At 43.1% G+C, this 60,948-nt stretch overlaps 2 protein-coding genes across 3 annotated transcripts; both read right to left on the reverse strand.

Annotated features, from left to right (window-relative positions):
* Nucleotides 1–41,117: 41,117 nt before the first annotated feature.
* NUP35 (nucleoporin 35) lies at nucleotides 41,118–47,806 on the reverse strand. Of its 2 annotated transcripts, none has more exons than XM_035133531.2 (9): nucleotides 47,674–47,806; nucleotides 46,264–46,434; nucleotides 45,073–45,200; nucleotides 44,140–44,200; nucleotides 43,325–43,466; nucleotides 42,580–42,649; nucleotides 42,344–42,472; nucleotides 41,829–41,993; nucleotides 41,118–41,717 (listed from the first exon to the last, which is right to left on the reverse strand). In XM_035133531.2, the coding sequence occupies exons 1-9, from the start codon at nucleotides 47,705–47,707 to the stop codon at nucleotides 41,640–41,642; spliced, it is 978 nt and encodes a 325-aa protein (XP_034989422.1). In that variant the 5' UTR covers nucleotides 47,708–47,806; the 3' UTR covers nucleotides 41,118–41,639. The 2 variants fall into 2 exon arrangements, with proteins under 2 accessions (XP_034989422.1, XP_034989409.1); XM_035133518.2 differs by lacking the exon at nucleotides 47,674–47,806 and adding an exon at nucleotides 47,288–47,495.
* Nucleotides 47,807–51,654: 3,848 nt separating this feature from the next.
* Nucleotides 51,655–56,145, reverse strand: DUSP19 (dual specificity phosphatase 19). Its single transcript, XM_035133551.2, has 4 exons — nucleotides 55,715–56,145; nucleotides 55,400–55,446; nucleotides 54,378–54,530; nucleotides 51,655–52,132 (listed from the first exon to the last, which is right to left on the reverse strand). Exons 1-4 carry the CDS (start codon nucleotides 55,938–55,940, stop codon nucleotides 51,926–51,928), a joined length of 633 nt encoding a protein of 210 aa, XP_034989442.2. The 5' UTR covers nucleotides 55,941–56,145; the 3' UTR covers nucleotides 51,655–51,925.
* Between the last annotated feature and the right edge of the window lie 4,803 nt (nucleotides 56,146–60,948).

The following is a 60,948-nucleotide window of genomic DNA, read 5'->3' on the forward strand; positions in this document are numbered from 1 at the left end:
GGGCAGAAAATTCCTGCATTGCAGGGGTTGGACTAGATGACCCTTGTGGCCCCTTCCAACTCTACGATCCTATGATCTGATGATGGCACACTGTGCAAACAGGCTCCTAGTTCCTTTCTGGTGCTGGTGCCTTACCTTGGGAGCTCTGTAGAGCTTGGGATCAGCTACTTGAGGGATCTCATCTGCCTCCAAATCAGCTTGTCCATGAGTCAAGAGAGTGGTAGGGGAACTTTTTACCGCCTGAGGGGCATATTCGCTTTTGGACAACCTGCAGGAGGTGATATACCAGTGGTGGGCAGGACACGGGTCAACAGTGGATCGAACTATGGATGTGAATTCATTGGAATCTACACAAACCCCTCTCTATCCTCCAGGCAAACACTAAATGGATACTGTGACTCTTCCTCAGACCCCTATGCTAGCACTTGGGTTTCTTTGGTTCCAACACCAGATAGTTCAGATGTACACCCTTTGAAAATGGCACAGGGGTCAAGCTGGAATCCAAATCTCAAATTAAAATTGTGTCCCCAGTGCACATACTAGATTTCATTCCAATGTTCAGTGGAGATACCTTGTTATGGGGGGAGGGAGCAGACAGAACCCCAAATGGGGGAGTCAAAAGCTTCATCTTTCTCGGCCAATAAAACCCCTTTTTGCTCCTTCTAGTTACTAAAAGGAAGCAGATTTGTGCAAATTGCTTAAACTCCTCCCGTCTATAGAATTGTGTAGTTCAGAATTGTTGCAAGGGAGGGCTTCTGAAACTTGCCACAACTTTCCAGGTGTATATATCAGGGGTCCCCAAACTAAGGCCCGGGGGCCCAATCGCCTTCTAAATCCGGCCAACGGACGGTCCGGGAATCAGCATGTTTTTACATGAGTAGAATGTGTTCTTTCATTTAAAATGCATCTCTGGGTTATTTGTGAGGCCTGCCTGGTGTCCCATGAGTAGAATGTGTCCTTTTATTTAAAATGCATCTCTGGGTTATTTGTGGGGCATGGGAATTCATTCATTTTTTTTTCAAAATATAGTCTGCCCCCCCCCACAAGGTCTGGGGGACAGTGGACCAGCCCCCTGCTGAAAAAGTTTGCTTTGCAACAGTTCTCTTGCAACAATTCTGAACTATATGATTTGAACATCCAATCTCATGCGTATATCTTACCACACATTCCTAGGCATGATGACTTATAAATAAGTCTTTCTATGGCTACATACACACTCCCCCCCCCCCTGTAAACAGTGGATACTTAGTAGTACTCATTTTTTCTACATAGTCCACATACAACCTATTGCATATTTTCCACCCCTGAAAGGCACTTTTTTGAGAAACTAGAATCATTCAGAAATTGGAAGTTCTTTGTAGACTGATTCTGCCTTGCCCCACAACATGTCCATTAGAAAACAGGTGCAGGTGGCTCTGCCAATTCAGGGGCCGTATCGGCACCTGTCCAATGGTGTTGTGGACGGCGGGTATCAAGATTGTGATCCCCACTTCATTCTTCATTCATCTGGGGCATGTGCAGGGAGGAAAATGTATGGATCAATGGGAGGGTTTTCAGACATGTCTCAACTAACCACATATACCCTTGTGGACAGCAAGATCTAGAATCAATCTAGACCTAAACCCGGTCAGATGGGCATTATCACCATCAACATAACAACAACAACAACAACAACAACAACAACGGCATGCTGAGGACAAGCATGAACAGTTTCCAACTGACAAAAACTACTTTTTTGTCCTACAAACAGGTTAGTATGTATGCAGCCTAAAACCAATGTGGCTTACTCCATGGTACATTTAGGGCTGCAGCTTAAAAGCACAATTCTATATGTGTCTCCTCAGAAGTAAGCAGTGCTGGGGGGAATGGGTCTTTCTCACAGGTGAATGACTATGGCATCACAACCTATGAATGGTTGGTTAGTCCACAGTGCATTTATTTAAAACACTTGTGCTGAATTATTAACAGTCACCGAAAGGATCCGATTGTTACGACAGAGAAATGTTAGCTTGTGGAAAAACCGAAACAAACCACTGCTGTCGTTCCAATATGCATGCATTGGGAACGGTCTTGCTCTGTGAAGAAATCTTTGGGTGAAGATGGATAAAGAAAAGCAAATTGCACCATCTGCTGGCCAATTCTCATTCAACAGAGAGGAAGTAAACGGAAAGCGCCAGAGGCCAAAAAGAAAAAGGGGGGAAAGCCCTGGTGGTTTCTACAAGGGTGGTTCTGATTTTGGGCCAGACTTCTAGCTAAGGCTCCCTTTCTGCCAGTGCTGTAGATGCAAGCATAGAGAAAACTTTCTGAGCAGATCAGATGTACCTTGATTTCAGGATGCAATACTTTCAAGATAACAACTGCCAGGAGACAAGCAATTGCTTTCACAGAGGCATTGAATCATAGAATTGTAGGGTTGGAAGAGACCCTGAGGGTCATCAAAGTCCAGCCCCCTGCAATGCAGGAATATGCCGCTGCCCCATATGGAGAATCAAACCTGCAACCTTGGCATTACTGGCACCAAGCTCTAACCGGCTGAGCTGTCCATTGACCCCATTGGTTGCTGATATTTGAGCAAGGCGAATCTGCTTCACTCTATTAACTGCTTTACTGCACATTGTGACTACTTAATGCTGTGTGTGTGTGTGTGTGTGTGTGTGTGTGTGTATACACATACATACACACAGAGAGAGACGTAAATAAATTAATACGTGTCTCTCTGTGTGTATGTATCAACTACAACAACTAGTTAAATGAAATCAGACAGAAAGCTAGATAGCCATGTGAGCCCATTCAATTTGGAAAAGGAACAGGAGGGTAACTAAACAGCTGACAGTGAGCAAACTTTCAAGCTCATCAATACTCTTCATCAGGCTGATTGTTTATGTGCTTCATCACATCCACATTTTTAAAAAAATTCAATGCATTGTCAGAATATTATGAGGAGAGGGGCTTTTGATTACATTCCAGTGATTGCCTGTATGATGACAACACTCCCATTTGTTGCATCAACTGTGCAACATATTTCTTTACCAAATAATATTTTTTTATTTTAAAAAATGAGCAAACCTCCTAAATAAAGGAGAGGATCAGAAAATTTGATCATGCACTAGACATACCGACTTCATTAAAGAAAATCTTAAAATTTATAAAGTGCTTGACTGGAAAAAAATAAAACCAAAAAGACCTCAAAGTTGTTTACTAAGAGATTTCAATAACTCCTGCCACGGTGCCTACTTCCAGTTACTTGTTCAATAATCAGAATAATATTGCACGCCTGTCCTAGCTTACAAACCATTAGAGGCTTTTGTGCCTAGTTAAGAGAAAATAAACACATTTATCAAAACAATCTCAGCTTGGACATAACCTCGGACATAATGCGGACAGTGATAAAGTGCAAGGGACAATTGAGAACAAATGCATTTGTCAATTTATGCTGCCTAGAGATCTTTCATCTTCCAAGAGCTGGAGAAAGAAAGAAGAGCTTTCTAATCCACAGGATGACTTTCTGACACTGGTGTTTCCACTGGTTACTTCTGACAACATGGATGTTCTGTTTTCTCTTCTATTGTGGGTTTTTTACCAGACATCTTTTAAACAGACCGTCATGGAGAAAAATCCAGACCACCACCAATTAAATGCACAGGTGGCAACCGAGGACATCTATCTAACCATCTCCTTATTTTTAAACATTCTGACCGCATTCACGGAGTCCCCATCTTCTGCAATGTGTTTCTGTAATCAGTTTCTAACTCTCAACATTTTAACAGAAACATCCTGAATAAACACTGATAGGAGCTTCCCGGTGGAGTCGATCAATTGCTAATGCAAACACAAAACCTGGCAGCCTTCCTACACACTTATGAATATTAGATTGAGGTCCTCCTCGGAAATGCTGAGCTTCTAATCTTCCAGCACAGCACTGCATCACCAAACATGAAGCAGAGGAGCTCCCGGAGATACACTCTTCACAAGAGCTGTTCCGCTTTGATGGTCCTTTCCCATTCATGGGACGTTTTGTACACAGGAAGTATTAACAGATGTGCAGCTTAGCCACAGAGTAGTTGAGGGGGAGGGAGGCACAAATTTCTTGCTGTACAAGAAGATTTCATAATGGTATCTCCGGTGCTAGGATGCAGCTCTCTTTGGAATGCTAAAGCTGTGTGACAGAGGGCAGGCTCTGGGTTTTCCAGTCACTTTGTTCCCTAAAGCATATTTGTTAGTTTCTAAATTCTACATTCAGCAGGTAAATACATCATCTTCTGACTGCATCTTACCTTTTCGCAACATATTCTGCAGCAGTTGGGTATCACATATTTGAATACTGCCCCCTCCATAAAAAAGTCACCTTTCTGTGTTGCATTGTCAGGAAGAAAGTTATATTAGAACCTGTTCTGCCTGACTCGCTATCCTTTCTACAAGTTTTTAACGTTGGGAAGAAATTCTGCATGAGATCTCCACACTTGCCTCATGAAATGCACTTTCTTAATTGGTGGGTTGGTCCCTAGTAGTTACTGCAGCATGAAATACGCATGGTGTTTGAAATTGCATTAACTATTAAGAAGATATTCAAGTGCAACGGAGCATCATCTTCTAAATGCTTGCATTGTAATGGGAGTTTGAGAAGGAGCTGTTATGGGCTCACAGTTTGTGAGCTAATTTTCAATCCTTGAAATGAATACTAGGAAGCTTTACTATGAAAATGAAATTTTCATAGTAAATTTTCATAGTAAGAGAAGAATGGCAGCAGATGTTGCCGACCAGACCTACCATTAGCACACATCAATTACCGGTAGGTTAAGTGTTTCAGCAAGGTAGGTTAAGTGTTTCAGCACCAGGGAGAGCTCCTAGTGAGCCACTTGCTCCAACTAGAGATGGAAGTGAACTGAGACCATTTAGTCTCTGTCTTCAGGCCACCTCTCCTATGTTCCGCTCCCTTTGTTGGAGTGCTGAAGTCTCTTAAAGGACCAATCCCTCCATCCTAAAAACTTCTCCTATACTCTGTGTTCTCTACACTGTTTGATTGGCACGGTAGTATGGGAGGCACTCTATTCTTTTTTTTAAAATAATAATTTTATTAGTTTTTATAGAAACAAGACAGACAAAACATACAAAATAAACTCTGTCCCTTCATTTTCCCTCCACCCCCAAGACCACTTCTGCCACCAGTGGTACCCATGGGCATTGAGAAACAAAGGGGTCCATTTTAAGCTGGGTTTGACCTCCCCCCTCCCTCCTCCACCCCATCCCCCCCTGCCACTGAGAGGACAGAGGCGGAGGGTCTCTGAGGTTTGGTTTTTTCCCCCAGCTAATTCTTCAACATAACAATCTACTTAACAATAAAACAACAAAAGAAAAAAGGAAGAAAAAAGAAAAAGAAAAAAGAAAAAATTATAAGTTCTCAAATCTTATTTTCTTAACAATATGTTTGTGGCTTCCTCGATTCTCTTCCTCCTGGTTTCCCTGACTTCTTTGATTGATTATGGCGGGTTTTCTATTCTAATTCAAAATCTTATTCTTATCATAATAACTTAATCCTCCTCCTTCTTCATGCTGCTCCCCCCCCCGAGTCCCCTCCTGCCACGAGGATAACCCGAGGGGCTCAGCACTCTAAAGGTTCCATTTTTGTGTCTGGGTTTCCTTCTACCCCTCTCCCCTCAGAGCACCCCCTGCCACTGGGTGCAAAGAGTAAAGAGAAGGAGACAGGCAGCTCTCTACCCAAACACCTCTCTTACCACAAAAAATATTAGAAACAAAACTCTAAAATATTTCCTCAACCATTATTCTAATCCCTCCAGAAAACTCCTAACCCTAAACTTATAAGACACTCTCCTTCCCCCCTCCCAATGTCTTTTCCCCCAATTGGATCAGCATTTCCTTTAGCTAGCCAAGATTTCAGAAACCGTTATTCACCAGCCAGAAAAAAAAACCTTTAACTAAAGTTTTCACCCCACACCAATTCTTTCCCACTTCCAATTCCAGGCCTTTATTCCCCCCTCTCTCTGCCTTTCCCTTCCCTCACTAACACCACTCCACATTTCAGTCCCTCCAGGGTCCTCATTTCCATCAATCTTTATTTCACTTTGCTTCTCCTTGTCGGCCTCGTCTCCTTGTTCAAATCTTTGTTTTTCATCATCCAACACATATTTTTTTTGGTCCAAATCAGTCTCCAAATTATCATGAAATTGTTGCTCCTCACACACAGTCTCAAAATCAAAATTGTCCTCTAAATCTTGGTCTTGCACCTCAATCTCCGTTACTGTTGGATTCAAATATTGCCATTCCTTGTAAATGTCTTCCCATATTTGTAGATAGTTCAACACAGCCTCCTGGAAGGCTCGAGAAAACTTTGTTTTCATACTTCACTTAACCACAGGCAGACAGGAGATAAGGGCCAAAGGGTACTGGAAAATTCCTCTCTACCACGTTGTCGGCTCCATCTTGGCTGATCTTCTCCTTTGTCTTTAACTTCATCACAAATCAAATTTGAATTTCAATTAAATTACTTCTGAATCATCTTCAACCAGTTTTTACAATCCACAACAATAAAATCGATTTTCTTAGTCTTTTAGCAGTTTGACAGCTTTTGACAGCTGTCAAAGCACCTTCCCCCTTATTAATGCTGAACCTCAAGGGGTACCGACACCGGGGGCTGGGAAGGTTTGAAAAAGTCTTTCTTTCTCTCGGGTCCACAATCTGGAAAACTTTTCCCCTTTCGGCTTGAGAATATTTAATGCGCCTCCCGATTAGCCATTTGGAAGAGATCGGCTTCCGTTATTTTGGAATCTCTTCCTATCTTCAAAATTGACATTTTTAAAGTCCAAATAAAGATTTTACTTACTTTATAGAAATCTTTTGTTTTCTTGGAAGAATCCGCCGCTTGCAGGCTAAGGACTCGGAGCTTCACTTCAAGGAGGTAAGATGATACCCAAAAAATGGCTCCCGCGACTCCACTCCGCTGGCTCTCGATCACTCTACGGAGCTCTTGGGCAGCGGAGGAATCGCGTCTGGAGCAAACAGCTGGGTGGCTATGTCACCGGGACTCTCTACCCGGTGTTTTTTGGGGGAGTCCGCTCGCTCTGCGGACTTCCCCCCCCTCCACGAAGCCAGGGACTTCGTAGCGCGAAGTCCCTGCGTCCTATTCCACCGGCGCGACGGACCGGAAGCCCCGGGAGGCACTCTATTCTTTAGGCCTGTGGGAAGGAGCTCCTGAGGGTCCATCTGGCTCTGGCTCTGGTTTTACATGCCCTTGTGTTGTGAGACTCAGTTCAACAGTCCCCTTCTTTCCAGTCACCAGCTGAACCAGGAACACTGTCTGATTCCTCACATGGTGTCATTGTAGCCTCTAACTCTGTGTCCTGGTCCCTGCTGGACTCCAGGGTCATTGCAGCATAAGCAGTTAGAGGTGTATGATTTCTTGTTATAATTTTATTTTCCAAATAACCAGGACAGTACTTGATTTCACCTCCAGTAATATAAACCCTTGCTATTTGGTCTGAGCTGTTGAAATAAAGTGATTTGCGCTTTTCTTCCATCAGGCACCTGAGATATTCCCTACTATGCAGAAAATAAGCTTCACTTACATCCACCTGTGTATAATCAGATCATATCCACAACCACAGAAAGAAGTGGTTTAAAAAGCACAGCTTAGATGATCCAGAAGGCAAATTTGTGCAAGCGTTCCTGATATCTCCTCCCTGCTGTTCTCAAGGCCACAGTGACTTTAAAATATAAATGTATAATATACTGCTCCTCTTCTCCAATATTTCGATCATTTTACCTAGCTGATGAGGATTTATGTCTCCATGCTCACATTTGACAACAGCCACCAAAATGCTAGTCTTCATTTGCATGACCATTTGCAAACTTTGGGCTGTACCCAATGCAGCGCTAACTTAAAGTCACTATTAAAGTCACTAGTAACTATTGGTTCTGCTGGCAAAATCATAGAGTCATAGAATTGTAGGGTTGGAAGGGACCGTTAGGGTGCTCTAGTCCAACCCCCTGCAATGCAGAAATCTTTTGCCCAACATGGGGCTCGAACCCATGACCCTGGGATTAACAGTCTCATTATTTATCAGTTGAGCTATCCCAGTCTTAATGTTTTATGCCAGTGAAATACTGTGGTGCGAGAGACTGCAAAGCAGGTTGCTGGGGACTTTGCTACACATCGGAACAGACACGAAAGGTGTAAACTTACAACACAGCCTGCAAAGCCTCAGTGCCATTACAGACACTGCAGCGGGGAGAGATTGCCATGGCTTGTCCAGAAAGTGTTACTATGTTAAGCATTTCTTATACACAAAACAGAGTACGTCAGTTTGTCCAGAATCTCCTCTCAGTCCACCTGACCAGTGAAGGCCGAGGCAGCAGACATTCAAACCTTACGGATAGCTCCCTTCTTTCGGCCAAGAGCCCAGCATCAAAGCCCACAGATAAACGTAACACCAAAGCAAGCCACTTAGAATATATCAAAGGAAGTGCATAAATGAAGCTGGCCGAGCTGAGCGGGAGACTTTGTGACCAGAGGGAAGAGTCGGTGGAAGAAGATTGGAAGAAATTAAAAGTTTATTTAAAAAATAAACGTAAGATTGGAAATAATTAATATAAGATCTGGAAGCATATGGAGGTTGTAGAGGAGGATTGGTCGAGAATTTACAGATATTAAAATTCTAATACGTGTTATAATTATATTGTTGAGTTAGCATTAGATATAAATGTCAAGGTAAAATTGATTGGTATGTTAAGGAAGTAATAAGAGATATTATTTGACAGTGAAGTTAAGCAGAGAATTGAAAATAAATAAGATTGAAAACAATATGTAGAAAGTACTAAAGATGATATACATTGCAACGCAGTTGGGAAGTACTGGAGGAAGTCAACAATGTAAGAACATATGATAGATAATTAGAGTCTTTTTCTTTTCTTTTTTCTTTTTCTTTTTTCTTCTTTTTTCCCTCTCTTTTTATTGTTGTTGTTGTTTTGGTTTTCTATACTCTTTTTTGTATGCTTGTATTGTATTCATTTTCAGGTGTGTGTTTTTGGTGTTTTTTTCCTTTTTTGTATTTTTAAGCTTATAAAATAAAAAAATATTTCACAAAAAAGGTAAGTGCATAAATGTTTGTGATCTCATTGCTGCAGCAACTATCCATTAGCCTTGGGGCTATCTTGATTACCAAGGAGGTGTCTGCAGGTCTTCCGGGACATTTTCACCATTTGGCTCTATACAGTAACCCACTCAGGGACCATTATAGTGAAAGACAGGTGAGAAATATAATTAAATAAATAAAGCAATTACTTTTTTAAAATGTCCCCAAAGGTGCTCCCAGGCTGTTGATATTCTGGGGTGGTAAAACCAAACCGCACGGTTATAGTTGATTGGGACGTCTCGTGCAACAAACCGCTTCCCCAAAAATATCAGACTTTTTGCCATAAGGATTTGGGAATGCACCGGAAAGTGTGGGATAGCATTTGCTTGATTCAGTGTCATCTACAGGTAACCTCCCCACAAACCAGGGGGGGGGATGCTGTTCAAATAGTCTTATTTTCCCTTCCAACAAACCAAGATGGAAGCTCGATAGACAGGTTGGCTGGAAGTACGCACTAAAATCCTGTCCCACCCCTCTAATCTCCAGAACAGTTTTGCACTTCAAAAACATGTTATGAATGAACTCTTGTGCATTTTCTTTCTTTAAAGGCAAATAATCTGCCTGAAGAATGGGGAGAAAGGAATGCCTGGTTGCCGAGCTGGCAACAATTTCAAATAGCTGTGCTTGGATCAGAGGGCTAACCTACAATCTTCAACATACCTAGAATCATACAATTGTAGAGTTCAAGGGGACCGCAAGGGTTATCTAGTCAACCCTTTGCAATGCAGGAATCTTTTTACTCAATGTGGCGTTCGAACCCACAATCCTGAGATTAAAAATTTCATACTCTGCCAACTGAGCTGTCCCTGATTTTTTACGGGGAAGTAAGCCACACTGAATGAATGGTGGTGTTCTGTTAATTTCAGTTTCTCTCAGTGACTCATTTTCCAAATCTTAAAATTCAGTTCTCCCCATTTGCACATCGGCTTGCAATTATTATTTGAGTCCTTGTGAATATTCAGCCACATTTTAGTGCGAATTTCTCTTAATGTACACATTTTTGCATTCAGTTTTCCCTAATGTACACATTCTCCCACCCCCTAATATAGTGCGTGTTTGCAGGTTACTTTTTCCTAATATATGCATTTTATCCACACTTTGCCCTGAAATGTACATTTTTGTACACATTAGTATATTGTGAAATTTGGAAAAGTGCAAATTTCAAAGGACGGTTCATAGATGGTTTCAGAAAGTGTGGGGTAAGTTAGGATTTAGCCACACTTACATTTCCTCCACTTTTTCTAGACACTGTCTGTGCTTTAAAGCTCCATGTCTGAGCGGCTTCCCCACCCCCACTCCAGAGCTTTCCCCAAGAAAATTCACTCTTTAAATCTCAATCAGAGCAAACGACAGTCCGTGGAAGACTCGAATTGATGTTTGCTCTGGTTGAGTGCTAAAGAGCAGATTTTCACAGGGAAGCTCCAGGGCAGAAAAACAAACAAACAAATGCTTGGACGCAAAGTTTTTAAGCATGCACCTGCACCTGGAAAAGTGGAGCAAAAAGAAAGTGTGAAAAAGCCCACCTTTAAATGCAAAGTGAATTGAATTTCTTCCCTATCTTTACACTGAACACAGTAGAACTTAATTCCAAATAAACATGCATCATTAGTTTGGACACAGAGCATGGGGAGGAAACCCTCTTGTACTTTAAAAACAAATGGATAACAAGCACATTTTACCCAAGGAAGATACAGAATCTGTTTCCACGTAGGTGTTTTAAAAGGAGACAGCGGGGAGGGGGGGATCCAGAACCATTAAACATCAATGGAAAGCTTATTGTTTACTTCGAGGAACATGCATTGCATGTCTAGTTGAGTAGATAATGTGGGATACAGTTTAAATGCCCAAATCACTGCTATTGCAAGTGGGAGAGCATATAAACTCCCTGATAATGCTATTGTGTTATGCTAAATAGGAAGCTGTTGAGATAAAACTGCGCTTCAGTTCTACTAAGGCAACACTGCGTTGTTCCTCACAGTAGCACTGCTTTTGGGAAACAGCTTCAAGAAAGCAATGGCAAGGAGCTCTTTCCACATTGCCTTGCGATACAATGCCACCGTGAACCATACATTAACTGGCGGAATGGACAATAGCAGCGATACTCACATGCGAGGTGTTGCACTACTATTTTCCATAGTTCTGGTTACAGGTAGGTAGCCGTGTTGGTCTGGATCGAAGTAAAAAAAAAAAAAAACTGAAGGAATTTTACTATTTTCCAGGCTGCTCCATTCTAGGCTGCCCGGCAGCAACTCAGCCAAAAGCAAATGCAGCTGGGCTCTAACATAGGAGGCTGCCTTACACTGAGTCAGGCCATAGGTCCATTTAGGGTATGGTCTACACCAGGGTTTCCCAAATGTGGGTCTCCAGCTTTTTTGGACTACAACTCCCATCATCCCTAGCTAGCAGGACCCAGTAGTCAGGTATGATGGGAATTGTGTGTTTTTTCTGTTTCGTTTTTTTTTAAAAAATTATTTATTTGGTTTTTCAAATTAAAATTTTACAGATATATATCAGACATAAATCATAAAAACAAGATTCCAATGAATCACCTGGACTTCCATCCTCCCATTTGTGGGTCCTATTATTAATCATTTCCTCCAGCATCTGTTATGATAATCCAAATCTTCTACATCTCCATTGTGTCCAGAATTAACCCTTAAACTACAAGTGATATTCCAATCCTACTGAGGATTTTAACTGTTTACAATGGTCTTTAAGATACGGTATGTTATAAATTTTCCCCATTCCTTATTAAAATTTTGGTCTTCCTGATTTCTGATTCTTCCGGTCATTTTAGCCATTTCAGCATAGTCCCTCAACTTCATCTGCCATTCTTCTCTGGTAGGAACATTATCTACTTTCCATCTCCGGGGCAATAACATCCATGCAGCCATGGTTGCATACATAGTCTTTTCTGCTCCCTTGGGATTTTGGCACCCAGAATTCCTAAAGGGAAGACTTCAGGGTTTTGTTTTGTTTTGTTTAGCAAAGGTTTTCTAAGCAAAGGTTATTTTAAACATTTTTTTCAACTCGTTGTATATCACTTCCCAAAATCCTTTTACTACCTTACTGTGAGGGACAAGAGCTATAGACTACCCCCTCCCATTGTGACAACCAGCTCTTCCCTGAGGAAGGAAGGGAGAGGGACAAGGGGAGGCAGGAAAACACGGCCAGAAGACCCCTCCCTCCAGTTCCGGAGCTGCGCATGAAGAAACGGGGGAGGAGATTGGGGATTCCCAGACTACTTTGTAGGAAAAAGATGTGGGAATCACCATTCCGGGGTACTGACCCAAACTGAGAACATGTACATTGTACAGCTTCTGCACTGTAAATAGTCTGCACATAATAAAAGCATGAAAAGGCAACGTGTCGGAGTCATTACTCTAGAGTAGCCGGCAGCGCCCCTTTGACACTTACAATTCCACCACATATGATAAAAGGTACCTTCTTTTTCCTTACATTTCCAGCATACATTTGAGCATGTAGGTATGATGAGAATTGTAGTCAGCTGGAAACCCGAGTTTGGAAAAGCCTGGTCTACATTGACTGGGAGCTGCTCTCCAGGATTTTAGCTGTCTACCAGCCAACTTAGAGATGCTGTGAATTGAACCTGTGACCTTCTGCATACAAACCAGATGCTCTTCCACTGAGCTACAGCCATGGTGCAGCAACACAAGGACAGGCAGATTAACACCCTCTGCCAAGACTGCTCAGAGACATCCTGGTGTAGAACATCTGATATGGGCCAAGCCACCAGTGATAAGTTGAATCCCTGGTGCTGCTGTGAACTAATGAGGACAGAGGCCTTGAGCAACAGGAGCAGATGTTGAGCAGGATTAGTGCCCTCTAAGGCAGGGGGTTGAGGGTGAGTTAGGGTCAGAGGCACCGAGTTGTGCCCAACATCACATGCATGATACCGCCACCCCCACCCCCCGTTGGAGATTCATTCCCCATGTTCCACATAGGTTTGTTGTCTGTCATATTACTGTACAGTGGTACCTCGACTTATGAACGACTCAACAACCGAATTTCTCAACTTACAAATGGGGCAAATGGCCGCACGCTTACGAATTTCTCGACATCCGAACGGAAACCGTGGCGGTTTTAGAGAGGGTTTTTTCGACTTATGAATTTTTAGATGGGGTTGCTTCGACTTACGAATTTTTCCTTTTCCAATGCATTCCTTTGGGAAATCGCGTTTCCAATGGCGCTTTTTGACTTACGAATTTTTTGACCTACGAAGGTGCCTTCGGAACGGATTAAATTCATAAGTCGAGGCACCACTGTATGTGTTTTCATTCCACAGAGTGGGAAGTGATGTAGACAGGATGATTGTCTTACTGTGTTCCTGAAGTGGAACTGTTGTTCTTTGTTCTTTCTCTTTGCTGCCTGATGCTAGAGAGAGAGAGAGCCATGTTACAGTGCTCTGTATGTGTATGTAAATAAAGTAGGTTAGCCAAAATGCTGTGCTACTGAGTTCTGTTACACAACTGCGCAACCTCTGCGGATCTGTGAAGTGTGCTGATGTCTTCTGGCATCAGTCGCTGTGATGTTTGGGCTGGAGAATGCTTTAGAAGCTCCCGAACGATCGACCAGAAGAGAGGGAACATGCCAGTCGGGTGCTCTACTTGTGAGTAGAACACCTCCTGACACCCCCAACCCACCCAGGAGAACTCGGTCTACCTTCCCCCACCCACTGCCCTTACCTTGGTTTGCTGCCAGGCTGAGGCCGCCTTGGCAAGACCCTGGCGATCGTCAAAGGGACAAGCCAGCATAAAAGACCTCTCAATGTTGAGGTGGCCGGGTCCACTGCCAACAGATATTGAGGGGACCAAAGACACCTTGGCGCCCTGGAGTTAGTGCACCTGGTTAGGGCCCCCACATCAGCCAGACCTATAATAATTTTACAGCCGGAAATTATTCTTGTCCTAAATTTTTCAACAAAAAAACCAACGAAGGATGAAAGCTGAACGAGCGATAAAGACTGAACAAGTGTCTCAAAAGTTATACTGTGCCATAATTATCAAGGTGACCCAGTTTACACCGAGAAGACCTACAGGTTACCTGGAGGTGGAAATAAAAATAGCAATAGGTATGCTGCGTGCATTTTCCCAGATACTCGCATAATTTAAGGACAAGGGCAGTTCAAGTGAAAGAACAATCAAGCAACATATCACTACATCGCCGACATTCTCTCTCACACGCACACTAGGAAAAATAGTTTGTGAGTTGCCTCACACACATGGCAGCTCATGGAAATGGGTGTTGGGGTCTCAGTACGGGCACCAGGGTAACATTGATACTGCTGCACAAGTGCTTTCGCCCTTCTCTTGCCCTGAAATAGCTCACACTCAAAGCTGTGGGTTTGGTTGGTGGGGTGCAGAGTTCTTTGCAGCTTCTCCGATCTCTGGGCTTCTCCTCCTAGCTTATTTCACTTGTGCCTTCAGCTGTAGCTCATCCCACTAAAGCAGGGGTCAGCAAACTTTTTCAGCAGGGGGATGGTCCACTGTCCCTCAGACCTTGTTGGGGGGCTGGACTATATTTTGGGGGGGGGATTGAACGAATTCCTATGCCCCACAAATAACCTAGAGCTGCATTTTAAATAAAAGCACACATTCTACTCATGTAAAAACATGCTGATTCCCAGACCGTCCGTGGGCCGGATTTAGAAGGCGATTGGGCCGAATCCGGCCCCTGGGCCTTAGTTTGCCTATCCATGCACTAAAGGACCTATAAAAACTTTACACTAAGTACCAGATCTAACAGTGACAGTGTGTTGAAAAATCACCTCACAATTCTTGATATCAAAGCCATGTGAAGACGTATGGAAGCTACTTGGGTTTGGGGGAGAGGGCCCAGGGGAGAACATTTGCCTTTCCCTTGCACTTTTGGGTGTTTGTAGGTACTCGCCGCTTTTTGAATTAGCCCCACCCACCACTGACAGCACCCCTTCGAACGTTAGTCATGAGGGGAATAGGGGAATACTGTACAGTCCTTGGGCTGAGGAAGGTCCTCCACCCGCTGCTCTACAGTTCCAGTTAAAGAAATATTACTATAACAGGTTAGGGAATAGCCACTTCCGATTTTTTATGTCTTTCTCCTTTTGGGATTCTGTTCTTAGGGTTCTGACTGACTGAACCTAACACCTTTTTTGTGCTCAGAGCCTCCAAGTGTCCCTATTTTCCAGGGACAGTCCTGGATTTACAGAAGCCGTCCCGCTTTCTGATTTGATCCCAGAATGTTCCTACAGTGGTGCCTCGCTAGATGAATTTAATTCGTTCCACGGGTCTTTTCTTATAATGAAAAATTCGTCTAGTGAATCCCATAGGAATGCATTGAAATTTTTTTTGAAAAAATTTTTTGCCCATAGGAACGCATTAATTGAATTTCAATGCATTCCTATGGGAAAACGCGATTCGCTAGACGAATTTTTCATAAAACGAATTCGTCTAGCGAGGTAACCTCCGCTCGAAAAATCATTTCGTTAAGCGGAAGTTTCGTTAAGCAGGGCATTCGTTAAGCGAGGCACCACTGTATTTTCCTTAGGACATCCCTATTTTTATTGGAGGAGTGTTGGAGGGTATGGAGTTATGCACCTCCCGAGCCAAGGAGATAAGTAACTATACAACATTTAGAAGACATCTGAAGGCAACCCTGTATAGAAGTTTTTTAATGTTTAATGTTTTATTTACTCTCTACCTTGGAAGGACCATTTGGGATTTTTCTGCCTCAGGCATCAAAATGTCTTGGGCCACCTGCCTTATAATTGGAATTTATTCCCCCACTCGGAACAAACTCACATGGAAATAGAGAGCAGCCGCTTGTCTCTGCAATAAATAGGCTCTGACCGAAACAATAGCTTTATTATGTATCTTTCTCCTTAAATACACTCCGACAGGATAATAAATGGCCCCCTTGGCCAGTAATTGTCCTCTCTCCTAAAGTACTCTCAGCAAGTACTATGTCACGTTCAAGAGAACGAGACAGAAGCTGCAGGCCCCTCTCCCATCAAACAACAAAAAACGATCCCAGTTGTTGTTTCCCCGGGACTCAGCTATGAGGCTAACAAGACTTTCTCCATTTATGTCTTCTCATTGTAAGCACTCTTGAAAGTAAATCATTGGCTACTGATTATCTCTACTAGCTGAGGAAGAGAGGGAGGTATTTATGTAGTGTTTTCCCCAACTTAAAAAAAACTCTATCCCAAGATCTTCTTTAAACAAAAAAAGAAATGGTGTGAAAATGGCCCCATTTGCCCAAAAGGGCCCTTCTCTGGAAAGCTCCCTTCTCTTTGTTTTAACAGACCATACAGGCCACAGAGACCTGTCGGCAAGAAGTGTCTCTCTCTCTTTCTGTCTTTCCCACACGTTTCTAATAATTATTACACATTCTGTGTGAGATGGTGACCTTCCTCCTCATACCCACTCCGACCTCAAGTATTTTTCATGCTAATTCACATTGCTTCAAGTAGATATTTTCAAACGCCTGCTTTCGGTCTCTCTGCCGCCGCCGCCACCTCCCCACCCTCCACCTCTGAAGGAGCTCAGACGTTGCTGCTGGAAAATAATTATTCTTGCCAGAACACCTCATACTGCTCCAGGGTGCTCCTCTCTCTGTCTCTCTCTAATTTGACAGAGGCCTCGGGCTACAGGATGGCTGCCCCATAATAAATCCACAGCTCTCGGAACATTTTCCAAAGCTCTCTTTATTTGTCCCGATCACCGCAAGTATAATAAGTGCTATGAATAATCACTCTTTGAAACGTTGGCCTGGATCCAAAGAGCTGCTTGCACAAAGGCCTTCAGGTAGTCCAATGGCATTCTCTCTCTCTCTCTCTCTCTCTCTCTCACACACACACACACACACACACAACTTCCTCCCACTTTGAACATCTGGTTCCTTTGAATGACTGATCCCCATCCCATATCACAATTGCTTCTGAAACTTCTCATCCCCCACCCCCAGCTTCAAGCACAGGTTGCAATGCAACATGGGGGTCAAGGACTGAGGAAAACAAGGGCAGAGGAGACCTGCTTGGGCTCACAGAACTCATTTCACAGACAAAGTAGACAAATTCATGGAGGTGACGGCTATCAATGGCTATTGGCTAGGATGGCTACGTTCTACCTCCATAGTTGGAGGCAGCAATACTTAGGATGGTGGAAACCCCAGGAGGAGAGAGTGCTCTTGTGCTCGAATCCTGCTTGCTGGTTTCCCACAAGCATCTGGTTGGTCACTGGACTAGATGAGCCATTGGCCTGATCCAGCAGGCTCTCCTTACGTTCTTATGTTCATAGTTCTTTGGATCCTGGCCATCGTGTTGAAAACAACATACGGACTTATGGTTCTGCAAGGATTTAAAGTCCAAAAACAAAACCACACTTGGAGCTGAAAAGGTCAACTTTTGCCTCACACTGCTGTGTGTGTGTGTGTGTGTGTGTGTGTGTGTGTGTGTGTGTGATGAAGACCACTTCCCGTGCCTTGTTGTTACTTTCCTGTGTGGGACCATCATGGCTACACCTGCCATCACATTTAATCAGAAATAGACCTGTTCAGGAAATCATTTTCCCCGAAAAGGATTAGAACTGTGTGAGGGAGAGGCAGGAGGCACTCAATAACTCTGCCCCCTTTGTTGCATCCCCTTGCCTGGGCCTGCCACCCTCCATGTGCCAGAGGGCAAATGTTTGCCCGCAGAGCTTCCTTGATTGTGCAGGGTTCAAAACCGGACCGCAAGAGCTGAACTACGTAAACAACAAGGATGTCACCCTTTCACGCAGACAGTTGCACATGTGTAGAGACAATGTCTACCTGTGTTTTGTGTATAGAGTTATAGCAATCAGGATACAAAGAAGGGGAGCACAAGCAGTGGGGGACTTTGGAATTTAAAATTTCAGGAGTGCCCTGTACGATGCCAAAATTTGGTGCTCTCCGCTCCCCATTTGCATGTGGAGACCCTCTATCCCAGGCCTAGAAATAAATTCAGACATGACTCATATTTTTGGTTTGGTTTTTGGCAGAATTTAGGCCACAACTTTATTGATTACAAATCGGGTGAGTGGTTGCATAGGCTCTGGTTCCAAACGCTACCTAAGTAGCACTGACCCCGGGCGCACCATGAGTCAGCATCCAGGTCCACACCTGGGATGGGGTACCTGACTACCGCCAGGTCCTGATTCCCCCATGTGTGCCCAGAACTCTGGAGAGGGCACACCCCACTTGGGGGAATACCAACCAGAAATCCAATGGAATCCTTTAAGAGGAATACCTGAGGATAGGGTGGTAAGGGATCATTCCACCCTATCAGCATGAACCAGAGCCTATCCGCCAACCTTGTGACGAATTGCTATGCAGCAGGCGAAACCCAAACAACAGCCAATCAGCCAAGTGGGGAAAATTCCTGCTGTGCCCCTGCAACAATGGCAGACGACACATGACAGCATAGCAAGGTCAAGCGAAAGCCCTAAAATTAGGGAGAGGTGAGCGGGTGTTCCGGGGCACAGTTCCGGAGCAGGAAGCTCTCTACGGACATGTGTAATGGTTAAATAGTGCCCTCTCGGCTTGGTGCCCAGTGTGGGCACACTGGTCGTGTTCCCCTAAATCCACCTCTGGTGCAAGGCCAGTTCTAAGATAGGGGCTGTTTTGACAGAAGCAGACTTGTAATGCACTGATAATTTACAACAGGTTTGGGGAACCTTTTGCCCTCCAGAAGTTGCTGAACTACAACTATCATCACCCCCAGCAAAACTGACTGAGGGCCAGGGATGATGGGAGTTGTAGTTCAGCAACATCTGGAGGACCAAAAGTACTCCCACACCTGATTTATATCCTTTTTCTACACCACTCTGAAGGTATAGGGGGCCCATCCTCCTTTTGCATCTGAGGATCCTGATAATGACTAGATGGCTTTGTGTGAACTGAAAGTCTCTTCCATACAAGACTGCTCTCAAATCCATCAGTTCTGGAGACCTATTTTATACGTCTAACAAGTGGAACCTGCAAAGGAAGAAACCTCATATTTCAGTATAGAAAACGCAAGCCAGGTATGCCTTTGAAAGATGGTGCCCATGAAGCTAGGCATTGGGCAACAGTTGAAACATAGTGATAAAGCTCATGCTTTGTATGCAAAAGGTCCCAGGTTCATTCCCTGCCATATCCCGGAAGATTATGGAAGGACCCCTGCCTGAAATCCGGGGGGGGGGGTGAACTTGCATGAGCTACCTAGCTCCTGCAAGAGCCCAGCCCCAAAGGCACGCATCACGATTTGCCTCTGCAGCATGTTGGAAGGTATTTTAGTATGAGGCAACTTTCTGTCCTATTGCCATATGCATGACCAGGTCTTTTTTTCAGCAGAACTCAGTTCCAGCACCTCTCGAGTTGGTGCCATTGCCATTCTAAGAGAACAAGGGAGGTTTTCGTGATTAGTTCTGGCACCCCTTTTTCTAGAAAAATAGCACTGTGCATGATTTTGAGGCAAGGCCATTGGCCTGGAAAACTGCAGGTTTCCTGTCATCTGGAATCAGTAAAAGAAGCCATCTTTTTTTTCTCCCTCTATAGACAGGGGTGTGCAAGACAGGAGTGCCTGGCGTGCTATGGTCCATGGGGTCACGAAGAGTCGGACACGACTAAACGACTAAACAACAACATAGACAGGGGTGATGAGACTGAGATGGTACGGATGCTCGCTCTGGAAGAAATGGCTTAACTTTGCATTTCCTGCCTTTGAAATGTTCTGTTGCAGGAGAACTTTTGCCTTAACTTTGCATTTATGACATTAAATGTCTCTCTAGTCTGCTGATAGAACTGAAGAGTTGGAATGGGGGAGGAATCCTCTCTCAGTTACATCCGACAGAAATCTTAATTCTAGTTCCAAGCAATCTGACCCTTAAATCTTTATAATGCCTAACAACACACCTGATGTCCCTTTTGTGTGTAGCAATTTTATCTTGCCTTCATTGTGCCAACAGCGAGCGTCTCTTTTTGCATGCTGGCACTATTCTTTCCTGCTCAAATGGCAAATTGGATTTTCTTGGTCAAAATATTCTTCTTCTTTTTTGTCCTTTTACTAAGTTTCTTGTCCTTGAAAGAGGGAAATGGTCCTGTCTCCTTTGTCACTTTACACTGTAGATTAAAGATCTCCTTTCTTTCTTTCTTTCTACGGGAAATCTGAAATGCTTAGGAAATGTGTTGCCAATTCAGTCTATTGTTAAAATGGTTCACAGTACTGACATACACCCTCAGCTTGAAATTGGCACTTGTGCTTTTTTTCCAAAAAAGGAGGAAGAAATTATCTTATGAACTAATATGCAGTAAAAATTCAGCTCACAATGTGACAAAAAAAATGAAATTGGCATGGACATTTGCTTCCACTTATCCCACAAAAATCACGTTAGTTTCAAGCCACAATCAAAAGTACAATAAGATTGTTGCGCAGAAGTACTTGCTGTAATAATTCAGCATTTTTGTGCCATCATTAGAGGTTTATAGTCACAAAGGCATGAATATTTTATTCTGCTGAGGATCTGTAGACAATATGAGTGAAAGCCATATGTGAGAAGAAAAACCCAACGACTCTGTTGAATTTTTAGCATATTGTCCCATTAGGTTTTAACTGTGACACCAAGAGAATGAAGAAGTTGGATTTTTACAAAGTTAACCAAAATAAATAAATAAATTGAATACTAAAAGTATACTGCTCTTCAGTAGAAAGTGCATTGAAATACAGTGGAACCTCGGTTTATGAACACCTCGGTTTATGAATTTTCGGTTTATGAACGCCGCGGACCCATCTGGAACGGATTAATTCATTTTCCATTACTATCAATGGGAAAGTTCGCTTCAGTTTATGAACGCTTCAGTTTATGAACAGACTTCCGGAAGCAATTACACCCATGCTTCAGTTTATGAACATTTCAGTTTAAGTACTCCGCGGACCCGTCTGGAACGGATTAATCCACTTTCCATTACTTTCAATGGGAAAGTTTGCTTCAGTTTATGAACGCTTCAGTTTAAGTACTCCGCGGACTGTCTGGAATGGATTAATCCACTTTCCATTACTTTCAATGGGAAAGTTCGCTTCAGTTTATGAACGCTTCAGTTTATGAACAGACTTCCGGAACCAATTGTGTTCATAAACCAAGGTACCACTGTAGTTGGAACTATTCTGGTGCATGCAAACACATTTTAGGCCCCCAAACTCTTCGTGTGCAATGGCTGGTATTGGTCCTGTACATCAGGGATGGGGAACCTGTTTCAGCCTGTGGGCCACATTTCCTTCTGGGAAACTTTTGGGGGGCCACATGCTGATAAAAGGCAGGTCCAGATGCAAAATTGGGCAGAGCAATGGGCGTAGATTTTACCTTTGTACTATCATTGTATGAAGCCCTGAAGCCCTGACTGAGCAGAAACCAGCAATGCCTGTTGTTCCACTCCCAGCTGAACTGGGTCATCTAGCTGGCTATGGAAGGGAATGACAGAAGAGCAGCCACCAGCGTTGTAGAGGATGGGGGGGGGTGCAGTTTCATTATTATCAAAAGGGACACCACAGCAGATCCCTGGTTGTCCCCATACTCTTCCACTATTCAAACAGCCTAGATCATCTTGGAATTATTACGGCCAATATTTGTCACCGGAAGACCCAATTTTTAGACAGCTAAAGTTCTGGCCATCACCACAGCATGCAACAGCAAATTCCATGGATTAATTGTTCTTGGTAGCAAGAAGTCCTTCTCTTGAATATACTGGATCTTTGGCCAATCAAGTCAACTGGGTGATTTCAAGAGGGAAAAGCTTTGAGACTTGAACACACAGAGACTCAAGTATCATCTCATTAGGCTGTGTTCCAGCTTACGGCTGTGAGGCTCTTGAGTTGAATGATGGGTGTCTCTGACACTGAATTAAATGTTCGCTCCAGACCATTTATTTCATTGTGCAGGTGTAGGAGAGCAACTATATGTCATGACTTGAGTCAGCAACTTCTTCTTTTTCTGTTTGCTTTCTACTTGAGGATCTCATCATCCAATGAAGAATCCAAACATTTACGCCCTGTGTTTTAAAGATTAGTCAGTCAGGAAAGACTCATTGTCTCATCTTAGCATTACTTCTTGGTTGGGGGGCAGTAGGAGTAACTGAGACAGCTTCTAAACTTTGATCTACAGTACAGGCAACAAGGCATGCTTTTAAATTATAGATTTCTTTTCTAAATGGTGCCTTCAACTTCACAGATGTCTGTTCAGATACATGCTCAGAGGCTCACCTTTCATTATTACTTTGCATGTATACGGGCTGATGGATGACAGTACTACATAAATACTATATAAATAACTAGCAGAAAGGAGAGGGTTTTTATTTTACAAAAACGCAGCACAACTCACATCATTAAGGCTCAGAATTTTTGGATTAGGGAAGAAGGAGAAATTCATTTTGGGTTCACATTTTAATGTGAACCTAGCTAATTTGTTCTTTCCCAAACAATACGCAAACAAAAAATGCAGATATCCTTCAGAATTCACACTTCTCTGAATTTTGCAGTAGAGTTCTCAAACCAAGAAATGCCTACCCAAATGTGCACTGTTACAAAAGTTGGGTGCCCCCCCCCTCTGCTGAGCGGTGGCAAAAGCCCATGGGGTTCCAAGCACTCACCCAGGGTCTGTGTTCCTTTGGAAAATTGAGACACGGTGGAGACTGTCATAGCTTTAAGTAATACAGTTTATTCACCTATGTACACCTTCAATCTGCATAGAGGGAGTCCAGATCTTACAGCATGGCCATTTCAAGAGGGATTTGTCCTCCACAGCATTGCAGCCAGCCTGCCCAAGATGGACCCCATCCCTTATTCTTCCTTCTCCTTCCCAGAACCCCTTGCAACCAGGAGGGAATGACAGTTCTCTTGCATTGCCAATGGCCCTCAATGGTCCTGTATTGTTTCTGAATGGCCTTATTGCAGCACCATCGGCCAAGATATATATATAGCAGATTAATTAGCACTGTGGTGTGTTTAAAAACCACTTAAATCAAGCAGATTAAGCATCCCTAACTCTGTGCTGGATATTAAAAATGAGAATCATCACTTGTTTGTTTTTTTTAACTCCCCCCATCCACTTGTTTTTTAGAGATCTGCCTTTTCATTTTGTTGTTCTGGATTTCTTCAAAACAGAAATCAACAAACTTGTGTGGGGCAGGACAAAAAGTTCATTCCCCTACCCCTGTGTCCATCTTGAATTACACTAGTAGCAAAAAGCACATCAGTTGATGTTTTGAGAAGCAGAACTTGCAAGATTTAGCTATATTACTCATAAATTAATCTGTGAAGTTTAAAGGAAGGGGGAGGAGGAGGCGTTGTTCAATGGGCCTAAATGGAAGAAAACCTCTGTGTTATATTCTATACTGGCCTGTTACATAATACAATTTATTCTCCGAATGGTTTTCAACCTTTCACCTACTACACATTAGAGATATTACTCCATATTTTTAAAAGGCTTTTCCTTGGAGATCGGTTTTCATTATGGCATCATAAACGAAGTCTGCCACTTTCCTAAGTGGGCAATTGTTGACAAGAACCATTTAAGCTGTCGTACATTCTAATAAATAGCTAGTCAGTCCGCAGGCTCGCAGAAAATAGCAAGGAGGAGGGGAGGGGAGGCGGGGAGATTTATATTTTTGAAAAGCCTTTTAAGATAGAGAAGAAGCTGAGGTACGTCACATAGAAGAAGCTGAGGTACGTTACCAGGTATAGCTTTTGGGAAGCAGCGGGGCAGATGTTCTAAATAAGAATGCTAGCCCAGAAACACAGCAGCAGTGACAGGAGCAGCAACCATCGGCAAGTGCATGGGTTGACCAGGGGTTCTGAACCAGCAATGGCGCTGCACTGCCACCACCATGCGCTGGCAGAGCTTGGGCATTGCAGCTGAGCAGTTTATGTCAGTCTCTTAGTGGCCCGTGTTGTGATAGATCCCTGCTCCGTATATCTTTTCTGGAACGTTTGCCCATGTATAAAGCTCAGTAGAAATTGGAGTTCTTGGTAAAGTCCAGAAATAAACAGTAAATAGCAAGAACTCAGGCCAGATGAAAAATGGATTTCAAATATATCTTCACCAGGTTTTATTTGTGTGACGGAGAGTTCAAATAGGAATCAATCCCAGTATAGTAGGCAAATAAAAATAAATTCCAGTAAAAATCAGGACAAGGCCCCGTTTCGACAATTCTTCGTCAGCTGGAATATTGAAAAATTAGAAAAGAATCTTAAAATAATTCTCCTTATAGCAAAAACTCATTCAGATCTCTAAACATAAAGTTTTATCATATGTAAAAGACAGAGAATATGTTTAAATGACCATTACATTACAGACCTTGGGCGTTGCAGCTGAGCAGTTTATATCAGTCTCTTAGTGGCGCGTGTTGTGATACATCCCTGCTTCGTATATCTTTTCTGGAACGTTTGCCCATGTATAAAGCTCCCCACAAGTACAAAATTAACCTACTAAGGAGTCTACCCAGTCTCTCACACTCTCTAGATTTTTTTAAATAATAATAAAATCTCCTGCTTAAAGACCTCCAAAGAAGGAGACTCCACCACACTCCTTGGCAGCAAATTCCACTGTTGAACAGCTCTTACTGTCATGAATAAAATAATAAAATCTCCTTAAATGTCACACAAAAAATCACGTTGAAGAGAAAGGCTATTTTTGTACTTTGGGCTTGCTCTTAAAACAGTCGAGCATTTAAAAAAAAGTGATGTGTAGAGTGGCACAGTCTTGATGGGGGGGGAGCTGTCACTTTCTCACATGTATAGCCTGGTTCGCTCCATTCTTTCTCTGAATTGACTGGTGCCCACATCACTGAAACCGTGCAGAGATTTAGCACTATGAACTAGCTCTGGCTCCCATTGAACCCACTCAGACTGTTTCCATCTCATATATTTCAATAGGGTTTATGCACCATTTCTTTCAAGGTAGATTCTCCCCACTGCCCCAGGGAATTCTTGTCTTTCCCCAGCATACATTGGAAACAGTCTAAACTTGATCTTTGGTATATTCTTATTTAATCCACCAGAGCTACCTTTCATCTATTCATTATTCTGAATAGACGCCGTTGACAAATAATAATAATAAATGGCAGTATTCTGGACTGCACCAGCTGAGAGTGCAGAGCAGGAGGGGGTATTTGATTTTCCCCTCCCCAGACAAAACCTCACTGCATGTTGAAATCTAGCACAATAGGGAGAAGAGATTGCTCATAACCTTTGGCACACTTGTTCCATAATTGCATGGAGCTTTTGTCATGGTCAAGCATTCAAAAAAGAAAAGAAAAAGGCAGGCATAGAGGTGAGGTGAGAAGTGGTTCAGCCTAGATTTCTGTCCCTTTGGACAAGCACCACCACTCCCTTCTGTGCAAGTGTCAAACGGCTCTCAGATGTACAGCTGCCTAGAGGTGGTGAAGAAGAAGAAGAAGAAGAAGAAGAAGAAGAAGAAGAAGAAGAAGAAGAAGAAGAAGAAGAAGAAGAAGAAGAAGAAGAAGAAGAAGAGGAGGAGGAGGAGGAGGAGGAGGAGGAGGAGGAGGAGGAGGAGGAGGAGGAGGAGGAGGAGTTTGGACTTGATATCCCACCTTTCACTCCCCTTAAGGAGTCTCAAAGCAGCTAACATTCTCCTTTCCCTTCCTCCTCCACAACAAACACTCTGTGAGGTGAGTGAGGCTAAGAGTGACTGGCCCAAGGTCACCCAGCAGCTGCATGTGGAGGAGCAGGGAATCGAACCCAGTTCACCAGATTACGAGCCCACTACTCTTAACCACTACACCACACTGGAGGAGGAGGAGGAGGAGGAGGAGGAAGAAGAAGAAGAAGAAGAAGAAGAAGAAGAAGAAGAAGAAGAAGAAGAAGAAGAAGAAGAAGAAGAAGAAGAAGAAGTTGTTTGTACTCTGCCCATCTGAGTGGGTTTCACCCAGCCATTCTGGGTGGCTTCCAGCATATATAAAAACATAGTAAAACATTAAACCTTTAAAAGCTTCCCTATACAGGGCTGCCTTCAGATGTTTCCTAAACGTCATATAATCATAATGATGTTCATCCCCTCATTGTACAGCAGCTGAGAAAGAGAGCATAACACGAGCACAGGAGGCATTCCAAGCCTGCATTGCTCTCTCAAGGACAGCCCGAACTCTGCTGACAAGAACTATCTTTGCTCCGAAGCTTATTCTGCAAAACCGACCTGCTCAGGTTCTTTGGACAACTTTTGGTGACTGAAAACTTCCACTTGCTTTTATTGTTCACTGCCTGCCAAGCCATGCATCAGCTCCAAATAAAACTGTCACGCACAACGTTTTCCCAACTTACCTGACTATACAAGTAACGAGCAGCTTTCCCTGTCGTTGGCAAGGATTTCAATTTAAAGGTTTTAATATTATTATTTCAAAAATCCTGAAGTAAGGTTAAAGGTATATATATACATAAAAAGACACTCTTCTTTATTTGGGGGGTTTTCTGTTTGCTTAACCTCAAAACGCTTCTGAATGAGGGAGACAGCGGTGGCTTTCATTTTCAATACCAACATTAGTTTTTGCTGCACCATTGGGTGAAATCCAAGGATTTAGTCAGGGTTGTTTCCCTTGCTGCCTGGCTTAGCACATGTAATGAAAATTATGCCTTCCTCATCCATGCCAAGTGGAATACATTAGTTGCAAGAATAACAGAGTCAGCATTATATCAGGACAGACAGCACTGCAGAAAATCTGCTAATGCATTTGTATGCAGGTAGCATTCAACTTCCAAACGTTAGAACGGATGAACGACGACAAGCTAGAACAGGGAGCCTCAGATGTTGGCAAAGAGGTGTGACTTTCAGAAGAAGAATAACAACAAACCCAAAACCTGCTCCACATCTTCCTAAAAATTACGAGGGTTCATAGAATCATAGAGTTGGAAGAGACCACAAGGGCCATCCACTCCAACCCCCTGCCAAGCAGGAAACACCATCAAAGCATTCCTGACAGATGGCCGTCAAGCCCCTGCTTAAAGACCTCCAAAGAAGGAGACTCCACCACACTCCTTGGCAGCAAATTCCACTGTCGAACAGCTCTTACTGAGATGAAGTTCTTCCTAATGTTTAGGTGGAATCTTCTTTCTTGTAGTTTGAATCCATTGCTCCGTGTCCGCTTCTCTGGAGCAGCAGGAAACAACCTTTCTCCCTCCTCTATATGGCATTCTTTAATATATTTGAACATGGCTATTATATCACCCCTTAATCTTCTTTTCTCCAGGCTAAACATACCCAGCTCCCTAAGCCGTTCCTCATAAGGCATCGTTTCCAGGCCTTTGACCATTTTGGTTGCCCTCCTCTGGACACGTTCCAGCTTGTCAGTATCCTTCTTGAACTGTGGTGCCCAGAACTGGACACAGTACTCCAGATGAGGTCTGACCAGAGCAGAGCAGGGTTAGGGTAGAGCAGATTATTTGTAGTGGTTGCAGTGTCAGAGTGCATCCTAGTAGAGCAAGGTTCAAATTTCCCCTCAGCCATGGTGGTCTTGGGCCACTGACTACCTCTCAACCTGACCTACCTCACAGGGTTGTTGTGGGGATTAAGTGAGCAAGGGGAGAAGCATGCACACCATGAGCGCCTTGGAGAAAAGGTGAAATAGAAATGCAATGCAACTAATTAAGCCCAGATGCAAAGGGAAACAAAGGAAACAGAAAGAAAGCTATGCTCAGGAAACTCCCTCTCATTCTCATATTGATAGATATAGATATAATTTTTATTAAATTTCCTGTTTTACAATTTTGAATACTCATTTAAACATCCTTAAAATATCAATGACTTCCCTTCTTCTCTTTCCACGGTTCATTTTGCATATCATAAATCCCTGCATATTTTACGTAAACTAAACCATTCAGTATTCCATTATTACATCCATCAAAACTTATTTACACTGTTGAATTTATCTGAAAGCTGCCAGCATTTTCAAGTGTACATAATATCTCCCCATATATTCAATAAACATTTTCCAATCTTCTCTAAACATATGTTCTTCTTGTTCTCTTATTCTGTGTGTCACGTGCTCAAACTGTGCATATTCCATCAGCTTAAGTTGCCATTCTTCTTTAGCTGGGACCTCACTTGTTTTCCATTTGGGGGCTAACAAAACACAGGCCCCCCTTCATGGATCAATGCCTTGTCGTGGCGAAGGGGCTTGAATAACTCAGAGAAGCTATGAGCTATGCCGTGCAGGGCCACCCAAGATGGACAGGTCATAGTGGAGAGTTTTGACTAAACGTGATCCACCTGGAGAAGGAACTGGCAAGCCACTCCAGTATCCCTGCCAAGAAAACTCCATGGACAAAGACAACAGGCATATAAAAGTTATGACGCTGGAAGATGAGCCCCTCAGGTCGGAAGGCGTCCAACATGCTACTGAGGAAGAGCGGAGGACAAGTACAAGTAGATTCAGAGCTGATGAAGCGGCTGGGCCAAAGCCGAAAGGTCGCTCAGTTGCGGATATGCCTGGAAGCAAAAGGAAAGTCCGATGCTGTAAAGAAAAATATTGCATAGGAACCTGGCATGTAAGAACCATGGATGTGGTCAAAAATGAGATGTCTGGGAAAGATTGAGGGCGCTAGGAGAAGGGGGCGACAGAGCACGAGATGGTTGGACAGTGTTCTCGAAGCTATGAACATGAGTTTGACCAAACTGCGGGAGGCAGTGCAAGACAGGAGTGCCTGGCGTGCTATGGTCCATGGGGTCGGACACGACTAAACGACTAAACAACAACAACAACAACAACAACAAAACACAGGCCGCAGTAGTGGCATACCTAAATAACCTTTTTTTTGACACCAGGGAATTTCCGTCTGAATTATCCCCAACAAAAAGGACTCTGGTTTTTGTTTTTGGAAAGGAACTTTAAAACATTTTTTTCAGTTCATTATGTATCATTTCCCAATACTCTTTTACCCTTTAGGACCCTAAGAGAGGCACCCTGCAGAACCGAAAAATCAATTTTGTGACCCATTGGGTTTTCTTAATTGTCAAAAGGGCCTATTCCGCTGACGTTGTCTCTGCACATGTGGAAGTGCTTGTGCGAAAGAGTGTGCACTGGCTGATTCCCTGCATTTCAGAACTAGATGAACCCTTGGCATCTATCTCTTCAAGCTGTACAATTCTATGATTTGTGCAGTTCAGCTACTGTGTACGCAGATATACAGACTGTACACTCAGTGTAACTAGCTCTACTATTTGTATACACCACAAGGGAAGTTGTACACTCATTGAATGTAAATATGTGAAACCCCCTCCCCCAATGACACACTTTATTGGGGCACACAGTCCACTGAACAGCACTGATCAGGTGGTGAAAAGATCATGTCAGCTCTCTTCTTACTGACACTTTCAAAGATTCTCCGCGGAAGTGGCTTTTTTCTTATGTCTCATTGTGGCATGAACTCTGATGGGATATCAAACAGTCATTTGGGTAAAAAGGTGACCTAAGGATCTCACACCTTTATATTCAGCTGGAATCCAGAAATCCAGGCATGGGCTTGAGAGGTGAGAGAGAAGCAAAGAGAAATCTGAGTTGTTGTTTTTTGTTTGTTTTGGAGCAAGCTGACCAAAAGCAGTCCCAGGAGACTGCAAAGGCATAGGCTTGCTCTGAGGGACTGACACTCTTGACTTTCCCATTTGCAGTAGTCATTTGAAGGCTCAATTTACTCTAATGTTTGCTCAATAGCCAAAAGAGGTCTCTGCACAGCTTCCAAACATTCAGGCCATGAGCTCATGCAATCCCCTGTGCCAGACATGCAGAATAGAAGTCTCCTTTGGGGCATTAGGAGCTCTCCTTGGGGGAAGACAGAACATAAAAAGTAACTTCTCCTTTTAGCAGATACGTCTTGTTTAAAACTTGAGTGGAAGGGAGAATACAGAAGTCAATTAACTGTGGGGGACTGTTGGAAGGCAATAGAGATTACTACCTAGCATACCACTCACCCTTAATAGCTGTTCCCGCCCCCCGCCCAAGAGTGGGGGTTGTCTGTCATTTCCATTATAAATAAAAATGGATTGGTCAGATATATTGACTGAACCTATAACAGGGTGGAATCTAGACACATATAAAGAAACATTGTGAAAATGTTTCTAAAAAAACATTTTGAAAGATATATTGAATTTGCCATAGCTCACCATCACCATCTAGTGTCACATTTGTATAATGCAGGTCTCATAATTTCCTCTCCTCCTCAAGGGCAGAGTGTTGGGCTGGAAGGAAAGATGCAACTGCTGGTTAAGACCTTTCCCCAGTTTTCCTGCCCTGCCTGCCTCTCCTTCCTGACTGATGCCCCACCCCTGACCATCAGTCCATCCAACCCCATTTGCAAGGATATGTGGCTGTGAATATCTTATTAGTCTGAGGTCCAAGAATATGCCTGATTGGGATTGGTATTCAGGCCTCAGCGGTCTTCGTTGCACAGCCTTAGTAAGCAGGGGCGTCTTAGCCATAGAGGCTACTGGCGCAAGGTGCCATGGTGCCAAGTTCTGGAGGCACTTTAGAGGGCGCCTCCGCCATGCCATGCTGTGCCCGGAGCCTCCTCCCTGCTGGAGGAGCAGCACTCAAGCCCCGCCGGCAGCGCCGCCCTCGCCCACCTCTTCTTGGGCTGCAGGCACCGTTGCAGGGAAGCCGGCCGTGAGCCTCCCGTTGGCGCTGCAGCCAGGGCTGCCTGGACGGCAGTGCCGCACAGCCGCTTTGGCCGAGGAGGCGGAGGTGGAGGCGGATCACAGCTGGCAGCGTCCCCACCCATCAGGCTGCCCCTCCAGTGGCCTGCTGTGCCTGGCCCTGCCCGGCGGACGGAGTGCGAGTCCGGCATCGCTGTTGCCGGTCCTGCTCGCGGTGGGCAAAAAGCAGAAGCCACAGCATGGCGGTGTCAGGGGGGAGCGGCGCCTCGGAGGTTTTTGCAGCTGGGAAAGGGGGGCGGGGCGCCAGAGGGATCTCTGAACCACGGCGCTGGATAGGCTTAAGACGGCCCTGTTAGTAAGAAGGCACTGGTTTCTGTTTCACCCCATCTTATATGCAAGCAGTGCTGCTTCCCTTCTGCTGCAGTTTGGCTTCTGACAAAAACTTCACTGTTTGCCTCACTGTCTGCTACGGAGACATTCTACGAAATGAATTACATTATTCGACGCCATTCACTTCAAGGCAAAGGAAACACAATACCATTTGCAGACCGAAAACAGCAACAACAGCTTGTGCCAGTCAATCAATTTGCTGGATTGATTTCAGTTCTGGAGATGTGAAGAATAAGCGAACCTCGCCCGTTTCTGCTCTTGTTTCTGTTTACATCAGAATTCTCTGACATCTCTAATTCTAGGAAGCCTGGAAAGAAGGGAAATAACAGATTCACAAAGTTTCTTCACTGATACTATCTTGAGTGGAAGAAGCCACAAGAGCAAAATAACATAGGAAGTCTCCTTATACCAGGTCATTTCATTGGTCCACCTACCTCAGTAGTGTCAATAATGTCTGGCAGCAGCTATCCACACTCAGGAATATTTTCCTAGCCATGACCTAGAGATGCCAGGGATTGAACCTGGGACCTTCTCCATGTGCTCCATCACTGATTTACAGCCCCTCACCATATACTATGTCTGAAGGCATATCTAGAGGGGAGCTGGTGTGGCAAGATGGCTAAGAGTGTGAACAGAAAGCCAGGAAGCCCCTGGTTCAACTATTAACTCTTAGAGAAGGCACAATTTCTGCAGCCTCAGAACCCATCTGCAATATGGCATAATGTTTTGGGAAGCTTTTAATGTTTAACAGACCATTGTTATTTTCATATTTTGTTGGAAGCCGCCCAGAGTGGCTGGGGAAACCCAGCCAGATGGGCAGGGTATAAATGATGATGATGATGATGATGATGACTGTCCTACCCTACAGGGTTGTTGTGAGTAAGGTCATTTATGTGAAACAAATGCTACAGTCAATACTCGGCTGTCAAACGTCATCCATTCCGGAAGACCATTCGACTTCCGAAATGTTTGACAACCAAAAACTGAAAGCTGAAGCCTCAATACAATAGAGAAACTCAAAACGGAAGCTGTGTAGCACGTTCGGCTTCCAAAAATCATTCAAAAACCAGAACAGTTTTCGGCATTCAGAGGGAAGGGAATGGTATTCAGGTTTTCGGCATTCGGGAGCTGAAGCATTCAAAAACAGAGCTGTTCAAGAACCAAGGTTTGACTGTAGTCTATTATGGACCATGCCCCTGTCTCCCTGAAAAGAAATGGCATTCTAAAAAAGCCAAGTCCTCACTTTCCTCACCTTGCCGTATTGTTTTCAGCATTGCAGAGAATCTAGGCAGTGGCATAGGGGGGCCGTTGCCTTGGGCGCATAATCAGGGGAGAGCCAGGCAGATATCTCTGTCACACCCACCCTGCTTAGCTCCAGCAGCGAGGGCTTGGGAACTCAGAGGGTTGGGGAGCACAAAGATACTCTTCACCCTCTGTGCCCCTCCACTGCCCGGCCTGCAAGCTCCTGGTGGTTTTAGTGGCAAAGCACGCTCTGCCCCAGCCTGACATGCATGCAAATGGTGCTGTGCCCCTGAATCTATGCCAGGATTCTTTCTAAATAAGTGGTTTTTTGGGGGGAGGGGTCAGTTTTGGTATTAATTTTGAATAGGGCTGCCATACATCCGGGATTCGTCCGTCGAAAATAGCGTCCGGGTGGAATTTCCAAAAATATGTCCTTGAAACCCCAGGTGTATGGCAACCTTCCATGCTGGAAGGGTTGGTTTTAGCTCAAGAACTTCAAATCTTTGGGAGATTTTGCAGGAAAAAGCTCCACCACTTTGCCCCCTCCCTCCCTCCCTCCCAAAAACGCTCTACAACTTTTGAAATACGGCAACCCTAATTTTGAAGATCATACAGCTTCCGCCAGTGCCTGACCACATATTGATCCCATCACTTCCAAAGTGCCCGTTCTTTATTGGGCAATGCTTAGCAGCACAGAGTGTGGACAGTTCGCAATCGTAAGCATAAGGAATGATCCCTCTGCATCTGCCCACACGTCACCCTTTTGTGCTCCACCAAGGTCAGCCGAACAGCGAAGTTTCTGCAAGCACCCTGGCACGAGACAAAGGGGAAAAATCTACAGGCTCTTTGAAACAGCCTTGAGAAAGGGCACAGAAAGGGCAAATCTGATTCCAATGTGCAATTCAAAATCCTACCCTGGATGTTTTCATTCCAGCCCTGTGTGCATTTCAGCGTATCAATTTGTGGAAGGGCACCAAGGAAACCAGCCAGGGAAAATGCTGAGGGGTTAGTGAAGCAATTGCTTTGAACATCTTAGGGCTCGCCGCCCGCGCACTCAGAGAGCCTCGGAGCTTCGCTTCTTTCAAAGGAGCCTCGCTCCACTTCTACCTTTTGCAATGCTAAACTGCCTCGGAGGGAAAGAGTTTGAGGGGAGCTTGAAAGGAGCATTTGGGAACTCGCTCAAGGTTTCAAACGAGAACTGCTGCTGCTGCCTTGGTTGGCCTGAGCCATTTCGCTACCTGAGGTGAAGGACAAGATGCCGCTGCTATTCCTTGCCCTACCCCACCCCAAAAAGCTGACAGAGCCGAGAGCTGATTCTTGCTACAATTCTGGCGATGAGACGATATATTCTTCCTCCACACCATGGCATGCAAAGTTTGGCCCTTTGACACTTTGCTGCTGGATTGCATTGCAGTCATATAGGGCAGTTGCCTCATTGTGCCTAATGGTAGGGCTGGTGTTCCTCTTCTCCCACCAGTGCAGCCCAGTTTTATTCTGGGGTTTCCCCAACCCTCAGGAGCACATTTCGGCCATCGCAGAGAAAGGAGACAGCGCAGAAGTGTCCTTGCACAAGTGGAACTCCTTGCATGAACAGGGTGGCCTCACTGGGTGCAACCTGGAGACTTACATATACAGTATATATTCCTTCAATGCCAGTATAACATTGCTGTAAATTGGGGTTACGACTCAGGACCACAATACCTCAAAGACTGTGTTATGTACTGAGCTGAAGCCTAGAACAATAGGATCCAGAATCAGCAGTCTGATTGGTCCGCAGGAGCCACCCAATCCAACTCCAGGTAGAAGTGAACCAGCAACCTGATTGGCCTGCAGGAGCAACCAATCAGGCTGCTGGCAGAAGTGAATCCGCAACCTGATTGGCTTGCAGGAGCAGCCAATCAGGCTGCTGGCAGAAGTCAATCCACAACCTGATTGGCCCACAGGTGTAACCCTGAAGTAGCCAATCACGCAAGGCCCATTGTGTAAATAATGTATATAAGCAGATGGTTTTGGGAAAAGAGCCATTCTTCTCTTCTTCTCCTTGATGACTACGAGCTGAATAAAGAGCATGAAATTCACTCTCGACTCCGAGTATATTTCAGACTGCCTCTTTCCATATGAACCTACCTGGCACATGAGATCATCTTCTGAGGCTCTTCTTGGTGTGCCTCCTCCTTGAGATGTCCGGAGGGTGGCAACACAAGAATGGAGCCTTCTCTGCAGTGGCTCCCTGTCTGTGGAATGCTCTCCCCAGGGACGTTCGCCTGGCGCCTTCATTGTACACCTTTAGGCGCCAGGCAAAAACGTTCATTTTTAACCAGGCCTTTGGTTCATCTAATTTACATTCTATGTCCTTTTAAAATGTGGGTTTTGGGGGGGGGCTATTGGGTTGTTGTTTTTATTTTTATTATGCATTTTGTGGTTTTATATCTTGATTTTATTCTGTGAACCGCCCTGAGACCCACTGGTATAAGGCAGTTTATTAACAACCACAACCACCACCACCACCAATGTGGTTCTACCCAGATTTTTATATTTGCACTGTTCCTGAGAGCCTATACAACCCTCATTACCTGAACAAATCAAGACAATTTGCAAACTCTACAATGTTGAACTACACGTTATGCAGAAGCCGTGAACAGGGTCATCTCCAAGCGACCTGCTTCTTGAACATTGTATTTTAATATTCTGTTGGAAGCCACCCAGAGTGGCTGAGGAAACCCAGCCAGATGGGTGGGGTATAAATAATATATTTATTATTATTATTATTATTATTATTATTATTATTATTATTATTATTATTATTATATTCATCCTGCTTTGTTTGCAGAATTTGGCAGGGTGGCTAGACAGCATCAGTTGTTTACCAAGCATTCGTTCTGATTTGTTTGCAGGGAGGTTATCTATTGTTGTGAAAAGGAAAGAACACACTTTCCAGAGCATTTTTCTGTGACGTTTCTTATTGCAAAAAAATCTGGGTTGTTGTTGTTGTTGTTGTTGTTTGCAGGGCATGCAGTTTTTGTGTGAAAAAGTGCCAAATCAACTTTAGTTGTGCAACCTGAATTTGCAAGAATGTGATTGAATCCCATTCAAATATAGTGACCTAGATCATGACCTAGATCTTCCAGTTTGTTTTCACATAAAATCAGGCGTTTTATGGATTGAAAATATGTAGATTAGCTACATACGAACAAATTGCATGTCAACGCAAAATAAGAATGGATAAATATGAAGAAATATGGAATGAATATTTAAGCAATAAGGTGGATAGTGGTGGGAAGTAGGGGGAAGGAGAGAGAGGTGGGAAAATATTGTTTAAAAGGTGTAGTCATAGGTATATCAGTGTATTCAAATCTGAGTTATTATTGTTATTATGGTTTTTGTTGTATGTGTCTTTTGCAGTTGTTGTTTGTACTGAAAAAATGATTTTAAAAAATTTAAAAAATAAAAATAAATGCAGGCATTTTTAGAGTTTTCCTTTGCTTAGATCTCACATCGACCACAAACTCCTTCGGGGGTCCTTAGGCAAACCCCCACCCCACCTATTTCTCAGAGATTTCCTTGGTTGCCATCGCCTACCTAAATGATTTTAATAGACTTTCTTTCACCCTATCAGAATTCTGCATGATTTTGAGGAGGCAGATAAATAAATACGATAAAGGTTCTATAACCAACCTTGGCATCACTTTTAGAAGAATGCTGCAGGCTTGTTTTGTTTTGCTTTTTATTGCAAAGAATTCACCTTCTGTGGGGGAAAGAACAAACATACGGGGTGGTGGTGGAATCAGGCTTCAGAGGTTGATGTTTCCTTAATCGAAATGAAAACAGCATTAGGAAAAGGCAGTAAAATCTGCAAGAAACATAAATATGTACACAAGAATATCATAATGCTCAATTGGTTGTTCAAATAATTGTCACACATCTAATTTAGGATGGGGGAGTGAAATCATACGTCCTTTAAAATGCACACAAATTCTTTTTTCTTTTTTCTTTTTAATAATAGTCATTCATTCAGAAAACAATAGGAAAATTAATGTTTATTTCACTGTTCTCTGGTACTCATCGTAAATCTGACCCCACATGCTGTTTTCCCTTTATCGTCTCCATCTAGCAAATGAACACGTTATTATGTTTATGTGTGCAATTCAATTACAAAGAAATAGAAAATGGTACCTGGAATCAATAGCCTATTACAGTACTGCAATGATAGGTCATTTCAGCTCTATTTAGTCTATTGAAATATAAGCCTGCGCTGTGTGTGCTTGGAAGTTCCAAAGAACCAAAGGAAAATTCCAGTTGACTTCACCCAAGTCTGCGAAATGCTGAATTTTTGGGGCCTACAGGAAGAACTGGGAAAACTCAGCTCACTGCTGGAACCAACAGGGCTAGCCAAACTCCAGCTCACAAGGCTTATGTGGTTTCCAAGTAATTCAGAAATAATGATCAGGTGTTACCCCTTTATCAGGTAATCTATAGGCAGTGGGAAATCTTTTCTGGGTCATGTGACCACACTATTGACTTTAAACTGGTTAGGGAAACACTCACAGATGTAAGATCACACTAGGAATGGGTGGATCAGTCTGTTTCCAGTCCGGGTCAACGGGTTCATTCATAAATCCGATCACTGAAATACATCTGGGAATTAAATAATAATAATCTGCACAAGGGGTTGTCCAAAGTAGGACTTCATGAATGTCCGGCCTGTAGAAAGATTCTGGCTTGCACAATTGAGTGAAAGGAAATTCTTACCGTGAATTTCTATTCCCAGAGACTCTGGGAAGGCAGCCTTTATGGTGAGATTGGCTTCTCCCACTGACTAGACAGACAGGGTCACATGAATATGCTTGCTTGGGTAGGAGCCACCCCACAGTCCCCAGACCTGCCCTAGCTTTCGGGCTGGGCAGATGGGGTCCTTGTCACTGTAAAGTCCAGCTCCCCTCCATGTGTTTTTAAACCTGCTTTCCCTTGGTTTTTAAGATTTTTTTCCTTGCTGTGGATTCCCTCTGTTTCCACCCCCCTTGATTCCTTTACCTTTTGTTTATCAGTGGATCCTTTTTCATTTTTCCTTGCTACTTCCTGGATCCTTCCTCAGTGAGTAATGGCAAGAAACCCTTCTGTAGCCTCAGAAGGCCTTTGGAGATTCCCTTCCCTCTGGACCAACGTCTGAATAGAGCAGTGGGTTGGATAAGGACCCACGTGCTGAGTTGGAATCCTGGGAAGACTAAGGCCTTGTGGCTAAGTACGGTATCCTTGTGTCTCAAAATAGAGGCCAGTTATCTGTTCTGGATGGGGTCACACTTCTTCTGAACAGCTATAGAGCTTGGGGGTACCCCAGGATACCCCTTTGTCATTAGCGGACCAAGTGACTTTTGTGCCTAGGAGGTGCCCATCTGGATAGCTTCATCACTGCAGCCCATGCATTGGTAAGCTTGAGACTTACCAACAATGCGCTCTATGTGGAAGCTCCAGAATGCAATGGTTAGACTCCAGGGCACTGGTGGAACGGGGGGAGCGCACCGCCCCCGGCACCATCGGGGAGGGGGGTACCATTGCGGCCGCCCCCCAACATGCACTGTGCACCCGCAGGCAGCGCGCCACACACCCCAGGACGCCCGCCAGCCACGCCCCCACCTGCTCTCCGCCCCCAGTGCCGGAGCACGCAGCTTCGCCACTGCTCCTGGGTGCAATACAGAGGCAGAATGCTGTCCCTCTGCCAGGCTGCCGCCACTTAGAATTCTATGTACACACTGACTAGCGCTTAAATAAAAGGCTGCTACAGACAGATTTTTAAACAGCAACATCCATTTATTTGAGCTGCCGCTGTAGGTCTTCCAAGCCTTCCATTTACTTGCAAAGCATGTGCTCTATGGGGAGCGAGCACCAGGCCTGTTGGCGGACCAGCTCTGCGTTACAAAGATGTCTGCGGACGGGACATGAAAGCTGGCAACATTCACCTGCCACATGGGAATCCCTTGCAAGACGACCGCAGTGCCTGGAGACAGACAGGTCATGCATCCACAGCAGTGACCAGAGGAAGAATGACTGCTGGGAGGAACGCAGAGAGAAGAAACGCCATGCGCACCTTCACCTGCTGCAGCAAAACATGTCTCTCCTGTATCGGTCTCTACAGTCAAAGCAGAAACTGCAACTTTCCAGTGGTTTCAATTCACCTCTGAAGGCACACTCCAATTGTCTCCCCAAGACAGACGGATGCCAACCTGTTTACTTGCATAGCAGAACAGCTTCAGTTAGACACCACAAGGTGGCAGTCATCTATAAGTCAAAAGTATGTGAAGAACCGATTTTCAGATTTTTTAAAAACCAGTTTTTATTAAAGGTTTTCTTTGAACAGTGTTTTTATCCCCTGGTTCTCCTGTGTCCACAAAAGGTTCGTGGGCACTTTCTGTCAAAACAGGATTTACAGCACTTGTAGCATTTACATCGCCTGCACAAGGGAGCCTGGAATAGAGAGAGGGGTAGTATGGGATGCACAAATTAAAATGACAGCTGTATAGGAAAAGAACTAAGCCGTAAGAGTAAACGCAGAAAAGTACTTTTCACGACATTGAACAGATGAGCACTACTAACTGTATGTTATTGTACTGCACAGGATTACTGAGCTGGCCTCTGAGGTGGTGCCAAGGATGCCCAAGCTTACTGGCCCTGGAAGCAAGGCTGTAAAGCAAAGAGAATTTAACAGATGCAATTTCTTTCATGGAATATCTGTGCAATACCAAGTACCATCAATAACATTACATTTATTTGCCATTTTTCCAAGCTCATTTGTCTGAAATGCACTTGTAAGTTATCACTGTAGTATTGCATGCTATTTTCATGAAAACCAGATACTAAATCTCAGTGCTTTTTTTCTTGAGAGTATACAGGGGTACGCATCCCATACCCCTAAACATTTTGTGAATTTTTGCACTTTTGTCCATTTACTGTACTGTATTTATTTTTCCCAAATTGAACTATAAAATGGTGACTTTCTTCAGTCAAAATGAGAGTACCCCCTAAAAAATTTTTAAAGAAAATAAAACACTGCTAAATCTTAAGTGGGAAAAGTCAGATGAAGCCTGTGTGCAAAGCTGGTATATTTTTACATGCTTTCCTGTTACTAATGCAGCTGTATTTCTGCAATCATCTTATGTTTCAATTCAAGAATACAGGTGTCTTAACACAAAGCTATCTTAGGTCTGCATGTTACACGCAGCTTTGACAAAAATGAGTTGAACAGAAGATCTAATACATGTAATTATTGCGACTCTGTGAATGCATGCAATTTATTCTGAAGCGAAGGTGTTTTTAAACTGCATGCTAACACTCTGCAAAGGCTGTCAGTAAAGGGGCAAATGAGACACAACTCCAGAAAATGGTTCATTAATGATGCAGAGTATGTTACTATTACATTTTATGAAAGCTTTAAATATTGATGATTTTTCTTCAACTGAAGTGCTTATCTGATGCCTTTCGGTCGGCACACAAGTAAAGTTCCTAAGTCTACATAGATAAAATGTGACATCAATTTTCACTGTGTTCTCAAGAACTAGAGATGTCAAGTAGCAATTACAGAGCTATGCGACTCCACCTTCGCTCCCACATCATCCAGCTTAAAATGCCAAGATACCAGAGGATAAATAATTCCAGAGGGGTACCCGTATGCCAGCTGGGAGCACACACAAAGTAGGGAAGCCAAATAAAAAGGGAAATCTTGTTGCACTTCAAAGACGAATAAACTCCTTATAGGTGTTTATGGACTGATCTGTGTTCACGCTCTTGCATAAAGAATAGGTAACCTCTTTGCCCCAATACCTAGTGACAACTGTACCAAAATAGCTCAAGTTAAGAACTCCATATACAGTGGTACCTCGGTTTATGAACACAATTGGTTCCAGAAGTCTGTTCATAAACTGAAGCGTTCATAAACTGAAGCGAACTTTCCCATTGATAGTAATGGAAAGTGAATTAATCCGTTCTAGATGGGTCCGCGGCGTTCGTAAACCAAAAATTCGTAAACCGAGGTGTTCATAAACTGAGGTTCTACTGTAATGTAGTTTTGGTATCTGCCATGACAGAAAAGTGAGAAAATAAAGTCTACTTCATTTGTATAATTTTCCAATTGCAGAGCAGCAGGCAGATAAATTAATGAAGCAGCAGCATTTAAGCCATATTGTCACAGTATCTGGAGGGGGAATCTGTTCAGGACTAAATTCTAGGCACCCCTGCTGGTTGGCACATTCCTCCAAAGTATTAGACAAGGTTGCTTTGTATTCTCGCCATTATTCATTTCGTTGTACACTGCTCAAAAATATGTATGCGATTTAGTGAGCAAACCTTTATTCCCTGACAAGGGTAAGAGAGAAAGATCTGTCCTGGGCCCTGCAATTTTACTGCTGCCAAGACAGGAGAGAAGCAGCATCTACCTTTTCCCCTCTTGTTGACTGCAATGTGAGGGAATTTACATTCATAGCCCAAGGGCTGCTATAGCGTTAATGGGCATGGCCAAGGGAACAGGGGCATGACATCCTGCCAGCATTTCTCCCTCTCCGGTGGCATTTAGCCTGCTTCAGTCTCTAGGTGAACCTACGATTGCTCCCCAAGTCATCTAGAAGGTTTTGTAGTGACATTTGTATAGAGCTGAAGTTTGTTTGAATTGAATGACTTATACAAACCAGAGGCAGCTCGCAAATCAATAGCACCACAATTTTTTTATTAAGAAAGATACAAAAAGGTTTTACACTTGCAGATTAAGAAACAACCTGTCAAATCAAGATTATATATACATGATTTTGTTTGGAACAACATTCAAATTAAAGTATTTGGTTTAAAACTAGCAAAATCTATGCCAGCATTTTATGCAGCAACCTCTAGAGTTTATGCCACATTTCCAGGCTAGAAGTAAAACCATGAGAAATTACGAACAGTGTTACACTTACTGAAACCAAGACTTACAGTACTTGTCAGGTAAAAGTTCATTTTTACTTGAACCATGCATTCACTATAGAAGGTAAGACTATTAAACACCAATTTCAAAAGTTTAACATTTTAAGAATAAAGTGTAAATCCAGCTGTTGGTTAAAGTGCAAATTACATGTGTGCCAAGTTCTTTTTCAGAAGGCAGAGGTGATGTTGAAATGCTGCCATTAATGGTTATACAACTAACCAGAGGCACTGACAGCCTATTACAAGCTCCAGCTAAGTTTAGTTCCTTTTGCTACCAGCCAAACATGTATTCCAGAGCCTTGGAGACAATGCTTTCATCTTTCCTTGGAGTCTGTCTGTCAGAAACCACCTAAAAAAAGAAACACACACAAAGTAGCAGATTTGTATATTCTAAATGAACAAATACTAATTCCTTTAATCCACCGCTAAAGGTGACTTTTCCACAGTATTCCCTAAATACCTGGTAGTCACTGGTTGATGCTTTATAAGCTGTAGCAAGAGGTCTCATAGTAGAGATTCTTTGAGCGCTTGAAGGCTGCACTGGTGTGCCCAGTGTTTTCATTGGTGGCGTAAAGGCTGAAGATGGGGACGATACCGTGCATCTGTCTGTGCTTTCCATCACATTCTGCAAACAGAGATCAAGTAGTCCATTCAGACAAAGTAGTTATCAGAGTCCAAGCCTTTTTGGAAGCCTAAGAAAGTAAGATTTCATCACTAGAACTAGTCTGAGGCACTCGGCTAAAGTGTATTGAAGCGCTCAGCTAAAGTGTACTGACATACATAAATTGCCGGTCTGTGCAAGACAAAAATGGTGGTCACGGGGCATTAAGAGTCATCCACACTTTGTGACAAAGTCCAGAATTTTTATACAGGCATCTTATGCTTGTTTAACTTACACAATCACAGCTTTGCACAGGTGGTGGTGAGGAAATAATTAAGTAAGTAAATGAATGAATGAATATTAAATCAACTTACTTTATCTATACAAGGCTTCACTCCGATCATGATGGATTCACCAAAAATTCTTCCATCTTTGCTCAAGGCTTTCCGGGCTTGCAATTTTGACTGATAGTGAATATGCATCCAGTTTCCTGTGTTAGACATCTGTGAAGTTTAGCGGGGAAGCAGTAAGATTTAGATAGTAAGCTAAGCATAATGGCTGAGCTTCGTTTATATATATATATATAAAAGAGGTACTTATCTAGACTTACAACATGCTTTAAAATGTTTCCATACTGTGCAAACTGTAGTAGGATGTACGAAGCAGATGCCTGAGGAAACCTGAAATATTGACAGGAAAGAGCTGCATCACCAATTAAAAAACAGAAATAAAATTTAACCACTCAAAATTCAGTCAACATTATGCCACTGACAGTGTATCCAGAAGGGCAGATCAGAGTGTCACCTGTATCTCCAAACACTACTAAACCTGCTACCTATTTACCATCCCTACATTTTAGTTTGTCTCATGGAGTTAGATGGGAAAGGGAGAGGAAAAGGGAGAGGTCAAAACACAGCACAGTTTAGCCCAGGTACTAGAATATTGAAGTCCAAATACTTCTGTTTAACATTGATTGTAGACCTGGATGTGTTTCAGTGTACAGATAGGAGAGTAAAGAAGAATTAAGATGTTTAGAATGTTTCAATTCTCCTATTATATAAACTTTACTATGTTAATTAACAATGAGTCTCCTAAATTAATAAAACACGAATAGCCAAGACCAAACACCAAATATAAGAGGAATCTGAACACACATCAGCCAAGTTGAATAAACTGCAGATATCCTCATGTCTCATCTCTTATATTTTTTAACATCATCCTATGCCCCGACATAACTTGAATTCCAGACCCTGAAAAGCTTAGGCAAGCCTGTTAAGACCCATGTTTAAATGAGCACATGCTCATTCCTGGCAACATAACCACCTCTCAGTCTTACAGAACTGCAGCTCACTTACCCAAACACTGTTACCCAAGTGTCATCTAGATGATCGTCTGATGTTAGGGCATCTCCTTGAGTATAGAATGGATCTAGTTGAGCTGGAGACATTGTGCTCTTCCTGGGTTGTGAAAGAGTCGCTGGACTGAACACACTGGCACCTGTCAAATTGTGGTAAGATGCACCTCAACTATCACTATAGTTAAAATTGAACTAGGCATTTTAATTTGTAACAAAGAGCAAACACCATGCATTAACACTAGAACTCAAGTAACAAGAATCATACTGTTGTTAACATGTTAGAATAGTAGAAAAAGCTGCGAGTGTTGACAATGGCATCACAAAGCCAGCAGAATATCTCCCTCCCTCTACGACTAACGTTCTACACAAGAACGGTTCTAGGAGCAAGCTATCCCATCTGCCATTAAGCAGATCATATACTTTTAATACCTGTTCTCATGCAGAGAACTATTTTTTAAAAACAACAACAACATCAACGACCCAGCAACCAGAAGTAGTAGAATCTCAGACCAATATTTCCACTTCTGAAGACAAATTGTCTCTGGCATCATGAGAACAACTTTGCTACTAACTCTCTGCCTGCTTCATAACAGAAGCCGAGGCTCAGTTAATGTGCACCAGGCTGTCAGGCCTACAGGAACATTTTACATTGCAAACCTATACCTATTCTTTCAGAAGTAAGTCCCACTGATTTTAATGAGTTTTTACTCCCAGGAAGATTGGTATAGGATTGCAGCCTTTGTCAGCGCCACATGCAGATGTCTGGTTTGCCTACAGAAAAAGCATATGATTAGGAGCAGTATGAAGTCCTACCTGTTCCAGGAGTCACTGGCATAGATCCAACAAGTGGACTCTGCGTCACCGAAAAGCTGACCTGCATAAAAGTGCAGAACTTGGTTTGAAGCTGTTTTGAAAGTCAGAAAATCAACTATTCTGCACCACTTGGATAACATTTCCACAGTTAGTCAGACAGTATTACAGATTAATAACTTGGAACAGGCATACATGTATCTACTGAACTGCTGTGAAAGGGGATATCTTCTATGTCCTTATTAGAACTATAACAACTGAGTTGACTACTAAAAGTATAAAGTTAAATGGTACATGGTATTGGGACTCCTTTTACACATGTCCTCCAAATCCTCATTTTGCATCCTGGCAACCATATTTAGCCACAGTTGATATACCATTATTCTGCTGTACTGAGCTGCAGATAAGGTTGATGATCAGCCACAGAGGGTAAAGTTAGACAAAACTAATAGATGGATATTTCAGCCTACATATTTTCCAGCAACATATCAATTATAGCATGAACTCATCTCTCTACATCTCACCTACCAGGCTGACCTTATTAACAAGCTGACAGTACCATTCCAAATGTCTCATAATATATATGCACATACACACACACACACACAGAGAGAGAGAGAGAGAGAGAGAGAGAGAGAGAGAGAGCGCGCAATTGCTTCCTTTCTTTGCCTTTAGAACTGATGTATAGCCCACCAAAAATAAACTTAATTATGAAAGCAACTTTTAAAATATTTCCCCCACTGAACATACAAGATGACACACAATCTAAACTGCTTAGCATATTTAGGGTACTAAGGGCTGGAAGAACTTAGTTACTAGCTTTGCCCACCCACAGCAAATGTGTCCAACAACAGCTGAAATGTCTATCAAGCTAGAGAAGAATGAGAAGTTACCACAAACAGGTTTAACTTTGCAACCTCATGAATGGTCACTTACGGGCCTTCTTGAAGTCAGGGGTGTTGATCCAAGACCTGGGCTGGCTACTTCATCATATATACTTCTAACTGGTGGAGCACCACCTTTATCTTTGTGTGTTGGAACTACTGGCTGTGGAGGAGATCCACCTATATGAAATACAGCACAACATTACAAGCTGCTGGTGTGTCTTTCTTTCTGATCCTAAACATCTTGTTAAACACAAACCATGTAAACAATTCTTCCAAAACTAGGCTTCATTAGGAACAGACATGCATGAAGGAGCACTTTGGGAAGGGTGGGAAATAACTCTCTCTCTCTCTCTCTCTCTCTCACACACACACACACACACACACACACGAGAGAGAGAGAGAGAGAGAGAGAGAGAGAGAGAGAGAGAGAGAGAGAGAGAGAGAGAGAGAGAGAGAGAGAGAGAAACATGGCTGGCACTTGCAAATGGGAAAGGTCTAGTTTTCTATGCCTTAATTTTAAAAAAAATTAGTAATCCAATAAAATTCCAATGAAATAATTTCCAATTACAGTTTGAATTTAAGTGTGTATCCCCTCCCCCATCCCCCCGCAATCAAGTAGTTCACTTTGGGTTATTGGGGGGATGCAATATTTATACAGCATATGCAATTAATGTGACATACTTCTAAGGCTTTGCTTATGAAATACAAGTAAACCCCACTGAATCTAATCTAAACAGATGGACTCTTGATAAGGCAGGAGTACATCCAAATAATGAATGGGATCTAATTTCTTTTGACAGCAGCCTCCCTTCTTTGCAAGTGTTTTTTGGGTCTGCCAGCAAATAAAAGAGGTGTCAATAACTGTGCTTAAAACATGCAACAATAGCACTATATTTAGCCTCTGATACTTGGAGCTAAAGGCAAGAGGTATATTTGAACTGTAGCACACCAAAATGGAAAGACACACTCTTCCCCTACCACCCCAATACAGTCATACCTCGACATCCGAACAACTCGACATCCGAAGGTTTCGACTTCCAATGTCAACAAACCCAGAAGTCTTTTTGCCCCGTGCGTGCGGTCGGCGCGTGCGCAGAAGCGCAAAATCGTGCTTCATGCATGCGCAGAATGGGCGCTTCGACAACCGAAGACTTCGACTTATGAAGACGGCCAAGGAAGGGATCGTCTTTGTAAGTCGAGGTACCACTGTACTAGAGGTTTCAGTTCAGAACCAACTTACCAGCATGCAATGATGACCTCACTTCCATTACACCAGCAGAAGGGCCGCTGAAGGAACGAGACTGTGGTGTCACAGGTGTTGGTAAATCTCCCATCAAAAATCCAGGCAGAAATTGAGCACCAGCACCAGGCTTGGGAGAGGTAGGGGAACCCAGTGTCATTGGCTCAGTACCTGCAGTGGGAAAGGATGTGCATAAGAATGGCTTACTAAGTCTCAACAGGCTGAGTGATCTAGTTATCCCCAAACACAACTTTAGAGAAACACTGTAAAAAGTGATCCAAAACAGTTAGCTAACCTACTCATTTAAAGGTCTAGTCATCTAAAGAGGTCAACACATGAAGAAAAACAAGGAGCAGGCAATACCTTTAACAAAATACAAAATGGCAGCATCAATGCCCCATTTTATCTAACAGCTGCCCCACTTTATCTAACAATGCTGTGAGGGTAATTGACAGAACAGTGAACTAGCCCGAATATCTTATTTTAACTTTTCAGAAGTTTCAAGATTATTGTTGTTAGTTTTTCTTAACGATAATTATATTGCTTTTTATTGTCTTGAGAGTTTGTTTCTATTAAAAGCAAGCAATGTTTAATTTTCATGAAATAAACACAGGCAACTCCTCATTTATGCAGGGGTTACATTCCAAATCCCCACATGTGCCATTGCACCTTCAGGTCAAGAGGAGACCCTCCCCAGAGCCCAAAGATGATGTCCCCTTCAACCTCTGGGGTCTCCTCACGAGCTAGAGGTGCAGCAGGGCATTGCTGAGGCTCATCAGGTCTCTCTCTCCCCCCCCCCACTTACTGGTTTCAGGGGCCGCGCATATGCACGGTCACACGTGAATTGAACACATATAAATGGGGGAATGCCTGTCAAACAACATCACTCATATGCTTCACAAGGAAACAGGAATTATTATTATTATTTATTAAATTTGTATCCCACTCTTTAACTACAGATCTCAGGGCAGTTCACAAGATAAAAATTCACAGGGTCCAATATTACTTCCACTTCAGGACGCACCTGAGCCAACAGGCCTAAAGGTCAAGGTAACTTCCCGACCAGGGGCCGAGGTGGTCGTCTGAACGCGCATGAAGACATCTTGGGGTTTCATGGCTCCCGGCGATGGGCTGGAGAACCAAGGCGCTTACCGCCCCCCGCCACAAAGAAATCAAGGAATCCCGCGTTCCGACGCCAAAGTGACGTCACAGCCACTGGTGGCCAGACAGAGGCCCCGCCCCTACCCACCCGAGGAAGAACTGAGCCACGCCCCCTACCACGCCACGCCCCGGCTTAAGGGCGGCCGTTAAACGGCCACAAACTTCTCAGGCGGGGAGAGGAGCGGCACGAACCGGGAAGTGAATCCATCGAGAGACACCCTGAAGGCTGGGCCCCGAGGTTAAACTCACCCATGGAAGAGGAGGACGGCAGAGACAGCTCCATGGCGAAAGCAACCGCGCGACCCACTACACACACCCGACTCCTGCCCTCAGCTTGCCGCTTTCAAATGCAGCGCAAGCGCGGCGGCGTGGTCGGGAAAACGTCACTTCCCTTCCGAGAGCGAGCGTCTTCACTTCCGCCATAGAGAGGAGAGCGACGAGGTCTTTTCTACGCATTTCTTCTCTATGGTCCCGCCCCTCCGAAACACACAATCTCTCTGCGATGTCAAGACACTTAACATTTTAAGGCTTAGCAAGGGGGTGCTAATAGGAGGACAAGAAGGGTTTTTTTTTAACGAGGATGCGATTTGTGTGTGTTTTTCTGCCCCACAAAAGGAAGAAAAGAGAACTCAGGGTGGACAGGGATGGTGGGAATTGTAGTCCAAAAGCAGCTGGAGAACCAAGTTTGGGAAATGCTTTAGACATTTGTTAAATTGCCTTGCTGTGTTCTTTCAAACTCAGGTCTTCAATTTAAGTTCTTGAATGCTTTCTGCCCTAATGATGGGGTGATTAAATTGTTGTCGCCCTCCTATTGCAAATGCAGGATGAGTTGGGTTGCGGAAAGCGAGGCTGATGCTGAGAAACAGGAGCTTTTACCCACATGTAACCGTGCCTGAACTGGCGGTCACTGACCAGGGACAAGACCTTGGTTTGGGGTCCAAGCGGACAGCTCAATCAAGATTTCAGCGTGTGTGTGTATGTGTGTGAAAAAGACAAATTCAGTGCTAGGGGTCATTGGAGAAGGAACTGAAAATAAAACTTCCAACATCGTGCCGTTATACAAATCAATGGTGTGACTGCATTCGGAATGATTTGTTCCAGTGGCCTCAGCTCAAAAAGGGCAACCAAAATGATTGAGGAGATGGAGCAGTTCTTTTATGAAGGATAGATAGGTTTGTTTGTAAAAATTCAGAGAGAGGAAAATGACACTTTTGGATTCCCATTATTCACAGCCAGAAAGAAATAAAATGGTTAGGTTTCAGACTGCCATCCAGCTCCAGACCTGAGTCTTCTAGCACTTTTCCTCCCCAACCTTTTCCCGAAAGACCTGAATGCAACTCCAATTCGAAGCTGGCTTGAACCAGACAATTTATGTGGAATGGAAACACATTGCACCATTTTGTTGCAAGTCTCACTCGTAATGTCGTATCGAACAGTTTGTCTCTAGAACATCCCTCATGTCTTTCTAGCTTACGTAGAAGCAAAGGCCAGGTTGCCAGGGCAACTCATGAATTCACTGAACAAATCCTGTGATGTGGATGTTTAAAAATAAATATAATTTTGTTGAATCTGGTCAAATCTGACTGCTGATTGTGTGGAGATCTGCTGTTAGCTGCACAAGGGGCTAGCTAGTGTATAATAGAACAAGAACAACAGGGATCATTCTAGGGGCCAATGTCCCTTCCCTCCCCCAATAAAATATTTGAGGGAGCCAGGCCCCTCCAAAAGTTGATGGGCATTGCCATTCAAATTGGTGTGTGTGTGTGTCGTGTCATATCATGAGATCGACTATGTGAGCATGTCATGTCATGTGATCAATTACCTCCCCCCCCCATCCCCCATATTTTATTCAAGTTGGCAGCCCTGAGAGAGGTTCTGTGGAAGGCCAAGGAAAGATTCTAACCAGGACAAGTCATGATGAGGATACATCATTCACTGGATTGTCATCATCATGTTGTTGTTTAGTTGTGTCCGACTCTTCGTGACCTCATGGACCATAGCACGGCAGGCACTCCTGTCTTCCACTGCCTCCCGCAGTTTGGTCAAACTCATGTTCGTAGCTTCGAGAACACTGTCCAACCATCTCGTCCTCTGTCGTCCCCTTCTCCTAGTGCCCTCCATCTTTCCCAACATCAAGGTCTTTTCCAAGGATTCTTCTCTTCTCATGAGGTGGCCAAAGTATTGGAGCCTCAGCTTCACGATCTGTCCTTCCAGGGAGCACTCAGGGCTGATTTCCTTAAGAATGGATAGGTTTGATCTTCTTGCAGTCCATGGGACTCTCAAGAGTATCCTCCAGCACCATAATTCAAAAGCATCAATTCTTCGGCGATCAGCCTTCTTTATGGTCCAGCTCTCACTTCCATACATCACTACTGGGAAAACCATAGCTTTAACTATACGGACCTTTGTAGGCAAGGTGATGTCTCTGCTTTTTAAGATGCTGTCTAGGTTTGTCATTGCTTTTCTTCCAAGAAGCAGGTGTCTTTTAATTTCGTGACTGCTGTCACCATCTGTAGTGATCAAGGAGCCCAAGAAAGTAAAATCTCTCACTGCCTCCATTTCTTCCCCTTCTATTTGCCAGGAGGTGATGGGACCAGTGGCCATGATCTTGGTTTTTTTGATGTTGAGCTTCAGACCATATTTTACGCTCTCCTCTTTCACCCTCATTAAAAGGTTCTTTAATTCCTCCTCACTTTCTGCCATCAAGGTTGTGTCATCTGCATATCTGAGGTTGTTGTGTACTAATAGCAAACCTTTGTGCTGAGTTATGCAGCTAAATCAACAAAACTGAAAAACAAGAGGTATTTGGTTTTTTTTAAGAGCTATTGGACCCTGCTCTTCAGCCAAAAATGCTCCTTGACCAGCTCACAATCAAAACAGGACAGTCCCTAGCTGTAGACTTACAATATACCAATAGTCATATCTTGGATCTCAAACGCCCTGAAACTCGGACGTTTTGGCTCCCAAACGCCGCAAACCCAGAAGTGATTGTTCCGGTTTGCGAACGTTCTTTTGGAACCTGAACATCAGACGGGGCTTCTGCGGCTTCTGGTTGGCTGCAGAAAGCTCCAGCAGCCAATCAGAAACCGTGATTTGGTTTTGGAAGTCGAACGTACTTCCGGAACGGATTCTGTTCGACTTCCAAGGTACGACTGTATAATAAAATGATGCACAAGGGGAAACCAAAGGGAGGGAAGAGCAAAATCAAAACTCAGTAATCCCTTTCTAAACAGTTGTTCCTATAATGACCAACTGGTACAGCTCATGGGCAGGATGTGTCTGATGGAACTTGGCCTCCAGAAAAGCTGGAATAATTAAATAAGCCCCGATTCCTACCTTTCCCACTGAGGCCCCTGCATTTGACTATGCATTTGCTGCTGGTCCCGCCAATCCTTATTTGCCTGCTCTGGAATTTGGTCCCTGCCTGTTTTGAATCACAGGTCCATCTCTACCTTACTCGGACTGACTTCCAGACTCACCTTGAGTTCTGGAGCCCAACAATCTACTGCCTGATCCCACTGGGGTCTAACACACCCACACCATAGTTGCCCATTCTGAGAAGAATTAGCTCTTGAGATAAAATGGGTCCTGAACAGAATGGCTTACTAGGAGGCTGAATTATTTTATAAACAGGTAATACAGGTGAAATGGGCTGGGAACAGGTCACCTGAAAAATCGACTCCTCCTATCTATGCCTACCTGAGCTGTAAGAGTCTATTGGAGGCACTAATCCAGGTGCTCCCCAAAAAGTGAAGTGAGGCTGGTGGCTATGAAAGAGAAGGCCTTTTTGGTAGTGGCACATTGGCAATGGAGTAGCCTCCTCTATGGTATCTCCTCTATGGCTTTTTTGGCACCAGGTGAAGGCCTGGTTTAGTCACCCAAGCTTTTTAATTGTGTTTTAAAAATAGGCTGGGCTATGCAGCCTTTGTAGTAGCAAAAGCTTCTTTTGTTGCTTTTCTTGTTTTAAACGATTTTGCATTGTTTTGCTAATAGCCTGCTCAAAAATAATTACTGCTGGGCAGCTATAACATTATAATACAATTCTAATGTGAAAGCTTTAATTCTGTTATCCTAAGCAAACTTTTATCCATAGAAAAACTTTACAAGTGATGTAACCTTACTGATGGTTTTGTTACTGTTCTTGTAGATTTCTTGTAGATTTGTTACTGTAACTTGTAGATTTCCGCAGTTCTAATTAAACAAATACTTTAAAAAAGTGATGAAACAATCACCAAACCAATGAAGCTTTGCAAATCTATTTTGATTCTTTATTGTTCTACCCTTTTTTTTGAAAATTAAAAAAAACCACAGAATATTTATTTTGAGGTGTTGTGAACTTAAAACTATACGACGAATAGGGTGAAACTAACTTTACAACAACAGTTTTAGAGGTGTCATTCAGGGCATCTCATTACAACGCAGTAAAAAATAATCATCAGCTTCTCTCATTACAGTGCAAGCACAAAGGCTATTTTTTCCTCTTTCATAATTATATATTGTTTTAGGTTTCCATGCTTTTATTATTGCATTGATGGTATTTGTGGAGTTGCTCCATGAAGCCAGGATTTGGACAGATAGCAGGTCTTGCATTTTTCACCAAAGAAAAAGCCCTGGAAAAATTGAGTCCTTCTGAGTGCATTAGGAAGCCAATGATGATAGCTGCTGCACGAGAGACTCCTGCGTTACAGTGAACTAGTACCACACCATCCTCCAAGAGAAACGGAGAGAGAGAGAGAGAGAGATCACGTTTAGAAAACCATTATCAATAACAACTGATTTCATGTCATTTTCTCTACTGGTAAAGCATTCTAAGCACCAATCCAAGAGCAAGATGCTCCACCCAAATATATATATTACACACGTTTGCCTTCTGTTTCATATACTGATCTTGAATTTCTGGTAAGCGGCATGCACTGAAAGATCCTTCCACTGAACAGATAAGTGAGCGCTATCAGTCTTGCCTGTACTGATCACTTGCTGGGAGAAGTCGGTTAAAGGAAGGATCAATTCCAGTCATCCTATCTCCCAAATAGGTGCCTGATATCTAATCAGCTTCGGCTGTTCATATATATATATTGAAATGATATAAATGACACAAAATGTTTCAAATAAAGAAATACGTATAGAAACTAACAGGGTAATTTCCCGTTCTGCCATCTGTGTTAAATTAAGTATCCACTTCCAAGTTTAAACTAACCACCGTTTGTCATTATGTCCAAACTGGAAACTGCTGTTAGTTTAAACTATGATTCATTGGAACAAGTCAAGACCAGAAAGCATGGTTTCTGTATCAACTAAAACTAACCACAGTTTGCCCTTTTGGAAAGTATCCACAAAAAAACTGCAGTTGGTTTTAACCAACTTCCTATGATCTCTTCATCAGCCACACGCCAAAGGATGAGAAGGGAGAGCCTGTTTCTGAGGCCGAAGTGGACTTGTTCACAATCTAATGCTTTATTAATTTGTCCTGCTTTATTTGGTGGAGAGTTTTAATCAGAAGTGAATAAATGGTGTTATTTTTCCTACGGTGTAACAAAAGCATCTTGCATTATGAAGCATTAGTATAGTTAGAAAACATTATATGGGTATACTTGAGTATAAAGGACTAATCAAACAATTAAACCTCTGGGGTAGAACAGTGACACTAAGCTACTCTGAATGGCAAATCTAATTTAGAAGTGAAGTGGAAACCGTAACTTGAAACCTCGAGGAGGGCATGAAATGAACACACGTTTCAGGTAACTTGTAAACAATATGATGTGTTCCTTCCTTCTAAAATAACACAAAGCTTGATGGAGCTGTATTATCTTCCTCAATTCCAGACTATGTAAATAATGAAAATCTCATGGAATCACCTGGAGCTAGATTTGAAAAGCGAAGATATTGTCAGCTTTTAGCATCAAACATGCTGATTATGGGAAATGGATCGAGCTTTGTTTTCCTTGAACAAGTGGTGATGTACAAGAAGTGCCTTTCAAAAATAATTATTCTTATATAGAATTCTACCTTTCCCTATCAAAACGTACGTGGGGGAGATAATATTTCTGTTTGGGCACCAAAACTTCCTCTCCCTCTCCTCTCTCCATGTGCCCTCTCCAAATCTGGGTTGCGGAAAAACTTAAGACAGATTATGGGGAGTTGCGGTGGTGGACAGGGAGATGAGAAAGAAGGGCATTTCCGCTGTGGGGCCAGAAGTCTTTGTGCTAACGGAACTACCTCACAGGTGTTGCCATCTCTAGTAAAGAATGTTATGTCCAACACGGTGTGGGTCAGATTTATCAATAAATGCTATGGAGATGTCAGCAGATCCAACAACATCAGCAAAGAGGGGAAACGTCTGGATTTTCAACCTGGAGGAAAGTATCACTTAGCTTCAGCGACTGAAGGCTTTCTGAGCCTTCCATCCTCAAAGTTCTGTAACGGTATCATTTCATTTTGATGGTACAGCTGGTTAAGAGAGAATCCAAAACATTTTGCAACATAAATTTAAAATGCCCTGTTTTGTTAATCACAGTATTCATTTAGTGATTAACAAGTCCTTAAAGGGATCAGGAGCAAGCTTGTGTAAAGTACTATTCTATTTGATGCTTCTATTTATTTGCTGTACAGTGGTACCTCTACTTACGAATTTAATGCGTTTCGAACACACATTTGTAAGTCGAATAAATTTGTAAGTCAAATCCCATAGGAATGCATCGGGAGAAAAAAATCGTAAGTCAAAGCAACCCTATCTAAAAATTCGTAAGTAGAAAAAATCCTATCTAAACCGCATCCAAGATGGCGGACGGAGCTCCATTCGTAAGTAGAGTTATTCGTAAGTAGAGGTACCACTGTATTTAAGAGTGGAAGCTCAAATCATTTATCTTAAGAATACATGCAGTGTAAAATATGTACATTTGCTCGCACACATCCCGCCTCCAAGCACTCAGTAATGACACATAGCAACAATTTACCTTTAATTTGACTTGCTCAATGAATTCAAAACATTCAGGGAAATAGGAGGCAATGTCAGTCTCTGGCAGGTCAAGAATAGGAATGGTCTTATATATGTAGTCATTGGGGAAGGCATTTGCAACTCCATAGGCTACGTTGAGAACGTGAGTAACCTAAAATACAAAAGAGAAAATCATCAAGTCAAAGTCAGCTTTGCAACCTCCACATTCTGGGATGGTTGAGGACCTCAATGAACAACAGCTGAGCAATCTTTCACAAAGGCTAACTTGCTTCCATTTTATTTCTTGAACCCAAATTCAAAACTGCTATGAAATTAAATATTTTGCTATACACAAATATTAAACCAGGCCCTAAAAAGCTTAATGAATGTGACCTGATGGAGCTGAAGAATAATGTAAGACTAAGAGCAGCCCACTTTAACCCGCCCTTAATCCAATGCAGACACAGTCACCTCAATCCTAAACATATTAGTTGAAGACCATAGTGGCAATTTAAGCATCGGAACTAAATCCCAGTGAGTTCATAGCTGCCAAGTTATCCCTTTTTTAAAGGGATTTTCCCTTATGCTGAATAGGCTTCCTCGCGAGAAAAGGGAAAACTTGGCAGCTATGAGTGAGTTCAGTACTGTCTACTTTCGAGTGGAAGTATGCATAGGATTGCAGTTTATCATTTGAGTAGGACTTACTGGCATGTAAGTGTGCGTAGGATCCATTTCAGTTAGCTTCTGTCTTGTATAAGGAGTCATATAGTGTTACATTTTGCAATTCCTTCAAATGCTGAGCAACAGAAGTTTCAAAGAAACTATTAAAAAAAAACACCCTACTGCCAGATATCCAACATTCATCCCCCACGGGGCCATTGAAATCAATGGGTGTAAGTCACTTAAGTCCATTTATTCCAATGGCTCTACTCTGAGTATGACTTAGCTGGCAATGCTCCCTTGAAAAGTTCGATCTCTTTAACACGAGACAGCTTTTTAATAATGGTGATTATGTGTTTAAAACCCACACAGCTTCATTACCCTGTATTTTTGCATTGTCTCCAGGTCATGGGCAGCGTCTTGTGACCCTGTTAGGAGAGAACAACATTTTATTCAGTAACCTGGAAAAGGAATAAGATACAGAGTGCAAGACCACCCAGCCTATTTCTGATGGCGCCACGGGCTTGTTGCAAATAACACTAAAAAGCTGAGTGGCTGAGGCCATAACATTTTACAACAGCTAGGAAAGATGAAACCCTTCAATGTCTTGCAAGTCTATTAAAGCAGGCAGATCAATATAGAAATACAGGCTCCCTAATACCCACATGAATCCGTCTCTTGGCTCCACCTACGTACCAAGCAACAGCCAGGGCTTCACCACACCAACTTGAAGATCCAGGCTCAGGTCTTGCACATAACCACAGCCACCCCCATCGTTGCCATCAGCTACTTCCACCACGTGCATCCGAGCATCCTTCCAGGTCTCTATGATTCTTTTCCCACTTAGGGTAGTCACTCGGGTGCATTGCTTCTTCAGATTAGTCCTGGAGAAGGATTTGATTTCCTGGGTGAGCGAGTGCATTACATGGGCAAAGAAGCCTTCAAGCTAGTAGTAGCAAAGGAAGAGGGGAAAAAGGGGGTGGGGTGGAGAAAAGCCTCTTTCCGTGGTGGTGCGTAGATCTTTTGCAACCTTTCATACAGTGTGTGCCCTGAACGGAGTGGCACCCTGCCTAAGAGAGTCAGTCTGCTAGAGGCAGGCTGGCAGGCAAAGAGAAAGAAAGCTTGTGTACTCTATTCAGCTTCCTTTTTCTAAGACCTTTGCGTAAGGCGGCTTTCGATTGGCCACAGGGAAGTGCTTCTGGATTGGTTCAGAGCCCTTTTGTGCCAAGCAGAGAGAAATCTCTCCCGGCTGCCTGCCGGATGAAATAACACACAGCCAGCCGCGCGCACACTGAGATCCGCTCACACACTTTTTCTCGTTTTCCATATCCCTTTGTGGCTGGCAAACCACAGTGTACAGAGGACAGACACCTTTCAAAATGCAAAGTTGAGACGTGCGCTGAAATATTGGGGAGAGGGCATGTTCCTCTTATTTATCCTTTTATTGGATTTATTTATTTTTCCAAATGTATTTATTGGTTTTATAAAACTGAGAAAAATAACACAAAAATACAAAAAAAATTACATAAAACACAAAATTACAAAATACAAAAAGAAAAACAACAACCATATTTATCATTGCTGCTGCTGTTGCTGCTGAGATGCTGAGATCCTAACATTGTTGACTTCCTCAAGTCCCTCCTTTCTGCTTTTCATTGTATGTCATCCTTAGTAATTTCTATATCATACTTCAATCATCTAATTATTACCTTAACTAACTAATTTCTATATCATATTTTAATCATCTTATTTTTACCTCAACTAACAAAAATTCACCTCATATTAATTCTTTAATAACATTCAATTCTTATCTTACCCTTATATCTAAATCTTAATACTGTATACTACAGTACCTCTACAAATCTTCCTCTACAACCTCCCTGTACTCCCTGTTTATTGGATTTATATACGGCCCTTCATCGCAAGATCTCAGGGTGGTTCACAGAATAAAATACAAAATAAAAACAAGTAAATAGGTAAAACAAAACCGCACAACAATACCCCCCCCAAGAAACATTTAAGAGGCTGTAGGATAATAATCAATAAACTGAGGCAGTGAGAGATTTTACTTTCTTGGGCTCCATGATCACTGCAGGTGGTGATAGCACTCATGAAATTAAAAGACGCCTGCTTCTTGGGAGTAAAGCAATGACAAACCTAGACAGCATCTTAAAAAGCAGACACATCACCTTGCCGACAAAGGTCCATATAGTTAAAGCTATGGTTTTTCCAGTATGTACTGATGTATGGAAGTGAGAGCTGGACCATGAAGAACGGTGATTGCCGAAGAACTGATGCATTTGAATTATGGTGCTTGGAATCTCATGGACTCCAAGAAGATCAAACCTATCCATTCTGAAAGAAATTAGCCCTGAGTGCTCACTGGAAGGACAGATCCTGAAGCTGAGGCTCCAATACTTTGGAAAACTCCCTGGAAAAGACCCTGATGTTGAGAAAGATTGAGGGCACAAGGAGAAGGGGACGACAGAGGATGAGATGGTTGGACAGTGTTCTCGAAGCCACCAACATGAGTCTGACCAAACTGTGGGAGGCAGTGGAAGACAGGAGTGCCTGGTGTGCTCTGGTCCATGGGGTCACGAAGAGTCGGAGACAACTAAACAACAACAGGATAATAATCAGCCAAAGGCCTGGTTGAAGAGGAACGCTTTTGCCTGGCGCCTAAAAGTATATAATGAAGGCGTCAGGCGATCCTCCCTGGGGATAGCATTCCACAAACTGGGAGCCACTACAGAAAAGACCCTGTTCTTGTGTTGTCACCCTTTTGATCTCACGCAGAGGAGGCACACAAAGAAGGGCCTCAGAACGCAGTCTGGGACGGTTTATATGGGGAGAGAAGCAGTCCTTGAGGTATTGCAGTCCTGAGACATAAGGGAAAGAGAAAAGGGAGGGCAGCATTGTGGATGGAATTCCCACTGAACAAAATGTTTACTGAACGTTTAGAAAGGTTAGGTGGTGGTCGTGGCTATTTTGAAGAGCGTGATGCTACTGGGGAATAAGCGTTGGATTGTAGCATAGCAGCGCTGAAGAGAAGAAGAAAAAGACCATTTTGATCCCAGTGGAAAGGTGTGTGCAGTGGTGGCTGGTGCCCATTGGGACTGGTAGAGCAGAAGGTGGGGAGCTGAACAGTAGGTGGAGCCAGAGCAAACTGATGCTAGTTTTGTCCCCATCCTCCTCTCTGCTGAGTTCTACAAGGGCAACACTTGAGACTAAGGAGGCAAAAGCTGGCAGGTGGAGACAGATGAACTAGTTGCAAGCAAGAAGGTAGGCAGCTGGCTGACGGAGGGCAGGGTGATCTTGGTGGGCCAATGTCCCATTCATCCTAATGGACCAGCCTCCATTTATTTGTGTTTATAGTTCTACCAGTGGATTCCAATGCTTGATGCCCTTGGGAAGTGCTTATGAGTTATTGAACACCAGTCACTTTAATTTGTGACAACCTTAATTAGTGACCAAAAATTATTTTTATATCGTTGTAACCTTCCCCCTCCAATTCCCCGAAGTGTGCTCTAAGCTAAAAAAATAAAAATAGAATAATATAAAAAATCACATATGCCTGTATGGCTTCTGATTGAATGAGATTTTGCTGCTTAAGTGGACTAAATTCTTATTCATCGGCTGATCTTTCTTTTGCACGTATAGCCCATCTTTCACCCAATGGTCTTAGGGTGGGTTACAAAAACATCAAAATTAAAACAAGTGCAAATTGAGGGAGGGAGGGGATGGAGTCACCCAAACAAGGAGACTGGTGCCTCTATGTTTTCGCCTCCATAAGAAGCTCAGGAGGGTTGAGGAAATTTCCTTTGGTGAATCACTGTGGGGGGGGGGCAATCCAAAGCATGTCCCTCCATGATTGCTTTTAGGAGATCTACAGTCATATCGTTTACATTTTTATTTGAAAGTAATTTCCATTGACCTCAGTGGACTTACTCCAAAGTAAGAGGTGCATAACATTGCAGTCTCCGTTGTGAATCTCTCGTGTAACTTTTGTTTGGCCCTGAGGTAGTTTTATTCCTTAAAAAAAGAAAAAAAGAAACCTTGCATGCTATTTGAGCGTACTACTCAGAGATCCATTACTAAAGAATTAAAGCATAACTGAAAAATGAAAAATCAGGGCAAATGTTTCTCTTGCGAAGCATAACGCAAACTGATTTGGAAAAGCCCTTAAGCATATACTTGACTTCAAACACATTAGCAGTTTGCTTTGACTATAGCATAAGAGACTACTCACATTATTAATTTTTGGTGCTTTATTACATCAAGTTTTAGCAATGATGCCTTTGCGAGAGTATATCAAGTCCTATGTGAGAACTATCTACCGACCGGTATGTATGTAAGAGAAGAAATCTGTTCTGTGTTAGATTCCCTTCTCCACGGTATTTTCCAGGATCCTGTATTTGCTTAATTAAAAAACAAATTATTATAAATACCATCTGCTGTTATCACCTGCAGCCATTTTTCATTAACCAACAAACGTTTATTCATTTTTAATTTTATGTGAAAAGCAAATTATAAAGAAATAAATAAAAGCTCACAGGTGTAGATTTACCTCAAAGTGTTAAATCTTGACATAAGTGCTGTTTCCACTGTAATAATAATAATAACTGTAATTATAACAACCCTAACACATACCTGGCAACTTCAAAGAAAATACTGTTCTATATTTGCATACATTTATATGTGAAAACATTATAATATAATGATCAGGGTTTTCCATGAAATGATATACTGTAGAGTTATGGAAACCAGCAAACCATTGCATAAATCAGAAGATTTAAGACCAGAAAAAAATTAAAGAAATATTCGAATGAATTCCTCTGATTATGAGACTTTCTCTTCTGACTTCAGGAGAGTTATTATAAAAGTGTGTGCCAGATTTTGCATGTGACTAGTAAAGGTAAAGGGACCCCTGACCATTAGGTCCAGTTGTGACCGACTCTGGGGTTGCAGTGCTCATCTCGCTTTATTGGCCGAGGGAGCCGGCATACAGCTTCCATGTCATGTGGCCAGCATAACAAAGACGCCTCTGGCGGACCAGAGCAGTGCATGGAAACGCCATTTACCTTCCCGCTGTAGCGGTACCTATTTATCTACTTGCACTCTGACGTGCTTATGAACTGCTAGGTTGGCAGGAGCTGGGACCGAGCAACAGGAGCTCACCCCGCCGTGGGGATTCGAACCGCCAACCTTTTGATCAGCAAGCCCTAGGCTCTGTGGTTTAACCCACAGCGCCACCTCCGTCCCATCTGACTTTAGGAGAGTTATTATAAAAGTGTGTCCCAGATTTTGCATGTGACTAGTAGTTGACTGCAATAATTTATTAAAAACCAGCCACCAAGATGCATACCGCTCTAGCCTTCATTTATATTTATGACTATGGCTTTAGATTTAGGTTTTCAAATCTAGTTAGCATGCAACGTATGTGTTCATATTATCTTACTGTAGGGGACAAGAGGAGATAACTTACAAAAAAATAAAATTATAAGCTGTATTATGCAACAGCACTGCAGGGGTTGGCTTTCATTATCCCCAAGACACTCAAGCTTATTTAACTAGTGACGTGTATTTTGTTTATCTGTTTCTCAGTCACCTTTCCAACATACCTTATGCACATATTGTTTTTGTGCATTTCCTGCCTTTGTAGGCTGAATTTAATACCCAAACTGCCTGCTTATTTTCTGTATTAGAAGCACTCGTAGGCAACACATTCCAAAGCTAGGGAGCTATGTGTCAGCTGATGCAGCGAAAGCCCCCTATGCTGCTGCAACACCTGACATGCTGCATAATTCCTGGGGTACGCCAATGGACTCCTCCATGGGCACAGTGGTAGTGCCAGTGAAAATATGCCCAAATGGCTAAAATTGGATAGTTTCATGAGTGGGGTAGGGACAGGGGGGGGGGGACACATACCA

The sequence above is a fragment of the Zootoca vivipara genome, chromosome 1 (genome assembly GCF_963506605.1).
Source record: "Zootoca vivipara chromosome 1, rZooViv1.1, whole genome shotgun sequence".
Taxonomy (NCBI): domain Eukaryota; kingdom Metazoa; phylum Chordata; class Lepidosauria; order Squamata; family Lacertidae; genus Zootoca; species Zootoca vivipara.

What these genes read in the sequence shown, in the direction of transcription:
- NUP35 (XM_035133518.2), bottom strand. Translation starts at nt 47,378, where the DNA reads ATGAAACCCCAAGATGTCTTCATGCGCGTTCAGACGACCACCTCGGCC. An exon ending in ACTTGGGTAACAGTGTTTGG is followed by an intron (nt 42,650 to 43,324) that starts GTAAGTGAGCTG and finishes TCAATATTTCAG; the next exon opens with GTTTCCTCAGGCATCTGCTT. An exon ending in TGAAGCCTTGTATAGATAAA is followed by an intron (nt 41,994 to 42,343) that starts GTAAGTTGATTT and finishes CTCTGTTTGCAG; the next exon opens with AATGTGATGGAAAGCACAGA.
- DUSP19 (XM_035133551.2), bottom strand. Translation starts at nt 55,940, where the DNA reads ATGCACTCGCTCACCCAGGAAATCAAATCCTTCTCCAGGACTAATCTG. An exon ending in GAAGCCCTGGCTGTTGCTTG is followed by an intron (nt 55,447 to 55,714) that starts GTACGTAGGTGG and finishes CTCTCCTAACAG; the next exon opens with GGTCACAAGACGCTGCCCAT. An exon ending in AGACAATGCAAAAATACAGG is followed by an intron (nt 54,531 to 55,399) that starts GTAATGAAGCTG and finishes TTTGTATTTTAG; the next exon opens with GTTACTCACGTTCTCAACGT.